We start from the raw sequence: 72,089 nt of genomic DNA, 5'->3' as shown, positions 1-72,089 counted from the left end.
CACCCGTACGGCCGTGAAGTTGGAAGGCAGAAAAGGCTGGGTGCATCTGTCTCATGTCAAGAAATTTCACGGACTAAGAACTAAAACGTTTATTGACACTTCTACAGACACTTCCGAGTCCAAACATTGCCCTATTATCAAGGACTGTCCCGCTATTGATTTTGACTCAAAGCCCTCCCTGTTAGAGAAAACTCCGCAGCAGGAGTATAAACAGAAGCTTCGGTCTAGTAAAATAAGTCAGCCAGTTTAATTGTCTAAGTCCCCCGCGGGTGAAACGGTTAGACAGGTTTCTGACATGTATGAGATAGACCCCCATAGTGAGAGAGTTAGTCAAAACTCCATCAGATGTATTGTTATTTTATGTTTTCTTCTATTTTTGAGTTTGATGGTTACCTGCACCAGTTATGCATTGCATTTATGTTTTTCAATTTCTCATGTAAATAAGTTTTCTAATGCTACAGTAGAGCACACGTTTAGTGATCTGCCTCCTCACGAGCTATCCTATCGTCTTGCTATGCGCAATAACACATTTATCCGTATGTTACACTATTCACACCAGACCAGCAATGCCACTAATTGTTGGGTGTGTGGTCGACTTCCCCCTTTCCAGACACCGAAGGGAGTTCTGCCACTGTTTCCTTATCCGTTTTCACATAATGGTTCATGTGGAGCCTGGTCCATGTTAACGTCATCTTCAAATGATATGTCCCTTCTGAATAGTACATGTTTTCCAGACAAGCAAGGTCTTCCCCACAGAACAGGGTTAGATCTAGAGAATGAAGTTTATAATTTGGGTAATTATTCTTCGAATTTCATGGTCTTGAATGTTCAGTCTGATCCTACTCCAGACTTACCTGCTATTTCAGTACTACCAGTCAAAGGCGAATTATGTGTCCAAAAGAATGGTTCCGTACATGTAGGACATAGTGATTGTACTACTATTGTCAAGTATAGTGACAGTGGGAAATCTATTTTCAAAGCTTCACGTCATTCTTATTTTGTTTGTGGTCAGACCGCATATGTTCGTCTGCCCCTCGATTGGGAGGGAACATGTTACATTGCCTTCCTACTGCCACCAGTTTTCCTAGCCCCATCCGATTATCACAGAAACACACATCTAGTACACATTAGACATAGAAGGGAGATTGAGTCCCCAATTGTCGATCAAACTGAAACTACTCTAGAACAGTATACAGATTTCAATAAAGGTTTCTTCTTCTTTATAGGACCTATCCAGAATAGTAAGTTAATCCGTAGATTGACCAGAACCCTTGAAGCAGTAGTGAATGAGACTGCCTCTGCCCTAGGTAACTTAACGGAAGAGCAATCTGCTATGAGATTTGTCGTGCTCCAAAATCGTCTCGTTCTTGACGTCATACTGGCCGATAGAGGAGGAGCATGTAGAGTCATCGGATCTAGTTGCTGCATTTTCATTCCTAATAACGCGCCGTCTGTTTATTCAGCTATAACCAGACTTCATAAAATTGCCCATCAGTTACACCAGAATCCAGGCACCTGGACATGGTCCGGTTGGTTTTGGAGTATAATTTCTGCCTGGGGATGGAAAGTATTGTCCTTTCTAGGTATTGCAGTAGCGATCATATTCAGTTGCTGCCTCTGTATACAATGTGGCCCTGCGATTTGCGGCATTTGTGCTACCTCTTGTATTCCTAGTCCCAAGTCCCGTCCTAAATCCCGTTCCAAGAAAATTCGAGATGAGCAAATGATACTGTATGAAATGATAGATGGTATCATGAATATTGATGTTTCCTGATGGAAACGTAGTGACAAGGAGGGAATGTGGAAAAGTAAATTTTGCCATGTTCTGTGTCCCTACGTGTTCCCCATCCTATGCTGTATGTGCATGATTAATATGCATATGTATTCCCTTATGATCGATTAAAGACGCAATTACAGTTGTGTCCATCTCTAGTATGCCAGTTTCCAGTTCTCGTGAAAGCTAAGAGTATTAGGCCTATGTAAAGCTATGTTGCCACGTTTCACAGTGTGCACGTTATTTCATTGTAAAGTCCCCGTTTCCAGGCCTCAAAAGGGCCCGGACACCAGATTCAGCTCCTGTCTCCTGAACCCTCGCTGAGGAGCGATACAGCCCCCACCTGTATCCCTGACCCTTCACTTACTTCCTGCCTCACAGTGCCCGGCTCGGCCTGGCTCTGCCTGCCAGTCTGCCAAGAGTATGTTATGATTCTAGTTATCAGTCCAGCTCTCCTTCTCTGCATTCCTAAGCTACTGAATCGCATCAATAGTTTCCGTCATGGTCTAGCCTTTACGTCTCCATGTAAGAGAAATACTGTATTAATGGTCGTTTAATATTCCTCAACACGCACTACATGTAGAATAATGCATGCATCAGTCTTAGAGTCTGTTAGCCTTTACCCTGATAACTTTTGGATTCTATCAACATGTTCTCTAAACATCAGATACTAGATAGTGTTTAGGTACATGTCGCTCTGACTCTCCAGACTTCAGTCTCTTCTTCTAGCGCAGAAGTCATAGCCCCCAGCTTCTCCCTAGTAACACGTCATTGTCAGTTTGCGCGCACCACTAGGTTAGAGGTCCCGGCTCCTTAGGTAGCCCCCTCCATGTTTCCGCCCCATTTATGACATATTCTGTTACGTTTACATCACATGTCTATGTACACGCCTCTTGTTACGCCCACTTTATGCCTTATCTTTCGCGACTGCTACAAACCCCGCCCACTGCTACGCCTACTGTATGAACTCTAATGCAATTGTTTTAGTATATATATGTTGTGCACTGTTATTAAAGTTAGCGCGCTCATCCCAGATCCTGCTGCCGGGCCCTGCCATCCTATTCCCGTGCAGGTTGTCCTGTTCCTGTCCTTTATCCTGTATTAAAACCTGCAAACTCCAGCTACCTCGAATCTTGACTCTTATTTATTGAGCTATCTGTTATTGTATGTCTAGTCAAAAATAGAGGTATTATTTATTTATTTACCACAACACGATGGGTGATCTTTATCACAATGGGATGTTTCTGCAACTAAGGGATTTGGATTATGTCGGTAACCAAACTCTGCTCTTCCTTTTCAGATATCACAGACTCCAAGGGGTGATCAAACAACACTACCCTACATACCCGGCAGAATCCCCGCAATTGCAAGAGCTTCAACTGATCATAAACTCCTCTAGTAATAAGCGACTAATATCGCGACTATACACCACAATCCAAGAGGAAATAGCTGACACGACACACAAGGCATGGACAAGGTGGAATGAGGCGCTCGACACTCCGCTTACGGAGGAGGAGTGAAGAGTAACTTGTTCTCTCACGGAAATGTTAACGCCTAACGGTAATTTAAGAATATTACATTACAAATATCTGCACCAAACTTACTACACGCCGGCTAGGTTCCACAAATATGGTCTTCGTCCAGATGCGAGATGTAAGCGCTGTGGAATTGACACTGCAGACTTTTTGCATCTTGCATGGAACTGTTTGCTAATACAGGAATATTGGGAAAAAGTTACACAAATACTGAGTGACATGGTAGGAGTGTTGATACTTTGCTCAAGCCGCACATGTATTCTGGGGCTATTATACAATGTTCGGGCTTCAAAACGCAAGTTTTGTATGATTGCCTTGCTTCTAGCTAAGCGTAGTGTCTCACTATGCTGGGATAGTCATAAAGCACCTACAACTCGCCAATGGCTTCGTGACATGGCCTACTGTCATGTCATGACACGTTCACCACTTACGAAGAGGAACTACTGGCAGGATCACGTCCATGAGACTACTGGACCTATCTGGTTGAATATTTACGCAATAACCCACTGGATTAACGATGCATTGCACTTCTTTCTTTTTACTGTTTTTATCTGATTATTTGTAATGGGTAGTATCTTGTCTGTACTATGAATACACAGATTTAGTGATACTGAATGCAGTATGCGGTAGCATGATGGTCTGTATGTTTGTTTATTTCGGACATGTTATGTCTTGGAAAATGCCAATAAAAAGAATTAAAAAAAATAAAATAATTGGTGTCATTCCGTTCAGCAGTTCTGGCTGTAGCTTTTAATGTATCAGCTCGTTCAACAGTTTCTACTCTTTCCACTACGTGGTTGATGGTCTTTTCTGAGTAACCTCTCTGGGCAAACCTGATCTTCATGGTTTGAAGTTCTTCTTTAAATGCCACCTCCGAGCTACAATTTCTTTTAGCTCTTAGGAGATCTCCATATGGTATACTGTGTACCAGGATCTTGGGGTGACAACTATTTACATGTAATAGACTGTTTCCCGCAGTAGCTTTACGAAACAGACTACTATCCAGTTTGCTGTTATTCACTGTAACCTCCACATCTAGAAATTCTATTGTTTTTTCTTGTAAGATTATGGTACTTGTAAATGTTAGGTTGCACTGATTTGCATTAGGGTGTCAACAAACAGTATATATCTGGTCCAGAGGACCACATGTCAGTTAAAGGCTATGATGTTACTAGCCACCTGCTCCTCCCACCAGCCGAGGTACAACCCCGCGTAACTGGGGGCTAAGCAGGTTCCCATCACGGTCCCCTGGGCCTGACAATAGATCACGTGGTCAAACAAGAAATAATTATTTGACAGGCATGTGTACATCTTGGTCAATCCACTGCTGATGATGTCACATATTACATCATTCATGACATGGTCAGTGACATCACTGATGACAGCTCAAATGACATCACTGATGACATCACTGATTACATCATCCAGTGAATGTGGTTTGGTTTGTTATTTATATAATTGTTATATATATAGGAATCTGCATTGAAGACTGAGTGGATGTAGAAGTGTCAGGATGGAGGATTTACTACTACTGTGATTGACCGTGTAAGTGAGTAATTTGAAGTGTATATATGGGATAGTGATTTAACTGTGTGTTTGTTTCACTCTGTGTCTTGTTGTGTAAACTACTGCATAAGTTGGTTACTAGGTATGTGAAACTCTATATTAGTTTTTAATTAGTTAAGAGAGTATTTGTATGAGAGAGTGAATGTGTGTGTAGTTGGATGGAAGGTGTGTAACTGTCTAAAGATGTATAAATAGTTGATTAAGTACATATATGAGTTTAAGACTGTGTGTGAAAACAGTTGTTTTGGGTGAGTGAATCTCTTTATGGGTATGTTGATGAGTAAATATATTTCTCAATGATATATTTCCAACAAAGTAGAAATATAAAAGGCAATGTTTGTGACAGTTGTTGTATATAAATAAGTATACATAAGACTCAGTGATTGTATGAGTGACTGTATCGAAAACTGTATACTTGTAATAGTGATTTTATAACACACTAAGTATGAGTTATTATCTATATGAATAAACTAGCAGCACGTCCGGACGTTGTCCGGGGATGAAATCGAATGTCTGCAATGCTTTCAATTTGCAAGGCAATTTATTTTTAAAACTTACTCTGAATCGCCCCATCACCGGGCTCAGGCCCCGCGTTTTTTTTAAAACTTACTCTGAATCGCCCGATCACCGGGCTCAGGCCCCGCGTTTTTTAAAAAACGTTCTCAGAATCGCGCCATCACCCAGCTCAGGCCCCGCGTTTTTATAAAAACGTTCTCTGAATCGCCCCATCACCCGGCTCAGGCCCCGTGTTTTTTAAAAAAGGTACTCTGAATCGCCCCATCACCCGGCTCATGCCCCGCGACTCAGACTCGCCTCATCACCCGGCCCAGCCCCCGCAGAAGAATGCGTCCACTGTGAAGCCGTGTCCTTAATGCAATATGGGAACGTTTGTGTCCGCTGCAGACGCAAAAGTGTTTGTGCGCTCCACCTGACGCTCCGCTCCAGCCGACGGCAATTAGATGCCCCACATCACGTCACCATGCAACGCCCACAACAATGGTAAATGCAACGCCCACTTGTATTGGGACGACGCCTACTCGACATTGGGACGGCTCGGCTCCATCCGACGGAAATTACACGCCCCACATCGCGTCAACGGCTAACGCCCACAACAATGGTAAATGCAACGCCCCCTCGTAGTCCCAGCAGACCGCACCCATCGCTCTATGCACATGCCATGCACACGCCCAAATGGTGAATGGAACTCCCCCTCGTTTCAGGACGGCAGTCCCAGCATGCCGCACCCATCGCTCAATGCACACGCCCCTGGCTTTCCAGCAGAACGCCCACGCCCACAACGGACTACTTTTCCCCCTTACGTTCTTTCTTTGGCCCACTGTTGCAGTAAATGCCACCCCCCTGTCACTTAGCGTGAGGACACGCCGAGATGGCGTAACCATGCGCTTTATTAAAAAGAAAAAAAAATGTATATGGTGGCCAGCTGTATAGCCTATGTCAATCTGCTGCAACTGTCCTTTTCAATGCTGTATTGGGTGTTGTGATTGGTGCAGCGCAATACACGGAGAAGCAAGCGGCGTGACAGACCCTATCACAGGTCCCGCACCTTACAATCTATGTTGTGATGACTACTTGTATGGACGCCATATACCGTTAAGTTCACTTGTATCTCAAAGAATTGTTGGCGCCACTGACTTTTCCCGCCCTCGGGGGTAAGGATAACCCTTCGGTTTCCCTTAAAATACTACTGTTTGTTTCATATGGAGGAACGCGCTTGGATTCCTTTCAAATAAAACTGCACAGATCGAAGCCCTGACGAAATTCCCACGGCACGAAAGGGAATGAAATGCGTTGGCTGTGCCTTTGTATCTTAAAAGAAAGAAAAAAAAGAATTTAATAAAGAAGGAACAGAAGACTCACAAACTTTATGAACTTTTTTCGCTATGTACACCAATGAGTGCACCTCTCAAATTCTTGTATATTCTGTGGTTCCTGAGATTACCTGCCTCAAAGGTTTGGGCTCTCTCTTTATTATATTAGTATAGATAAAGTGGTGTTTGTATAAGGTTGTAGCTTAGTAAATGTAAGTATAATCAATTGTTTGCATAAGTTGGTAGGATGACTGCATAAGTGAATAGGGTGTGTGCTGGTGTGTAATGTCGATGTAGGTGTATAAGTATATTTAATAGTGTTCTATTGATCTTTGTTAGCATGTATAAGTGAATCTATAGGCTAGGGGTTTAGATGTGTGTGTAGATCTAGGAATCACTGAGTGGGTCTTTGGAAAGTTGTATTGTTGTGTCAATGGATTCAAATATGGTACTCTGTATTTTACAGTGAGTGATGAAAGGTTATACTAGTGTATGATGAGGTGTATCTGATTGTCACGTGCATGATGTCATCAGTGATGTCATTTGAGATGTCATCAGTGATGTCACTAACCATGTCATGAATGATGTAATATGTGACCTCATCAGCAGTGGATTGCGGGCGCGCGAGTTATACTTAGTACAACTAACTATAACGGAGGAATTTCAATGGTTTTGTACATGTGAAATGTCCAGCTAACTATAACATCCCTGAAGCCTATGTTTTTTTCAGTGAATTTCTAAGGTTTTTAAATGATAATTCCTACCTATAACCTGCCTGAAACCTATAGTTTTTTCAGTGAATTTCTAAGGTTTTTAAATGATAATTCCTAACTATAACCTAACTGAAACCTATGTTTTTTTCAGTGAATTTCAAAGGTTATTTAAATGCTAATTTCTAACTACAATATCCCTATAACCTATAGTGTTTGTAAAGTAAAATTTAAAAACACTTGTATACTTTTTATAGTAAGAACAAACTTAACATTAGTGTTTTATAACTTATAATTATACCTCCTGGTTTTATGGTATTTATTTATTTGACATTTCCACCTGTATTTATCCATATATTTTTTTAAATAATTGTATGTGTATTTACCCATTTATATTTCGGGTTTTGTAAAAAAAATGAATCTGAGATTAGTATATTTCCACATTTATTTTACTGATAAATATGCACTCATAGCCGAAAGACTGACTGTTTTCACTCATGTAAACACTCTTAGATGATAAACTATACACAACCTTCATATTAAAATATGCAAGTTTTCTTATACGAGGATATATATTGCTCTTTAAGGCTCTTTACTAAAAGTCTTTTATTGTTTTTAACCTTTTACTTTTAGAACAACAGACCTATTGGCCTACTACTCATCATTGACAGCATTTACAAACGCTCAAAAAATAACCCAATTTCCATATTTATCCACACTTTAAAATAAATACAGAGAGGAAAATAAATACTTTTCTGTCTGTATTTATCTGTAAAAATCAGTAAAAACATAAATCAAGGAGCCCTACTCATAATATAAGAATATTTTCAACTTAATTAGCAGTAATTAACATATAAGTGTGGTAAAAGTATGACGCAGCACCTATAATACCTGACTTCAAGAACAGCGTTCACAGTTCGATTCCAAAGTCCATCAGCATCTTAGCCCACCACTATCTCACTGTAGGTAACACCTTGCTTAATCTTGACAACGCCCCAAGCGCCAGCACACCTTTCCGGGGGTAGTTTTACGCTTTACAAATGCTGGCATTTTTTTAATTAAAAAGCATAGTGATAACAAATAATAATACGTTTATTTTTCTTCTACTATTTTTTTATATCTTCTATTTGGATGTTTTTAATCATGAGATTGCAAAGGACACAGTTTACAGGGTAACACTTTTTAAACTCTCCAACGTATGTAGATAATAAGGACCTTATATTTGTTACTATGGAAATCGAAACCTTTACAGCTTCACAGTTTGTAACTTTTCCCAACACGTGCACAAGTAAAACAGTTAAAACGTGAGCACGTGTAAACTGTAAAACGTGACAACTTCATAGGCGGAGGAAAATCTTCCTTCCATAGACTACTAAACAACCAAAAACTATATAAACCACACCTATTGTGCAATTAGTTTTGTTTTCGCAAGTTATTTCTGTGTGGCCAATCTGTGATGCAGGTTCCCTTTTCTAGCACCGGATTCTTGTTTTGCATCAACAAACATATTCCGGAGTTGTAAGTTGTTTCATTATGGCATAGTAGATAGTTATAATTTGTGGCTATTTGTCAATATTTAAACATTTATATCTAGAAAAAAGTGTTATTGCATGTTTTTCAATTTTTCTCTGAAACATCAGCAGCTTGTTTTCAGAAACAGATAGATTATAACAACATTGCTCCTTTTGTGGCTTCTTTCAGCTTATATATTGTGATTTTCTATATTATAAGATTGACACTGTACTTCGCTTCAGAGGTGTTGGTGACCCGTCGGCGCAAACCCTAAACATTTACAATCAACTTCACCACCTTCCAGTTGTTAGTGTGTTTTCCCCTAGGGATTATATACTGTTAATATGTATATTATAATATTAACAGTTATGCTAATCTCAGTGGAGTTCATGACCCGTCGTCACAAAGAGTAAAGATATATAAGCAACGTCACCAGCTTCTGGTTTTTAGTCTGTTCCCACCTTTTCATCATATACTGTGAATATATATATTATAATTTTCACAGTCATGATCTCAGAGGAGTTTATGACACGTCCCCACGAAGATCAAACTTTTTGACCTCACGGAGAAAAGAAGCTCAGAAAATAATTACCGCTCGAAAGTATTTAGTTATGGATGTTCTGTTAAATAGATAACTTTATTTTCCTTTTCTTTTTACTGTAACAATGGTATCAATCATTATATTGTAATAGATTGTCCTATTGTTACAGAAGAGGAATAGGAGATTTGTGGGCGCCATCTGTAATACAGTTTAGGAAACATTAGAACGTACTTGATCAGATATTTTTTTCAGGGAGCATATTTTACGAAATTGCAGAATAAAAAATATAGCTTTCATACATACTTTGTTACTTTAAATATTTGATAAACCCTACATTTCTGAATGTTATTTTCTAATTTCTATTCTTCTCATTTGCGGTTCCTATTCACCTTCTACCTAAAGAATATATAGGACCAGTTCTGTATATTATAATAGTACCATCCGATATATTCTTAAATTAGTATGTGATTTGTTAGCGGAACAGTGTGCGACCTCTAAGCACTACGACAGAACGTTCCTGAATTCTATAGAATACAAATTTGAAAAATAATAATGCATACATTACTATGTAATATGAAGTCACTTGTATTTAACTGTTTTTTACTTGTTCTCCTGACCTCAGATAATGTAGTGTTTGTTGTAGCACTTCTATTCTACTTAATCTAAAAGTAACTGATGCCCTCTTATATTATCAAGAACACTTTTACAAACTATAGTAGAAAAAAGGAGGGTATGGCCACGCTTAACTGATATTTAATGAAATAGCATTTTCAATTGTCACCCCTTTCATATATACAGCGTCACTTTCTGAAGAAAGTTTAATTTGTATTTGCTAAATAAAATCTGTTTCAAACCAAGACTGACATTTTTTCTGCACAACCACACCTCCCCATCTGAAAAGTAAACACCACATTATAAGTAAATAGTGCTCCTGGGAAGTATCCCACCCGCAAACTTGATAAAACAAACACCGCAAGACACTGTCATTTTTCCGCCGTGATTTTTACACCGGCGGCAATTATATAAATGGCCCTTAAATCATATTAAAAAAGAATTATACCTTCCTAATCCCTATCCACCACCTTGTGACCACTGTACAGAGTTAATAGTATTCCTCCCCTCCCCTCTACTACTTTCTTTTCCCGTACTTCTTTGGAAGTGCGTCACAAAATCACTGACAACAGTGAACTGTTCCCATCCAATAAGGAGCAAACTTGTGCTCGAAACACTTTAGCCAATAAAATGGCCATGTTGTTCCGCAGAGGAGGAAGGACTGACTGCCAAAACCTTTACTTTTAATGCTTCATAGCCAATGAACATTAAGCTTCGTAATGTCCCGCTTGGAACACGTTACCCAATGAAATGTCCCTAATACTCCGCGAAGAAGGAAGAAATCGCTGACAACACTTCTACTTTCAACAGATTACAGCCAATCAACATTAAGCTTGGGAAAGTCCTCCTTGGAGCATGTCAGCAAATCAGATGTCCCTCCTATCCGCAGAGCGGAAGTGAATGGCTGGTAACAATTCTAATTTCAATAATTCGCAACCAACCAACATAAAGCTCAGGAAAGTCCTCCTTACAACATGTAAGCCAATTAGATGTCCTTGCTGCTCTCTGGAGCAGAAGTGAATTGCAGAAAACACTTCTACTTTCAATAGTTCGCACCCAATGAACATTAAGCTTGTTGTTGGAACACCTTAGCCAACTAAACGTTAAATTTGTTCCACGCACACATACTGAACACGCCGTCCTACATATTAATACATTTCCTGTAACAATGTGACTCTATCCGTAACAAAAGTGAACACTGCCTAATAAATAAACATTATTCCACATTATATTAAAGAAAAGCTGCAATAAGCTGCATTGTTGTTTTCCCGATATAATTTGCACAGCCTACTGCACCCCCTCCCAACATGAGTGATGCCCCGGGACTGTGGGGGCCCCAGCGAACCCCGGCTATTATTTTTATTATATTTTCCACTGACTTCTTCTACGAATAACGGTTCCTATGGAAAACTTTTAAAAGTCCAGCACAGTAACTGTTTCAATTAGCAACATAGTGTGGTAAACTTCTAATCTCTGTGCTCACTTAAGTGTTCCAGGAACTGTTACTATGGTAACAAGCAGTAAGCAGTTTGGGGGTAGGGTTGAAAGGTACTGGCTGTACAGAAACTGTTATATTTACCCAGGATCCTCTACATGACAGAAAGGAAAGCAAAATAAGACAGAACACTGTGTAGCAGATTTACAAGCCCCTTGAGCCACTTTCGCGTCACTTTTCCCATCTTAAAAATGATGCAACAGTAACGCAATGAAATTGTAAATCTGCCCCTATGCACATTACGAGCAAAAGAAGTACACAATTCTTTCAATTCTTTATCGATCACAATTAGACAGTATTGCTTCACGATTCACAATGCACTTCAATAAATACTTCGTGCCTATTTAAATGGGAGACGAGATTGTTGACATTACAAAACTTAGTGGCATATTTACAAAGATGGAGTTTAAATTGTCGCTGCTTTAACAGCTGCAACCTACAACAAAAACGCCAAAAATGGACTTCAAAATCCTTTGTTATCTTACCTGAATATTTTCTCAACATTGCTGTTTGCTATGCAACAGTGAGAGTCACCCCCTCAGAGCTATAAAATAAATGGTTGGAGTGGGCTCTAAGGCCCCCCTGCAAAATTACAAGTGGAAGGGCCTCAACGACCCCCCTCAAGCTCTGGGAACCACCACCCCCGGGGCTTCGTGTATTGTGGGAGGGAGGCTGCGTGGCCCTCTGCCTGGAGCCCTCGAGGGCCTTGGGGACCTCCACCCCCCAGGGCCGGGTCCTGCAGTGTCCAGGGGTGCCTACCCCCCGGGACATTTTTGTTGCTATGATAGGGCTGGAGTCTCGTGGCTCCCGCCCTTCCATAGCAAACTTGGTTTGCATTTTGAAAGACAGAGCAGTGAAATCTGTTCTCACTTTTAAAATCCAAACCAGATTGCTTTTCCACATGCAAGTTAGCATCTCCCCATGTGGAAAAGCAATGCCGGCTCCCGAAGGATGCGGGGAGCCGGCTGGGACCGTGGGGGCATTTTGGCTCCCCCCAAGGTCCCCAGCATTTTATGTAAGCCCCGGGGGATGGGATCCCCAGGGATATTAGAAATTACTGATAGGGGATTTTTTTTACGGTAAAATTAGAAGTCACGCACCCAGCGCAGCGCTCAGTGCGGCCCCCTGGTGTGCACGTGCTAAATGCACGACTCATAATCTGTAGGGTGCACGACTCCAGCACCTTTGGTGCACAACTTCTACGCGTTTGGGAGCCGGCATTACTTTTCCACATGGGGAGCTACTAACATTCAGCTCCCCATGTGAAAAAGCAATCTGATTTAGATTTTGAAAGAGATAACAGATTTCCTTGCTATGGGAGGGCGGGATGGACACCCCGGGACACTGCAGGAACCGGCCCTCCCACAATACATAAAGCCCTGGGGAGTGGTGGTCCCCAGGGCTTTGTAGACCTTGCGGCCCCCCCAACCAGGTTTTTTTTGTAGCCCAGGGGGGTGACGGGGCCCTGAAGTGCTCCAGGAGGGAGACCACGCAGTCCCCCTCCCACAATACATAAAGCCCCGTGGGGGTGGTGGTCCCCGCAGCTTTAGGGACCTTGGACCACACCATTTTTTTTGCCGCGAGGGGGGAGGGGGGTGACGATCCCCGGGGCTGGGGGGCCCATTTAAGCCCCCCATGAAAATTAATAATTTTGCCTACGGGATTTAGCCCCCCCCCCCCGGGGGCTAATTATAAAAAAAGTTCTTTTTTATTTTATTTTATTTTTTTACGCCAGAGTCCACCCACCCTATACGCACCTGCCGGGTCCTTTTTAAAAATAAAATAACATTTTGTGGGCCCTGGGAGTTCTTCTGGGACCCCCTAAGAAGGTCTAGAGGGTAAAAATATTTCTACCCTGCCCCCTTTCTACGTTTTGCACACATATTCCACTGATTTCTTCAGCCTCGCTTCTACCGAGGCACAAAATGGCTGCCAACAGTTCCTGGTTTCGAATGTTGACAAGCACTTGACAGCTAATTAGCATTCAACGCATGATCAGAAGGGTGCACTTATGATGCGCTCACGGTGCGCTCAGGGTCAGCAGATCGACCGCGCCCATAGATATATAAATGCTTTTAACAGTAATTTTCTCAGGAACTACTGAACAGATTGACACCATTTAAGCAAAAGGCACAAGTCTGAACCGAGGACTACCTCTTTGCCAAATTTGGTGTAATTGCGTTCAGCAGTTCGGGCTGTAGCTGTGGCTAAAGGTCCTATGGGAAATTGCAGGGGGAAACATGTTTTGGGACCCCCCTTTTTTCTCAGCCCCCACTTCATGAATCACCCCGAAACCTTCAGGGAAGGAGCGGACCGGAGCTGACCATAAGTTTTGAAAATTTCAGGAAGATTCGTCAACCGGCGCCAAAGTTATTCCAAATAGAATGTTGCAGATTTCCTATGGAAAATAGGTCTTAACTATAACTACCTACTGGCGACCGCCAATAGGTTATATATATATATATATTCACTGAAAAAAACATAGGTTATAGACCATATATAGTTAGGAATTAGCATTTAAAAAACCTTATTTTACTCACACAAAACCATTGAAATTCCATATATAGTTAGTTGCACTAACTATATATCGCGCACCCGCAATCCACTGCTGATCATGTCACATATTACATCATTCATGACATGGTCAGTGACATCACTGATGACATCACTGATGACATCTCAAATGACATCACTGATGACATCACTGATGACAACATCCAGTGACTGTATGTTTCTGTAAAGTTAAAATATGTCTTACAAATTGAAGAATGAGTGGATGCATAAGTGTCTGGATGAAGGATTTAGTAGGTGCGTGACTGACTGTATGAGTGAGTGATTAAATGTGTCTCACTGAATGCATGGGTTAGTGACTAAACTGTCTTAATTTGTGCATCATTATGTCTGTTGTTCTGTAAACTGCTGCATGTGTTGATCATTAGCTATACGAGAGGCTATATGTGTTATTAATTGGTTGCCCAAGTATTTCTATGGGAGATTGAGTTTGTGTGGGGGTGGCTGGAAGGTGTGTGACTCTATGCATAGATGTGTGAGCAGTTTATTCACTAGGTGTATGAGTTCAAGAGTGCATGTGGAAACAGCTACATGGGCAGTTGACTGTGTGCATGAGTGTATTGATGAGTGAATGGATATCTCAATGCTACATGTCATAGTAAGTACATATGTAAAACACAGTACATGTGAGAGTTGGCATATATAAATAACTGTGCATGAGAGCCACTGAATGAGTGAGTGGTTGTATCGATCATTGTGAACTTGTATCAGGGATTGTATAAGAGAGTAAATATGTGTTAGTATATGTTTCAATAAGTAAGGTGTGTTTAACTGTATAGTTGAAGAAATGGAGGTGAGATTGTTTCTTTGCATGACTGACTGGGTGTGTGAGTAACTCCATGGATGAGTGGCAGTGTGTGAGTGTCTGTATACACTGAGTGTATCTAAGGTTATATTAGAGTCTGAAGAGGTTTATCGTATTAGCACAAGAATGATGTCAAATGAGATGTCATCAGTGATGTCATCAGTGATGTCATTTGAGATGTCATCAGTGATGTCATCAGTGATGTCACTGACCATGTCATGAATGATGTAATATGTGACATGATCAGCAGTGGATTGCGGGTGCGCGATATATAGTTAGTGCAACTAACTATATATGGAATTTCAATGGTTTTGTGTGAGTAAAATAAGGTTTTTTAAATGCTAATTCCTAACTATATATGGTCTATAACCTATGGTTTTTTCAGTGAATTTTCAAGGTTTTGTAAATGCTAATTCCTAACTATATATGGTCTATAACCTATGGTTTTTTCAGTGAATTTCAATGGTTTTTTAATAGCAAATATCATAAGCTGTCGAATGTCAAGTACGTGGTAAGTGAAAACATTTTCGTGTTTATGCACACTGATCTGCTTTGAATGGTGCCCCCCCCCCCTCATTTCTATTAGGAGTACTCTCTCTTTGCAGATAGTGAAAGGTAGTTAACGCAGGCCTTTGCCCCCGTTGTAATCCGTCGTGCCTGCTTCTCTCTCCATTTGATTGATTGTTATCCAAGTATTTACTGTTTTAGAATTAGTTCTCTTTGGTTCATTCTCTATTTACAAACAAACACAGAGTCGCAATACTCTGTTTAGTCTTTGCAGATAACGAAAAATCGTGTAAAAAAAAAGAAAAGGAATCGAGCAAAATCAGTAGGCCACTAATGGGATCTCTTTTTGACCTCGCTAAAATAGAAACATTAGGAACAACCCCTCATGACAAATACAAAACTAGTGAGATGAACTGAACTCCACACAATGATGGCTGCAAAACAGCTCGGCTCCGCCACCCACCCCGCCCAAAATAACGATAAAGAACGGCTGCCATGATTGGTTGCGGAATGACCACGACGGAGCTACGAAATGGTGCTGCTCTCATGCTAACCCCAGCTTCAGTCTGAAACATCCAGAAACACTGTAGACTACCAATTCGATCAGTTCCGGTAGCGCCCCAATGTAACCCGGTAGAGAAGAACTAGCCCTCCCCTCTTTGACTGATGGTTCTTGTTGCCTGTCCCTTCTGTTGTCATTTAACAGAACTATTTAGCCTGCTGAAAGGGGTTGTGTTCCGACCGCTGGTTGGTGGAAACATTTTGACTATATTCTGTACCTGCGTTGTCGCGTAATGCGTCATATGACGCGCCGCGTTAGCGCATCCGGAAGTCATCCGGGGCGCGCAGCGCGTAACGTAAGCATAACAAGTCATGTGACTTGTTAATAAAACTTTTCATTGGTTCATTTTACTTTTCTTATTGTAATGATGAAAGGCTTGGTCATATGACCTAAAAATTACGCTTTTCATTACTTCCGAACATTATTTTTTCTTAAATATATGTTATAATGTTCCAGGCTAATGTACTTTCCCGGAAATTTTACAACTGTCCTGCAAGTAAAATATATTCTTTTTTCGAGAAAAAGAGCGTTTCTTCGTCCCATGACGGAGCCGTTGAGCAAAAGAGGGTCGACCTGCTGTCTTAGTCGCCGATACGCCTGAATATGAGATTCTTATCGATCACTTTATGTTGCAGGAATAGAAAACACAACAGCCCTTGACCATTTATCTTTACTGCGTTCCTTCGTATTATACCTTTTACCCTTCATGTAATTGGTCTGCTTTATTTCACTTGCCTTTTAATGATTCTAAAACAGTCACTATTATTAAAAACTTTACCAATGTATATACTACTACCATGTTTTCTTTTAAAAACCTTTATTGTGAAAATTTCATTATACAAATACGAGCCTATAACCACGTGGGCCTGCCACAGAGCAAACTGTAATCGTATATGATGAATAGACATTTACACTGTAGAGGAACGTAACGGGCGGGCCATTAGGTTGCAAGAACTAAGGTGTCTAACAGTTACGGAATCGGTGGACGTACATTTTATAATTAAAATACGACAGGGCCAGTTACAATAAAATTATCTAGATATACATTTGCGGGCAAGTACCATGGGTGACGTTAATTCGAACTTTCAACAGTACAGTAATCAATAACACATCAGAACTTAATATCAATAGGGATGTCGAAATAGTCAATCAATTCTCGTCCCCGCCCGCCATGTGCTTCAAAACTGCATACGTATCTCGTGATTTCAAGGTTCTGCAACCAGTACACAACAAGGAGTTACGAGTCCCATTTATTCCGGCGCCATTTTGGGCGAGGACGGGCAGGTCCAGGATATAGTCAAAATGTCTCTACCAACCATCGACTATGATGATGTTCATATGCTGTATTTATTAGAGTAACACTCATCTGTCCACATGAAATTAATTTGCCACAATCTAAACATGTCATTTTAATCTTTCCAAAGTTCTTCTAAATATTTGGGACCGTTTCCCTTGCCTCTGAAGCTCTCAGTGCCACTTCTTTGATGAATGTACTAGCAGGTCAGGGGTTCTCCTCCAAATCTCTCTTTTATGCAGCACTATAATTAATTGGTGCCACCTCTCCATATGACGATGCATGGTATAGTTACCACAACTATATTTTTTTTCGGTTCCTCTGGAGAGTTCATCGTGGCAGATGAAGCGTGTAACGTACCGGGCATTTACCTTTTTTTGCATGTACAGGAAAGGAAAAAAAATCGAGCGTCCGAGTTCTAAGGTGTCCCAGGGCCATTTTAGTGGACCAGGCCCAAATCCAAAGAACAGGCCGCCATTTTGAGAGTCCTCTTGCAGCCGCCTGTCGCTGTAGCATCAAGAGCAGCCGAAACTCAGCTGAATGGCAACTGAAACGGTAAAGGGGCGCCCCACTACAGCAGACGAGCCTCCACCTAGGAAGGCCCATTCACGCCGGCTCCCCCCCCCTTCGGGCACCCCACGCCGTTATTCGGAGCAGTATTGTAGGATGGCCACACCAGTGCGGCAACTTGCTAGACATCACCTCGGTGGTAACCGAATCTCAACGCCTTGTGGTGTCTTCTATTCAAAAAACATTGTTATGCTGCCTTCGACCTATTCGCCGCAAGTGCGCACACAACTCAACTGCATAGCTTGCTAGACACCACCTCGGTGCCATCCGGATCCTGGAATGTCAGCACCTTTTGGTGTCTTCTCTTCAGAAAATATTGTTGCGCTGCCTTTGGCCCCATTCGCACATCATTCCGCTACTGACGCCATCTCACAGGCTAATGGGGCGCCCCACGCCGACTTTCAGCATTGTAGAATGACCACATCAGTACAGCAACTTGCTAGACATCACCTCGGTGCCATCCGGATCTCGGCGCCCCACTGCAGATGAAGTGCCTCTCAACTATGAAACCACCACGGTGACATCCGGATCTTGGCGCGTTGTGCTGCCTTCGGCCTATTCGCACATCGGTCCGCTACTGACGCCATCTCACAGGCTAATGGGGCGACCCACGCCGAGTTTCAGCATTGTAGGATGACCACACCAGTACAGCAACTTGCTAGACATCACCTCGGTGCCATCCGAATCTTGGCATCTCAACGCCTAGTGGTATCTTCCATACAAAAAATATTGTTACGCTGCCTTTGGCCCCATTCGCACATCAGTCCGTAACTTAGACATCACCTCGGTGCCATCCGGATCTTGGCATCTCAGCGCCTTGTGGTGTCAGTCAGAAAATATTGTTGCGCTGCCTTTGGCCCCATTCGCACATCGGTCCGCTACTGACGCCATCTCACAGGCCAACGGGGCGCCCCACGCCGACTTTCAACATTGTAGGATGGCCACAGAAGTGCGACAACTTACTAGACACCACCTCGGTGCCATCCGGATCTTGGCGCGTTGTGCTGCCTTCGGCCTATTCGCACATCGGTCCGCTACTGACGCCATCTCACAGGCCAACGGGGCGCCCCACGCCGACTTTCAGCATTGTTGGATGGCCACACCAGTGCGGCAACTTACTAGACACCACCTCGGTGCCATCCGGATCTTGGCGCGTTGTGCTGCCTTCGGCCTATTCGCACATCAGTCCGCTACTGACGCAAACTCACAGGCCAACGGGGCGCCCCACGCCGACTTTCAGCATTGTAGGATGGCCACACCAGTGCTGCAACTTGCTGGACACCACCTCGGTGCCATCCGGATCTTGGCGCGTTGTATTGCCTTCGGCCTATTCGCACATCGGTCCGCTACTGACGCCGCCTCACGTACCAACGTATTTTCTCCGCATTTTATACCCTATGCCGCATAACAGGTCATGTGACTTGTTTATAAAACTTTTCATTGGTTCATTTTACTTTTGGTTTCCTAATGATGGAAGGCTTGATCATATGACCTAAAAACAACACTTTTCATTGGATGAAAACTTTTTTTTTTTCCCAAACGATGAAAGCCCCACCTTGTTTCTGGATGTTTCAGACTAAACTGGCGTCAGCATGAGAGCACCACCATCTCGTAGCTCCGTCGTGGTCATTCCGCGAGCAATCATGGCAGCCGCTCCCCACCAGAAGCCTGCAGGAGTCGGGGCCCCCAAAACTTTTGATGAATTCTCAAGGCGGAGGGGACGCTTTCGAGAATGGGGTCCAAGACCTAGCAGACAAGCGTCCGATTTCCAAGGTGTCCCAGGGCCATTTCAGTGGACCAGGCCCAAAAAGGAAAGAGCCTGCCGCCATTTTGAGAGTCCTGTGACAGCCGCCTATCGCTGCACCGCAAGAGTGGGCGCAACTCAGCTGAATTGCGGCTTTTGACACAGTGGACCAAAAACGGACGGAATGGCAACTGAAACGGTAAAGGGGCGCCCCACTACAACAGATGACACTCCACCTGGAGAGGCCCGTTCACGCCGCCTCCCCCGGGGCACCCCACGCCGTTATTTGGAGCAGCATTGTAGGATACCAAAACCAGTGCGGCAACTTACTGGACATCACCTTGGTGCCATCGTTCTGCTGCCTTTGAACTATTCGCACAACAGTTTGCTACTGATGACCCACCCCCGCGACGCCCCACGCCGTTATTTGCTGGGTGGCAACTTACTAGACATCACTTTCGTGTCATCTAGATTTCGGCGCGTTCTGCTGCCTTGGAACTATTCGCACAACAGTTTGCTACTGATGACCCACCCCCCGCGACGCCCCACGCCGGAAATCTGGACGTTGTGCTGCGTTGGGACTATTCGCACAGCCGACCGCTACTTCGTTGTTTTTCCCTAAAAATGTTTATATGTTATTACTATTTTTGTTTTCTTGTATATATTTATAAATTATTAAAGTTTTATAATCTTACTACTTTGTCGGAGTGCTATATATTTTTAATGTGACACATAATTGTAAAAACTTTGATGTACAAAGAGTCATCCCTGGAATCTTCCGCTTCACGCTCGGTCCCCTCCCCAATCACAATACAGGATGGTTTTCAGATAATAGCAACGCTTCTGCTGTGACGGATCTCATCGAGTGTGGGCCTTGATCTACTATAACTCCTTTGAAGAGGGGTGATTCTTTACAGCTGTGGCCATAAACTACATCTGCAGGGCTAGCTGATAGCCTAGGACCGGCCTGGACAATCGGACACAGAGGAAAAGGAGTGTCAGAGGGTGCGGTAGTGAATAGGGCGAAAGGGAGGTGTCGGGCGGGCACAGGGTGTGATTCTCAGGGAAGAGCAGCGCAGATGGGGGGAGGTTTATTACCCATGCATAAGACAGAGAGCGGGGGTGACCACTGCCTGGGTGAGATGCTTGCGAGGGTGGGGAGCCATGCTAAGGATCGACAGCGTGCACAGAGTGGGTCTGGTCAAGGCATCTAAAATGGCTGCCGTGCACGACAAAAGTGTGGCATTTGAAAAAAGACAAGATGGCGCAGACAATGTTTTTCAACACTTCCTGATTTCCTTCGAATCGAACGTTAACAGACGTTGGGGCATATTACCAAAGTTAAGCGATATTTATCCCTAACGATGCATTGCAAAGATTTTTTTACCGTCAGAAATTATCGCAGATAAACCTTGCTATTATCAAGGTTTATCGCAAATACGATAAAAAACGACCGCAATGCATTAATATCGCTGAAAACTCAGCGATATTCATGCATTACCGAGCTAATGCTCTTAGCCATGTTATCCACCTCCCATTGGATAACATGGCTAAGAACTGCTCAGGGCAGGTGGTAGCTTTTGGAGATATTCGCGCTTATCTCGAATATTTCCAAAAGTTGATAATAGGAGATAGCGATGTTAGCGACTGTTTCCAGTCGCTAACATCTTGGCATGCCCACTTTGCATGTCATTAGTGATAAATATCACTCACATGCAAAGTGGGGCCCAAGATGGTCGCTATCTCCTACTAGCCGTCGCTAACTGGTGTTAGCAACAGCTAGGTAATACAGATATAATTTTATCTCCGCGAAGCGGAGCGCTGTTACAGATATATATCTTGTTTTTGAACGTTAATTTTTCAAAATGCACTGAAGCACATATATTGAGACCTAGCAAAGGCACATCGGGCTACCAGTCCCTAATATTTTACCAAGTTTCGTGCAAATCCATTCAGCCGTTCGATTATTATTATTATTATTTTTTTTTGCCCCGCGGGGCCCTTTTAAAACCTCCACATCAAACCTAGGGGGTCAGCGAGGATCTACTATGCCCCCTTATGGTCATTTGCCCCTTCGCTTTGACCTCCTCTTGTCTCTCGATCCTACCGAGAGACAAGATGGCGGCCGCTACGTACTGTTTGGAATGTTTACAGACACCGGAGAGCCAATCAGCTTCGCTTCGCAAAGCTCCGTAACGCGAAAAGTACGCGAAGCGGTGCGCTGTTACAGATATATATCTTTTTTTGAACGTTAATTTCTCAAAATCCACTGAAGCACATATATTGAGACCTAGCAAAGGCACATCGGGCTACCAGTCCCTACAATTTTGCCAAGTTTCGTGCAAATCCATTCAGCCGTTCGATTATTATTTTTTTTTTTTTTTGCCCCGCGGGGCCCTTTTAAAACCTCCACATCAAACCTAGGGGGTCAGCGAGGATCTACTATTCCCCCTTATGGTCATTTGCCCCTTCGCTTTGGCCTCCTCTTGTCTCTCGATCCTACCGAGAGACAAGATGGCGGCCGCTACGGACTGTTTGGAATGTTGACAGACGCCGGAGAACCAATCAGCTTCGCTTCACAAAGCTCCGTTGCGCGAAAAGTACGCGTCCTGGAGCGCTGCCCGGTCCGCTGTTACAGATATATATCTTTTTTTAAATGTTAATTTCTCAAAATCCACTGTAGCACATATATTGAGACCTACAAAAGGCACATCGGGCTACCAGTCCCTACAATTTTGCCAAGTTTCGTGCAAATCCATTCAGCCGTTCGGGCTAAAAGTGAGGCCAACCGCCCTATGGAAAACTCAATGTTAAAAACACGTTTTGGGACCCCCCTTTTTTCTCGACCCCCCCTGGACGAACCCCCCCCCAATTTTCAGGGGCTGCTCAGAAACAAAATGTGCCATTTTCCTGAAAATTTCAGCCAATTCCGTCCACAAACGCCAAAGTTATTAGACATAGAATTTTCAAAAAACCCATAGAGAAAAAATCCTAACTATATATACCTACTGGCGACCGCCAGTAGGTAATATATTATATATATATATATATATCAAAGCTCGAAGGTGTCCACCTTTGAGTAGCACGCGAACAGCAGCTTGGTTTATGTATAGGTGAGGACGGGGATCCACTCGTAGACGCCGCTCCGTACGGGATCTGCCCGACGCGTTTCGAAGCTCCATATGCTTCTCTTCAGGGGCTTTAACGGAAGCGGTGTGCGCAACCACCGACCCACTTCCCCATTATATATATAACACACCCACCGATGGGAGGCTCAAATGAGACTGTGCATTCTGGGAAGTGTGGTCCGGGAAGCACACAATCAAGTCCTGTATGGACTCCACAAGTGGGCCCGTCCTCGATTCCAAGTACGACTGCTGCTTCACTTTAGTGACCCCCAGGGTACCGGGGTGGTGCATACTCCGCGGCTGGACGGCCGCGTATAAATCAAAGCTCGAAGGTGTCCACCTTTGAGTAGCACGCGAACAGCAGCTTGGTTTATGTATAGGTGAGGACGGGGATCCACTCGTAGACGCCGCTCCGTACGGGATCTGCCCGACACGTTTCGAAGCTCCATATGCTTCTCTTCAGGGGCTTTAACGGAAGCGGTGTGCGAAACCACCGACCCACTTCCCCATTATATATATAACACACCCACCGATGGGAGGCTCAAATGAGACTGTGCATTCTGGGAAGTGTGGTCCGGGAAGCACACAATCAAGTCCTGTATGGACTCCACAAGTGGGCCCGTCCTCGATTCCAAGTACGACTGCTGCTTCACTTTAGTGACCCCCAGGGTACCGGGGTGGTGCATACTCCGCGGCTGGATGGCCGCGTATAAATCAAAGCTCGAAGGTGTCCACCTTTGAGTAGCACGCGAACAGCAGCTTGGTTTATGTGTAGGTGAGGACGGGGATCCACTCGTAGATGCAGCTCCGTACGGGATCTGCCCGACGCGTTTCGAAGCTCCATATGCTTCTCTTCAGGGGCTTTAACGGAAGCGGTGTGCGCAACCACCGACCCACTTCCCCATTATATATATAACACACCCACCGATGGGAGGCTCAAATGAGACTGTGCATTCTGGAAAGTGTGGTCCGGGAAGCACACAATCAAGTCCTGTATGGACTCCACAAGTGGGCCCGTCCTCGATTCCAAGTACGACTGCTGCTTCACTTTAGTGACCCCCAGGGTACCGGGGTGGTGCATACTCCGCGGCTGGATGGCCGCGTATAAATCAAAGCTCGAAGGTGTCCACCTTTGAGTAGCACGCGAACAGCAGCTTGGTTTATGTATAGGTGAGGACGGGGATCCACTCGTAGACGCCGCTCCGTACGGGATCTGCCCGATGCGTTTCGAAGCTCCATATGCTTCTCTTCAGGGGCTTTAACGGAAGCGGTGTGCGCAACCACCGACCCACTTCCCCATTATATATATAACACACCCACCGATGGGAGGCTCAAATGAGACTGTGCATTCTGGGAAGTGTGGTCCGGGAAGCACACAATCAAGTCCTGTATGGACTCCACAAGTGGGCCCGTCCTCGATTCCAAGTATGACTGCTGCTTCACTTTAGTGACCCCCAGGGTACCGGGGTGGTGCATACTCCGCGGCTGGACGGCCGCGTATAAATCAAAGCTCGAAGGTGTCCACCTTTGAGTAGCACGCGAACAGCAGCTTGGTTTATGTATAGGTGAGGACGGGGATCCACTCGTAGACGCCGCTCCGTACGGGATCTGCCCGACGCGTTTTGAAGCTCCATATGCTTCTCTTCAGGGGCTTTAACGGAAGCGGTGTGCGCAACCACCGACCCACTTCCCCATTATATATATAACACACCCACCGATGGGAGGCTCAAATGAGACTGTGCATTCTGGGAAGTGTGGTCCGGGAAGCACACAATCAAGTCCTGTATGGACTCCACAAGTGGGCCCGTCCTCGATTCCAAGTACGACTGCTGCTTCACTTTAGTGACCCCCAGGGTACCGGGGTGGTGCATACTCCGCGGCTGGACGGCCGCGTATAAATCAAAGCTCGAAGGTGTCCACCTTTGAGTAGCACGCGAACAGCAGCTTGGTTTATGTATAGGTGAGGACGGGGATCCACTCGTAGACGCCGCTCCGTACGGGATCTGCCCGACGCGTTTCGAAGCTCCATATGCTTCTCTTCAGGGGCTTTAACGGAAGCGGTGTGCGCAACCACCGACCCACTTCCCCATTATATATATAACACACCCACCGATGGGAGGCTCAAATGAGACTGTGCATTCTGGGAAGTGTGGTCCGGGAAGCACACAATCAAGTCCTGTATGGACTCCACAAGTGGGCCCGTCCTCGATTCCAAGTACGACTGCTGCTTCACTTTAGTGACCCCCAGGGTACCGGGGTGGTGCATACTCCGCGGCTGGACGGCCGCGTATAAATCAAAGCTCGAAGGTGTCCACCTTTGAGTAGCACGCGAACAGCAGCTTGGTTTATGTATAGGTGAGGACGGGGATCCACTCGTAGACGCCGCTCCGTACGGGATATGCCCGACGCGTTTCGAAGCTCCATATGCTTCTCTTCAGGGGACGGGCCCACTTGTGGAGTCCATACAGGACTTGATTGTGTGCTTCCCAGACCACACTTCCCAGAATGCACAGTCTCATTTGAGCCTCCCATCGGTGGGTGTGTTATATATAAAATGGGGAAGTGGGTCGGTGATCGCGCACACCGCTTCCGTTAAAGCCCCTGAAGAGAAGCATATGGAGCTTCGAAACGCGTCGGGCAGATCCCGTACGGAGCGGCGTCTACAAGTGGATCCCCGTCCTCACCTATACATAAACCAAGCTGCTGTTCGCGTGCTACTCAAAGGTGGACACCTTCGAGCATTGATATATATATATATATATATATATATATCAAACAACACTCCTGACCGCTTTTCGAAGCGGTAACACAGCAGGCGCAGACCTCTTCTCAATAACGTGGATTAGGCTCAGAAGTAAAACGCCATCAGACCATCAAATATACGCAGTGGAAGATTTATTGCAAAGAATGCAGAGCAAATGCTCTCCTTGACGCGTTTCGCTCCGCAGGCGGAGCTTGATCACATGACGCGCTCAAAGTAGGTGTAACAATATATAGTGAAAAAAGGGCTCTATCACCCATGAAAAAAAGGATTAAAAGCACAAAACAATCAATAGGCATAAAATCAATTCATGAATACCTAATCACTTTGTGTTAGTGTTAAATGAAACACACATACACAACCAAACAGATACAAGCATAGTGGTCAAGTCATTGGAAATGAAGACAATCATCATTTTAAATAATGCACAATTTGAAAACAAGGAAAAATTGCCAAAAAACAATCAGAGCATAGTGCTCATATGCAAAAGTTTCAAGTTAGAACACATGGACTGTAATTCATGATGGTAATTCCAAAATGAAGTAGGGTGATGTAGCAAAGTTGCCAATTTATAACATCGAGAATCAAATTTATCAACATGACTTGATGTTGTACTAAGTGCAGTAATGCTCAAATCAATATTATGTATTTCAATCTCCATACCATTTATTCAAAATTATCACCAGGTCACCCAGTAACCCAACCATAATGTTTTAAACAAATGCATTTACTTGTAATCAGTGTACCTGAACAAACATGAAACATTATCTCAGTATGCCAACTAAAACAAAAAGTGCCCGTGTGGATTGGGTGAAAAAAACTATTATAAACAATGTGTAATAATAAATGGTTACAGCTGAAGCACATAATGAGAAAATCATCCTAATTCATTTAGTATGAGACTAAAGCCGAAAGCGTCTAATTTAGGGTGTACTTGATTAGACTGGCTTTAAAAACTCATACCAGATAACCTCAACAATCAGTTCGTAATTTCAATTATAAAAAGTTATGGAGTTCATCAATTGTATTTAAACCATTTGGTGCCTTAGAATCCAACAATAGAATAAAGTAAGTCTCTCTTTGTCTAAGGAGTTTCTCTCCGTCACCCCCCCGTCCGGGGTTGGGAACTGACCCCAAAAGAGTATAATGCAGATCTGTCAATTTATTGCCGTGGACAGCTTTAAAGTGGCGAGCCACCGGGTAATTACTGTCCGAATTTACAATTGCACGTATATGCTGTAAGATACGTTGATTGGCTGGTAGTTTAGTGCTGCCAATGTAGGACAGATTGCATGTACACGTGAGTTGGTAAATTACAAAGTCACTACGGCATGTCAAATATTCTGTAATGGCAATTGGTTTATCATTAAATGCAGACCTGTAATGCGTGCCATTCAAGGCGAATGTACACGCATGTGCACTTAAAGAAACCTGCACTTAAAGACGTGCACTTAAAGAAACCTGTTTTGGACAACCAGGTTCGTTTAGATGTTAGCTCAGTTTGGGGTTTACCCAAAGCATCTTTCATGGAGGGAGCCCTCCTGAAAGTGATAGCCGGTGTTTTAGGTAAGATGGGACCTAAAATGACATCCGTCAAAATAATTGGCCATTCTGAGTTGATAATGCGTCTCAATTTGCGTTCTTGTGAGCAATAAGAAGTAATGAGACGCACTGAACTGATGCCACTGTCCTCAGAAATGGTCAAAGTTTTGGGAGCCAGTAATTCGTCCCTCGAAAGTAGAGACACTTTCGAGAGAGTGCGTTGTAATAGTTCAGATTTAGAAATCTCTTAGTTGATTCACCTAGGCATTGATCCACTGCAATTGGATCACTACATATCCTTTTGATACGGACAAATCCCCCGAAAGGAATGCTGTTAATTGTGTGGGATGGATGGGCACTCCGGGCATGCAGGATAGCATTGCCTGCCGTTGTTTTTCTATGTATCCTGGTGTAGAGCCTACCCTGCTCAACATAAATCTGAACATCAAGAAACTCAGCCGAGCTTGATGAAATGGTGGCAGTAAATTTCAGGTTACGAGTATTGATGTTAATGTCGTTTACAAAATTTTGAGCCTGAGCTTGCGAACCATTCCATATGATACAGATATCATCAATGAAACACCAGTAATGGGCTAGATGTGGAAGCCACAGGCTGTGGTTTTTGCCTAGCTCGTGTTCCTCCCACCAGCCAACATGTAAACATGAGTAGCTGGGGGAGAAGCACGAGCCCATGGCAACACCACGTTCCTGATGGTAGAAATCATTTTCAAACTGGAAATAATTGTTAGTTAAACAGATGTTAATCATTTCTAACAGCATGTTGTTATGATTTCGCAGGATAGCATTGCGTGTGTCCAAATAATATTTGGCCGCCTCCAAACCTTGGGCATGATTAATGCTGGTATAAAGTGACTCAATATCCATCACCAAAAAACAAAAATCAGAACACCAATTAACATGTTTGATCTTAACCAAAATTTCCGTAGTGTCTTTGAGGTAGGATGGAAGTGAAATCATGTGGGGTTGAAGAAAGTAACCAATGTACTTAGATAAGTTCTCATTCATACTACCCCGTGCCGAAATAATAGGACGACCTGGAACAGGAGTGATTCGTTTGTGCACTTTGGGAAGAAGATAAAAAACAGGAGTGATTGGATGTGTGACGCTCAAAAATTTGGCCTCTTCCTTGGTAATGAGGCCAGTTCTTTGCCATTGATGGATCTAACACAAGGGATCTCCCAATTTTCTTTTTGCTTCAAGGAGATAATCCACTTTAGCCCATAATACCGTGTTACCACCCTTATCGGCGTTCTTAACAATCGCAGATTGATCACTTTGAATCTTCTTCATTAGTAACCAATATTGTTCATTGTTGTAGTCATGTTGTTTTTTCTTGCCCAAGGTAATCCTGTTCAGTTTCAATTCTGCTATAACTCGGTCGCTAAAAACATCAACTGCGTCTTTCGGCATGAGAGGTAGAAAAGTCGATTTACTTCTGAAAGGACTGGAAGCTGGTTTGTTAACTGAGACAACTTGACTGACAGTAGGTGTTTCTTCCTCGTTATCTTCATGGGCTAAAGAGAAGAGTGTTTGAAGGCCTTCAAGATTTCTCACTTGCAAGGGAGCTGGTGTTAGATCTGTTTGTACACTACCACTTGCTTTATTAACAGGTATGGGATGCAGTTGGAAATATTTCATCAATTTGATCTTTCTGATGAATTTAAAAACGTCTATGCGTGCCTGAGTGTAAGAAAAATTAGTCATTGGACAGAATGAAAGGCCTAACGACAATAGTTGCTCCTCAGCCTTAGATAAAACAAGGTCTGTCAAATTGATCACAGTGTTCTGTTGACTCATTGTGGTTTGTTCCAGTTCCTGCGAGTTGCCCCTTGCTGTGCCTCGCTTTGGAATTGCCTATATATATATATATATATATATATATATATATATATATATATATATATATATATAAAACCGCTCCAACATGCAACTTTACCCCGGCACTCCCAGGCGGGTGCCCGAACGCGGTGGTGCTTGCAGCGAAATAGATCCACGCTACCAATTCTGTCAGTTCAGAACAGAAATTCGGGCACACAGGAAGCATCCATCGATGTTGTTTTATTCAGCAGATGGTATGAAAAACAGACGCGTTTCGGATATACTCCTTCGTCAGTGTTACACCAGATGACAATAAAACACCATTTTTAAACATTCCCGCGTCACTGAGATAACGACAGCGATGACGGGTTAGCCCAGCAGGATGGTTTGCAAAACGTCCGCCATCTTAACACAGTCAATGTTAAAATACATACATATATGCGTATATTGAATCCAAGGAAGGGTGTAATAAAAAAAACACAATTTCACTTTTTGAACCCACCCATATTGGTAAACATAAACGGACATTGTAAAAATCTCGTCGTGGATCGGCACAGGTCCACATATTGTCGGAGCCGGGTGTAAATAAAGTTACTTTAAAGATATGAGAGAGAAATCTCCACTCGGATATTATCCAAATGCCCCGTAAGTGGACAATAAAATATAGCCGTGTATCGGCATAACCAGATGACCGTAAGTATACCTATGTGATCGAAAATATTATTGTTCTTACTACCCAAACCCCCCCCACCAATGAACTCACAACGCAAAAAGATATAGACTCGAGAATAAAAATGGAGCATTACAGCATCATAATGATATCATTCAATGTGTCGTGACCATATACAAATTACAACACAGTTGAAATTCAGTGAAGAACGATCATGTATGGCTAACCCAGGTGAACTGTTAATTCCTCGCTACTGTTTAACCCATTAGGTGTTTTAGTTTGTAGATCTATGATATAGCGAGATTCTAATCTCCTCAGTCTCTGTAGCCTGTTTCCCCCTCTCGGGTTTATTGGAACGTGGTCAATGCCATAGTATTGGAGCAACTCTCTATTGCTTTGATGTTTCAAGGCAAAATGCCGTGCTACGGGGTAGTTCTCATCCTTATTTACTATGGCTCGTTGATGTTCCATAATTCTGACCTTTACATTGTGGACGGTACTCCCTATGTACTTGAGTCCACAGGGACATACCACAAATGGAGTGAGACAGGAGATGAATTTGCTAATCATTTTGGGTTTCCTACAACCTAGGATCGTGTAGCTCAGAGTTCTTTTGCTCGTAGCACAGGCCTTACATTTCCCACAAGGGAAAAGCCCCTCATGTCCTTAAGGGTTCCTGTTCTCAGCGCCATGGGTGGCAGATGACTCTGTACTAGGATGTCTTTCAAAGGCTTCGATTTGCGGAAAGTCATCAATTGTGATTCCGGGACATCCATACCTATTACAGGGTCAGTTTGCAGGATATGCCTGTTACGTCTGAGGATGCGTCTCACATTGTGTGCATCCTCCGAGTAGCCGGTAATCATCCAAAACTGAGCCTTATGATCCTTCTTGTTCGTATTGTCTCCTGCTACAACTTCCTGCTTGTCCTTCAAAAGATCTGCCCGTGGCTTGGCCTGTACTTTCCTGTAGGCAGATGCCATTAGCCCTTGTTCACACCCTCTGATCTTAAATCTGGTTAAACAGTCAGCTGCTGCCTTCTCAAAATCTGAATCATGAGTACAATTACATTTAAGTCGGAGAAGTTCTCCGTAAGGAATGCTTTTGATCAGATTTGGAGGGTGACTGCTCTGTGCATGCAGGGTAGAGTTCCCGGCAGTGGGCTTTCTATAAAGTTCTGTACCTAGGGCCCCCTCCCTTACGAATACTCTAAGGTCAAGGTAATTGACTGCAGTGGTGCTCATCTCATGTGTAAATTTCAGATTCAAGGTATTCCTGTTTAAATCATTAATGAACTCCTCAGCCTGACTGGAAGAGCCCTTCCAAATCAGGAAGAGGTCATCGATATATGGACGCCACACAACCACATTTTCAGACCACCTGGCATGTGTTCCGGCAAGGGCCACCCGCTCCTCCCACCAGCCTGCGAACAAGTTCGCATAGCTGGGGGCGAAGCAGGTGCCCATCGCCGTCCCTGAGATCTGTCTAAACAAGTCTCCCTGAAACAGGAAAATATTGTTATGCAGACAGAAATTGATCAACTCCAGTAACATGATGTTGTGTTCTGCAAATTTAAGTGATCTCTTTTTCAGGAAATAGCTTATAGCTTGGATGCCCTGTGAGTAATCTATGCAAGTATATAAACTTGTGATGTCAAGAGTAATTAATATAAATGCAGGATCCCAGTCAATACTGTTTATTTGGACAATAAAATCCTTAGTGTCTTTGACGAAAGAGTCAAGTTCGATGAGGAATGAATCTATGTATCTGGAGAGATTTTCAGTCAATCCTCCTTTCTATGAAACAATGGGCCTTCCAGGCGGGTCAACTAAACTTTTTTGCACTTAGGGAAGTTGGTAGAAGGTCGGAATCATAGGTTCACAGTTATTCAAAAACAGGAATTCATCTGTTTCGAGCATGGAATGGGTTCTCCATTTATTGATCAAATCATGATAAGAAGAAATACTTTCAAGATATTGTTCTTTCATAGTCCTCTCGTAATATCTACCATCATTAAGTTGTCGCAAAGATTCGTGGCAATATTGTTCTCTTGTTAGGAGGACGATGTTACCCTCTTTATCTGAGGGTTTACAGATGATATTCTCATCCTTGCTGATGGCGCTCAGGATATTCTTCTGTTCCTTTGTTAGGTTCTGATGTTGAGGCAACCTAGCATTCCTGCTGTGTCTTACTTTGCTAAGATCTTTCAGGACTGCATCTGAGAAAGTATCGATAGCATTGTAGGGTAAGCGAGGGTTGCACTGGGAAGGGGGCTTGAAAGAAGTCACAGGTGCCTCCTGATCAATGCCGATTTTTCTTGATCTCACAGCTACATCCCCTTGTGATTGCCCTACACATTGATTTTCTGTGCGTAAGTCCTCCAGCAGTTCCACCATACTCAAATCATTGATGGCAAGAATGTCAGTGTCCTTCACTGAAGATTTAGATTTCAATCTCCTAACTTCTGCAATTGATGGTTTCATTTTGTAGAATTTGTGCAATTTCATCTTACGAGTGAACTTAAACAAGTCAATTCTGGTCTGAGTGAATTCGAATTTGTCATCAGGGCAGAACGTCAGTCCTAATTGCAATGTTTTTTCTTGTGCGGGTGAAAGCTCGTTGGGGGTCAGATTGATGATGGTAAGATTGTCTTCTGACTCTGCCACCTGTTGCCCCTGTTGCTGTGAGTCACTCGCTGCACCGCTTTTCCTCTGCCTTTTCCCCTTCCTTGTTCGCCTTCGTTTTCTGGGGGTTTGCTTTTGCCACCACGGAGCCATGTTCGTCTGATCAGATTGATTAAATATTTAAACATTACTCGCTAACACATGCATTCAGTATGATACACTTAATAAGTCAGTTATACAATCAATTTTACAAAAAAAACATCCATTTAGACACTTATTTAACAGTTTATTCTTCCATCGCCGTTTAGGTATACATATATAAAAAATATTTATTTTTCAGACAGACACACATTCACTGGATGATGTCATCAGTGATGTAATCAGTGATGTCATTTGAGATGTCATCAGTGATGTCAATAGTGATGTCACTGACCATGTCATGAGTGATGTAATATGTGACGTCATCAGCAGTGCATTGCGGTCGCGCGAGTTATAGTTAGCTGAACTAACTATAACGGGGGAATTTCAATGGTTTTGTATAGGTGAAATGTCCAGCTAACTATAACATGTATGAAGCCTATGGTTTTATCAATGAATTTCTAAGGTTTTTTAAATGCTATTTCCTAACTATAACGTGTGTGAAACCTATGGTTTTTTCAGTGAATTTCAAAGGTTTTGTAAATGATAATTATTAAATGTATGAATTATTATATTTGTTTCTTTTTATACTAATTTGTTAAATTTGTATTATACATGTTTATATTTATTTTATTTTTTAAATTATATTTCATATTCTTAATGTAAAATTATAACAAAACTAAATTGAAAAATATTTTTGATTTTTTTTTATTCCAATATATTAAAATTGCATTCTATATAATTCCTTTTTCATTGTTTTTTTTGTGTAATCGTACTGTACGCGTACGGTGATTGCACCATACTTTGCACGGCTAATCGTACTCAGCGCGTACCCGCGCATACGCTACAAACACACTTTGACGTTATGCGTCGCATCAAGACTTCCGTGTGATGTCATGTACGACATCCTGTACGCAAAAGGCGCGATAGTTTTTAATTGTTTAAAAACATATATTTATGTATTTAATGTACATACTAACAGAAGACATTAGCTAGGATAATTATGAAATTTGTTTTTTACGTTTCAATAATCGTATATTAATTTTAAAAGCAATTACACAAATCGTGGTGGAACGTCATGCATACTCGCATCGTAAGAGCACCGTAAGCACACCGTAAGCGTACGCAAAGCCATGTGACTTTAAAAGAAGAGATTTGATTGGTTCCTAACAGTTCCTATACCAACTGTTGAAAGATCCGTCCCATTGAGGAAAATTGAATTTTGCCTTGTTATATGTGCCTACGTGTTCCCCATCCTATGTTATATGTGCATGATCGATATGCATATATCCCCCTATGATCGATTTAAGACGCAATTATAGTTGTGTCCAATTCTAGTATGCCAGTATCCAGTTCTCGTGAAAGCAACGAGTATTAGGCCTATGTTGCCACGTTTTACGTTAATTCACCACATTGTCCCCGTTTCTAGGCCTCAAAAGGGGCCCGGACACCAGATTCAAGCTCCAGTCTCCTGAACCCACTCCGAGGAGCGATGCAGCCCCCACCTGCATCCCTGACCCTTCACTTACTTCCTGCCGCGCAGCGCGGTGCCCGGCCTGGCTCTGCCTGCCTGTCTGCCAAGAATATGTTATGCCTCCAGTTATCAGTTCAGCTCTCCGTCTTCACATTCCTAAGCTAACGAACCGCATAAACAGCTTCAGCTATAGTCTAGTCTTTCTGTCTCCATGTAAGAGAAATACTGTATTAATATTCATAGAATATTCCTAGCACACGCAATACATGTAGAATATATGCATGCACCAGCCTTAGTGTCAAGTAGCCTTTGCCCTGATAACTTTTAGATTCTATCAACATGTACTCCAAACACCAGATACCAGATATGCTATAGGTACATGTCGTCCTGACATCGCAGACTTTAGTCTCCTCTTCTAGTGCAGAAGTCATAGCCCCCAGTTCTCCCTGGTAACACGTCATTGCCCGTTTGCGCGCACCACTAGGTTAAAGGTCCCAGCTACTCAGGTAGCCCCCTCCATGTTTCCGCCCACTTTATGACACTTCTGTGACGTTCACATCACATGTCTACGTACACGCCCTGTACACGCCTTCTGTTTCCGCCCATGTGTTCTTATCTTACGCTTGTCACTAGTTACGCCTACTGTATGTAATGTATTTGAAATGTCTTACTATATATACACTGCACTGTTAATGAAATGGTGCAGCTGCCTTCCTTCCTATCTTATTTCAGGCTGTCCCGTTCCAGTCCCTTCCCCTTTGCCTGAATAAAGCCTGTTCAAACTCGGATACATCGGATCCTGCCTCTTATTTATTGAGCTATCTGTTATTGTTAATATATTCAAAAATAGTACCGGTAATTAATTATTTATTTACCACACCATTTTAATCATTCTACTTTGACTTTCTAAGAAGAAGCATCTCTTCTGATTATCTTGTCAAATAGAAGGAAGATCACCATAATAACAGCAATAGACTCATCTTCCAGCCATTCTTCAGAGGGAGATTTCATTCCTGAAGAACCTCTAAAGAAGAAGAAAGAAGCTCTAATTTGGAAGTTTTTTACTTTCCCTGAAGGTCAAAAAAAGGTTAATGCTCCAAAAGTAACCTGTAAAATTTGCCCAAAAACTCTTTCAAGGAGTGATCCATCGAAAAAATACTCCTTTGGCACAGCGATTATGGTGCAACACGTGAAGAACTTGCACCCCAAAAACTTTGCTCGAACTGTAACACGGAGGTTGCAGGACAACCCACCTGCTGCTGCACCAAGCACATCAACTGCTGCCCTAGCATTTTCAGCAAGCAGTCCATACCCACATATTGAACCTGATTTTGGTGAAGTTAAAATTCTATGCATTTATTGCAATTAACTTTTGTGTTACGGGGAACAGTCTATCGACTTGATAAAACGCAGGAAGCTGGAGCATTGCTGTCCTCGACGTTAGTTTTTTGTTTTTTTTATTAATTTTCCTATTGGACACTTTTTGGGTTCCAGTTCCAATTTTTTGGTTTAAAAAAAAGACTTTTTGAAAAAACACAAAAAAAATTGAAAAATAAAAACACAAAAAAACTCTTCATTTTAGAACTGCCTTCACTGGTCAAAGAAAGAACTATATTTCTATGTTAGTGTATAAAAGTTTCTCAGAATGAATGTGTAGTTCATAAATGATTGAATGAATACATTACTAGTGTATGGTGAATGTGAAAGTGCAGAACTATAAGGAAGTGCTACAGCATAAATCTATAAGCTGTTTACCTATAGTATACTGTAGTACCTCCGAAGCACTTGAATGCACATACATATGTTACAAGTCTATGCTTCATTTTGCACTGCTGGTGAAACTGCCTGGATGAATTTGTATGTGTTAGGTGTGGATTTACAACCCCCTTGTGCCTCTTTTACACAGCCGTTGCATCACTTTTGTGACGCACTGGTGATGCAAAAGATGTGCCATGGTGTGTGGTATTTACAAAGTGACGCATCCGGAAGGTGCATCACAATATAAAGCCCTACGCCAGAGGAAGGTGATGTCACAGTACACAATAACTGGCATGTCTCTGGGGATGTACCACTTATTGTACATCTGCTGATTAGTGTTTTAATGTAGTAAATTGATTCAGTTCAGTTCAAAAAGCTTTTATTCGGTTTGTATTTACACAACCATACAAGCTGAACAATAAAATCCAAGAAGAAAAATAATAAACTATTAATTGTCACACGTCCTAAATATCATCATAAACACCAAAATATTATACATCAAACACTAGACAGTATAGGGAATTAGTTCTTGAACCGACCTTCCTTTTGACTTAATACTAGAATGTAGATACGCTATTGTGCATAAATAGAAATAGAAAATAAACAATTGAAACATCGTCAATTGTAAATTAAATATAACATATGTCAATACTTCATGTTAAAATACATAGTGATCAAAACTCATGTACAGGAGTCCAGATGTGCAAAATCGCAATAATAACATAGGAACTGTGGAGCAAGGCCAAGCTAAAGCTCCTTAAAGTGACATATGCATAACAAAGTGACCTGTGCATAAATGCATATATGACCAGAGGAACAAACTTCACACGATAATTTACATCTTTACAACTCTTGTTTGTAATTCATTATATTATTTTCCCAGCTGACATTAATTCACAGTCAGTGAATAAACCTTCTTTACTAAAAGTGACGTGTGCTAAAGTGCAAATATCATACAGTAATATCGATTTCCTGGCAACTTTACTTTTCAGTATAAAATGTGCGACATAAAAGCAAATGTCTGGGCTCTCAAGAGAACATAATAATTTCATGGCATCAACTGATAAACAAATTCCATATTTTAAAAGGATAGGCTTCAAATAAAATTTCCTTAAGAATACATAAAATTTACAAAATAGCAGGAAATGCCAACAACTCTGTTTTGAAACGTTATCACAAGGACAATTTGCAGTAGTGCCTTGCCCTATGATGGGAAAGGACACAAGATGATGACCAATGCCCAGCCTCAGACGTATCAATACAAATCGATGTGAAGGTCTGGTCACATCTGACAGGTATGCCTGAAGTCCACTTTTCAGTTCCAATTGCCTATAAAATACAGATGTCTTATGGGTCCTCAGTAATGTGTTTCTTTCTTCCCTCTTATAAGACAGAAACAGATCTTTTATTTCCTTCTTAGAGAATGGTATTACATATTCAGATTCCTTGGAGATGATAAAGTTAAATAGGACGCTATACCAATGGATGATATAGCTCAACCAAGGAATACGTGAACAAAAATCTAACTTAAGGCAATCTCGGATTATGGTCTGTGTGAACTCGGTTTCCTTCTTGTGCCAAATGGAACGCCATAAAAGCAAGGGACGTAAAGCAGCCTCATCTGAAATGTAATTTAGACCAGTTTCTTGGTGAATTAGGTCGGTGGATGCTGACGCCGGGGCACACAGCATCCGCTTAAGAAAACTATTTTCGTCTATTTGGAGTTGTGCTGTGGAGGAATGACCCCATAGTCCAGCTCCATATAGGGCTGAGGAGACACACCTTGCTTTGTATATTGTTATCATATCCTTAATTCTGCGGTCCCCTATTTTAACAGCGAAACGGAAGATCCGTTAGTATTCCTAGTAATTTCATATCTAATATTTTCCTGCTCACTAGTCCATTTACCATTGCCTTCAAAGGTAATACCTAAATAACAGAAAGTTTTTACAGCTTGTATCTTTGAACCATCCAGATAAAAGGAGCTAGGTGACTTCATTTTTCTGCCGCATACCATGGTATATGTCTTTGATTTGTTCATTAAAAGTTTCCTGCCTTCAATAAAACCAATAAATCCATCAATAAGCCTTTGCAGGCCTAGAGGGGTTCGGGAAATTAAAACCGCGTCGTCGGCATATAATAATACCGACACAACAGTATTATCTATTTTTGGAGCATCTGCTGGTATATTGTTTAAAACAGTAGCTATATGGTTAATAAAAAGGGAAAATAAAAGCGGTGCAAGTACGCACCCTTGCCTAATGCCTCTTCGCACAGCAAAAAATGGAGTTCGCTCGCCAGTCGGCCCATATCGTACACTGCAGGAAAGTTTTTCGTATAACCTTGCTAAGAAGAACACAATCTCCTTTGGGGCCCCAGATTCGAGCAGCACCGTCTATAACAGAGAATGGTCCACTAAATCAAACGCACTGCTCAAATCGGCGAAGCATAAAAACAAGTTTCCCTCTTTCGCTACTGTATATTTATTAATTAATAGATCCAAATTTACACATTGTTCAATAGTCCCTAAACCCTTTCTAAAACCGTACTGAACTGGGGATAAAACGTTGAAATCTGAGGCCCATGTTTCCAATCTTTTTAAAAGCACCCTACTCATCACCTTTATGGAAGAGTCCAGTAATGATATTGGGCGGTAATTGCATGCTTCGGAACGCGAACCCTTTTTGTGTAATGGAACAATTAATGATTGCGCCCATGAAATTGGAAAGTTCCCCAAGGCGGCGGTGTTAATGATCCTTGTTAGGATTGGGGCCCATAAATCCATTACATCCTTATATAAATCAATCGGGACGCCGTCCGGTCCCGGCGCTTTACCCCCTTTGCTAATTACCAGCCCTTCCTAGACCTCTTCAACATAAATTAACAAAGGTAGTGTGGGCCACGTTAAATCATCATTTACAAAAGAAGTTAAAAGTGCCTTATCCGGATTAAAAATATTCAAAAAGTGATCAATCCATTCAGTACAAATTACATAGGATGTCAGTTCAGGAATATGTTTATCTTTTAAAAATGGACTTTTTACAGTTTCCCCAAAAAGTTTGCTGTTGTTAGTTTCAGCTGCCATATTTAATTTTTCCCAAGCCTTTGATTGCATCTCTTTTTTGTGTATCGACAGGGCTTGTTTATAATTAATTTGAAGCTCATGGACAAGAATTTGGGTACGGGGTTTTGTCCCCAGCGCCAGTTTAAGTTTGTGTAATGCCTGGGCACATTTTGAATCAAACCACCTCGTCCCATCTTGTTTCTTGCCTTTGGTATTTCTGGTTAGTACACTCTTAATTACATTATTTATCTCAGAAAAAGAGGTTTGTAATGTATCAGGGGTAACCTCCTCACTAAGGCAATAGTCAATGCATTCTCTACATTTGCTGACAACTTCCATTTGGATCTTCCGTGGGTCCACACCATCCCACTTTATTCTCATCCCGTTAGGTCTAACGGGGAGTATATCTAGAATTCTGTCAGCGTTATTAGACAATTTATTACCCTAGTCTAATAAAACTATGGAGATACTATTGTGGTCGCTAACCTCCTGTTCTAGTATCCAAAGGTCGGTATAAAAACTATTCTTCGACATTAAAATATGGTCTATGTTACTGTTCCCATTCACCCCAGTAAATGTTGGATATTTTACGTTGCCCATTTTCTTGGAACAGTCTAGCAACTCTAAGTCAAACTTTGCCATTAGTATATTAAGGGCCATTCCATATCCACAATGTGGGAAATGTAACATGTCATCATCAGTCCCAACTGCAGTAGTGTGGGCCTTCATAAATCCACAAGAATTATTTTTAATTGTAGGACAGACTCGAATATTAAAATCGCCCGCCCACAAAATAACTGCGAGTTTGCTCGAAAAATTCAGTACCTTATCTATCTCTTTTTCTAAAGGGTCTAATAGTACTCCCCTATCTTTATCAAACTTATTATTATAATGGTTAATTAAAACCATATCCTTGCCCCTTGGGAAAGATAATCGTAAAACTTGGCTATGATTACCAATGGGTGAATAAAGTATAATTCTACACCCAATCAATTTGTTGGATATAAGCATCATTAGTCCACCCTTGGCTCTGCCTGATGGGGAGGGTATGGCCTTTAAGCAGTAGGATGTGTAACCTTCCACTGCAACATGTTCTGTACTCCAGGTTTCTTGTAGGCAGATTAAGTCAATACCATAAGAAATAAAATCTTGCCAAAAGGACATAGCTAATTTTTTACCTAGACCCGCAATATTCCAGGTTGTAAGGGTATACCCCTCATGTGTCGTGGTTTCTGCTCCTAGAATATTATTACAGTCAGTAGGCATATCCACTTTCACTGTAGGCTCCACTGGTTGTGGGGCAATTAAGTTCCTATTCTCAATTTCACTATTAGTCTGACACTCCATATTGGGGGCTGTGTATAAAAATTGAGTATTACTTGTTTCATTTATTTCATTTCCACTTCTTAATGGTCTTTGATTTACCATCCACCCTGACACGCTTCTGGGGGAAGCCCTAGCTGTGGTATCATGTCAGTCATTTTCCTCTAACTGGGACAGACATTGAAATCTATTATATAATGGTATGGAAGATCTCATAGGGTATGCTGCCAATGGTGTGGGTAACCAGTTTTTATTTTGGTGATAGATATTATGGTCAGTGGCTTGGTTGTTTACCAACAAATGTCTATAGAAATATGCAAGTGATAATAAAGTCATATTAAAGTCCCAACATGAAGGAGGAGGAGCACTAAGTAAAGTTTTATGTGCCCAATTCGTGACCTAAAATTAATTATTACACAGTCCCCATCAAATGTTTTTGTAGTGGGGCCTATCCATCCCACTCTCTGTGTAAGTATAATCTGTTCCATGCCTAGTATTGGGTAACCAGAGTTTTCAGTCAGCCAGTAAAGGGTTTTATTTCTAAGGATTTTGTGTGTTTCTATTTGTCCTTCCCGCAATTTGGGGACGTTACAAAATACTGTAACATAAGGCCCGCATTCCGGTGGTAAGTTTATTACTGGTGGGGTAATGTTGCCTCTGGGGTCTCCTGAAATACAAGGGCCCTTTATCTGTTCTGTTGGTTGGTCCCCTCGTTTCCCATTTCCTACTGGTAAAATAGCAGCATCAACCTTTAATGATTTTTCTTGTTGCTCCTGTCTTTCTCCTGCAATACGGCTATTAATGGTATTATCTGCTTTAGATCGGTTATTTGGGGCTATTCGATCTGCCTGGGTGTTTACATTAGTTCCCCCTGACTTGTCCTTAGCTCTCATAGTTGCATGTTGCACAGGATTGTGCACGGCCCCTTTTGAAGTAGATGCAGGTGGACGCGCGAGTGTTATGGCATGTGGAGTCTTGTTTACATGGGGAGTGTTTGTTATATATTGTTCAATAAGACCTAGCCTAGTTTCAATGCTGTTAATTTTTACACTAAATGGCCCTAAAAGTGTTGATAGTAAGGTCTCCATTCTCCCCCAAAAACCTTCATCTCCAACCTCAAACCTTCCCACTTTGGGCTGGGCATCTACAGCACTTGACTGACCCTCACACTTTTCCCCCTTACGGCCTGACGGATTGGAAGCTATTTTGCAGTGTATACGTCTGCCCTTTCCCCTATGTTTGTGTACAGGTTGTTCTTTGGTAATGTGTTTTTGTTTACTCTTTGCTTTTTGCCATCTGGTCCTTGCAGGTGGACTTTCAGTGGTTGCCCTATCAGAATATGCACGATCAGTGGTTAGCTGTACATCAATGTCATAATCGTCAGGCTCTATAGAGTCATTAATTAAAAGTGGAGCTTCTACATTTGTATCCGGTGCCAGCAAAGTAGGTGTTAATGAAAGTCTGCTTACCATGGGTGAAAGTTCGATAGGTAGATCTTCGTTGATGGGAAACATCTCATGGTTAGCATCAGCCCCTGGTAGCCCGGCATACGATGCCATTAACATAGAGTTGAAAGAATTAGCCAGAACTGGAGATGTATTTGCAGACTGTAAGGGTGGGGCCATGCCCACGGGGAGCGAGAAACGTCTCTCTGTATTCACAATTGCTGTAGCAATTACCCCTATGGTCTTTTGCAGCATTTTGTCTATAGCAGTCAGACTTGGTAAGGGAGTAGTTGTAGATTTTTTCTGCCGGGTGTTAGGGCGGGATTGTTCAGGGATATTTTTGCCCATCTTTATAAAGGTCTCTACGATAGTTAGAATTAAAAATAATTGCAACAGTGGTTGGTATTTAGTAAGGAACCAGTAATAACATGACAAACACAATCCAAGGAACGAAAGTGCAGATATCCACTAATCAGAGCCAAACTAATTACCATGGAGTCTGAACTCCGCGCTGATCTAATCTAGGGGGGACATCCGCCCAGGGGGGGTGGCACAGACGGTCCCGCCCTAGTCCCGGGCTTCTCCCGGGCGCGTTCCGCGCCGCGGATCCTGTGTGCGGTTATATAGGGAGTGCTAGTGGGAGGGTGGGCAGGCCTCGAGCACAGGTGTGACTGCACGGACTCCTGGGAGTAGGAGTCCCGTGCTCGCGTGCTCCTTCAGTCACCACAACCAGCTTCATCCCAGGTCATCTCCCCAGTGCTTGCTCCCGGTATCAAAAGCCCCTCAGCAGCTTCCAGGGCACTCTGGTGGTTTGGACAGCGATGCGGGATCCTCCACCAGTCACTGGTAGTGCTCTCTGGTGGCCACCAGTCTCTGCTGCTGGAGCCGGGCCGCGATCCCCTGCTGGATCGATGGTGGTGGTGGACTAGCAGAAGTAGGTCGTTCGTTTTTATCTCTTAAATTGCATCTTGCCAACAGGTTTTGAAATGAGCAGACAGCAGAACTAAGCCAAATGCGTTTCAGGACGTGACTCCCTTCTTCAGTGGCTGGAGTTCTTTTAGAACAGTGTATAGATAAGCACATAGTGCTGTATGGTCACTACAATACTGGAACAGAAGTGTGATAGTGTTTACTGGAAGTGTAAAAATACAGATTGGGGAATTGAAGGTATAAAAGACAAGTTTGCCGGTGCGTAGAACACTGCATGCATAGTCTATAGGTGTTTGAAGCAGTCCAGGCCCTAATTTATTTATTTAGATTTATAGAGCGCCTTATCACCCCGAGGTCTCTAAGCGCTTATCCAGAACCACATACCAGCTGGATCACGGGGCATAAAGTTATTAGAACGGGCCCCAGTCCTCCCGGAAGAGCATCTTCCTGAAGGGCAGGAGGTTCGGTTCCTTACGCAGATGCATAGGCAATTTATTCCAGGCCACTGGGATTGCATTAGAGAAAGAATGCCCTCCTGTAGCAGATAGTCTAAAACGGGGGCAAACCAGGAAGGTGGCATCTGTCAATCAGAGTGTCCTACTGGGGGCATACGGAACTAGGCGCTCCTTGATGTATCTGGGCACTCGTCCGTATAAAGCTTTGTGAGTAATGCAGAGGCCTTTGAACATTACTTTCTGCCTGTTTGGCAGTCAGTGGAGCTCGCGTAGCAGAGGTGTAGCATGCGCCCGTCTAGGTTTTTTAAAAATTAGTCTGGATGCATCATTCATCACAGTTTGTAGTCTGGTCAATAGATGTTGGGGGAGGCCTGCATACAATGAATTGCCATAGTCTAGGCACGACAGGATCATAGCTGATACCGCGCGTCTGAGGGTGGACGATGTCAAGAGACGGCCTATTCTCGGCAATTGTCTCAGCAGGCCTACACAAGTACCAACAACCGATGAAACTTGCATTATCATGGACAGCTTGTCATCTAAATAGATACCCAAACTTTTTACAGCCACTGCTGATTCTGGAAAAGGTCCAAAATCCTTAGGCCAGAATAGATAATTCCAGGGACTGGATGTTGTGGCAATCGGCAACAACTCTGTTTTGCCGGATTTATCTTTAATGAATTTACGGACATCCAATTTACCGTAAATTTCAAGATATTTTGCAGCCTAACATGTGCCGAGGATGAATGATCAATTTGAATGATGATTTGTGTATCATCGGCATAGTTATAGATCTGGCATTCCATCTGGTTTAATGCCGAGATCAGGGGTTGCAAATAGACGTTAAAAAGGAGAGGTGAGAGTGCCGAGCCTTTGGGAACTCCACATGTAATACCAGCAGGCGACGAAACCAGGTCTGCCAATTGGACTCTCTGAGAGCGATTTCGAAGAAATGAAGTAAGCCAGGCATGCGCAATTCCCTGTATGCAGCAGTCCCTCAACCGCAACAATAACTGGTCATGATTTACCGTATCAAATGCCGCGGTGAGGTCTAGCAGCACCAGGGCGCATGGGATCTTGTTATCTGCTCTGCGTCTCAGATCATCGAGTACGGAAAGCATGACCAATTCCGTGCTATGATGGGCCCTAAAGCCAGCCTGATTCTGTTCTAACAGCTGATTATTTTCAAGATGGCCAGACAGGTGTGTAAGAACATGTCGTTCAAGTATTTTAGCTAAGAAAGGTAGCTGTGAAATGGGCCTGAAATTTTTCAGGATCTTGACATCTGCCCCGGCTTCTTCAGGAGCGGGATCAGACGGGCCTCCTTGAAACTAGTGGGAACCAGTCCTGTATCCAGGGAGCTGTTGAGAAGGGAGAGAACATTGTCCTCTATTCCTGGAAGTGCTAGCTTATATATCTTCGGGGGACACGGGTCCGCTGGGGACCCTGACTTTACTCGCCCCATCAGGCCTGCCAGCATCTCCTTAGTAATTGGGGGCAGCGTGCTAAGAGGGTGGGTGATCAAAGGCACTATCAGAGGCGGTTGAACAGAGTAGGCAAGTCTCAGGATGTGATGTATTTCTGACAAAAGGTCAGATATTTTATTGGAGAAGAACGCCTGAAATTTATGGCAGTCATCCTGTGTAAAGGACGGATTCTGCTCCTTATTTTTTCTCAGCTCTGCCAGGACCTTAAAAATTTCTTTCTGGGGATCTCTAGCCGACACAATTCTATCCTCATAGAATTTCGCTTTCCTAGAGATAATTGCCTCTTTGTAAGTAACGAATTCCTATACATACGTGACCCGTGCACTGGGTTCATACTCTTTGCGCCATGCTCGCTCGCTTTTGCGCAGGGCTCGCTTCCTTAGCCTAAGGGTATCCTTAAACCAAGGAGACCCTGTGCCCTTATTCGCAATTCTCGCCCTATGAGCAGGTGCAGTAGCTTCAATGGCCCTTACCAGTGTCACAACAGAGAAAGGTTCACTAACCTTACAAACACCGGATACAGCAGAAGCGAGGATGATGCTAGCTTCTCCCTTCCACCCCTCACGGTACCACCTGAGAGCAGATAACCACGCACTCAACAGAGGGAACCCTAACAGGGGAAGGGAAAAAAGGGAGAAATAAACCAAAACACTGTGGCAGCCAGAAATCATCTACTGCTAGGGTGGTAAGATCGATACACTTCCTTCTATGATTGGTATCGGGAACTGTAAAAAGGGAAACACAAGAAACAAAAGGTGAGTTCTTATCCCCTCCCCCTTTATCTCTATTAATACCTATAAACCTATATTCAATGAGTGTACTCACTATATGTACTGCCACTTTTATCCAAGAATGAAAAGATGCAAAAAGAGAAGAAAAAAAATAAAGAAAAGAAAAGAAAGCAAGTCCTTCCTTATTCCGTGATGCCTGAAACAGTTCTGGGACAGCAAAGTCACCAATATTGAAAGGTAACAAAACCTTTACTTATCTGACCACGATTTCTTGGTTTTCCACTGTATGTCTTTGTAACTTCAAGGTGTTCGTATCCAAGGCTACAGGGAAACGCAATCCGAGCCTCCCTTCAACTCCTCACAAGAAAGGAAAAATCCAAAGCCCCAGTCACAATTGCCGACAATGTTGGGGCCCCAACAGGCACAGGAAGCCAAAAGAATGTTCCGTTAAGAAACCATATCCATAAAATAACGGTCTGCGTTACCCGCACTGCATAAACTAGTCGCGGTACACGGACTCCAGCAACTCGGATCCCCGGCTGCCGGACTAAAGACCAAAAGGTCATGAGCGCGCTGAAGTGCGGTTTCCTTCCGTAAAAAGATTTCTTCGTGCCTCCAAACACCAAACACGATTCTCAAAAGTTCCAGGCAAACAACAGAAGTCGTAGCGGTTTCCACCATTGAATCAGGTGACAAGCACCGGTTAGGAGCAGAGGAGGAGATTATGAAGAAAAACAGCGATGGGTTAGAGGTAGGAAAGAGATAACAGACTACAACTAAGTGTTCTGGGAGATGTAGTGCCTCACCCAACCCGTCTGCCTAACCCTTTTAAGCAATGAAATCGTGACAGAACCCCCTCACTAAGGCCGACGCCTCGGCGGACCACCAGGCTTAGAAGGGTAGGAACGGTGAAAACGCCGCAAGAGCCCAGGACAATGCAAATTACACTTCGTCTCCCACGAACGATCTTCAGGGCCATACCCCTTCCAATCAATCAAATAGTACACACGACCCCTCACACATTTGGAATCAAGCACAGCCCCGACTTCATATTCATCCTCCTCATCCACCAATATTGCCCTGGGAGGCTCAAACACCCTGGTTCCATGAAGATACGGTTTCAACAAAGAAACATGGAACACTGGGTGTATGCGCCAAGCATTTGGGAGTTCCAATTTCATGGCCACCGGGTTAACCACCCCAAGGATGGAATAGGGACCCACAAATTTCGGTTGCACTCTAGTGTTGCCCTTAAACTTCAGGTGTTTGGTGCTTAACCACACCTTATCCCCAATATTGTATATCGGCTCAGGAGTTCTCTTCCTGTCCGCATACAATTTGTCTCTCTTTCTGGCTGCCTCCAAATGTTCTTTGGCCTCCATAAGTACCGCTCTAAGATGTACATGATGTTCCTGAATAGTGGGATGGTTGGATAAACCAGGTTGTTCAAAAGGAAGCATATTGGGATTGTACCCTAATTGGCAATAAAAAGGAGAGCATCCCAATGATGAATGGGTTGCGCTGTTGTAGGCGAACTCAGCCGTCCACAACAACGTCCTCCATTCCTTATCCTGCTCCAAAGTAAAACACCGCAAGTATTGTTCCAGTGTTTGATTGAGCCTTTCCGTTTTACCGTCAGTCTGCGGATGGTAACTCGTTGACAGACGGGCATCAATCCTCATTATATCACATAAAGCCTTCCAGAATTTGGAGGTGAATTGGGATCCCCTATCTGTAATGAGCACAGATGGAATTCCATGCAACCTTACGATATGTTGTAAGAAGATGGTAGCCAATTCACCAGATGTAGGCAGCTTAGTAAGGGCTATAAAATGACCCATTTTGGTCAAGTGGTCAACAACCACAAGAATAGTGTTGTTACCGAAACTGAGAGGCATTTCAACAATGAAGTCCATAGACACTGTGTGCCACGGTGACGGAGGTGTTAATATGGGCCGCAATAAACCACTGCTTCTTTGATGTTGCGTTTTAGCCCGTGAGCAGATAGGACATTTTGAAACGTAGTCTTCTGTGTCTTTACGTATGGATTCCCACCAAAAATAACGGGATATCGCCTGCATTGTTTTGGCTTTACCCATATGACCACTCAGGGCTGAATCATGGGTCCATTGCAACGCTTGCCTTTGAAGGGCAACATCGGGTAAATACAGCTGATTATTCTGAAACAGCATATGGTCCTTCATTGTTCGTAACACAGGATCCTGTGCAATCCAGGACATGCTGTCTACGGCCTTTATTCTTTCTTTCACCTGTTCCAAAAAGTCTGCTGAACCTGTTATAGCCATGATGTTCGACGGAAAAGACGTTTCCGGAAGAATATTAGGTGGTTCGTCCATCATAGGGGGGTTTGGCACAGGCAAGGGCATTGGCCTAGATAGAGCATCTGCTTTACCGTTTTGAGGCCCAGGACGATACTTGATGACAAAATCAAAGTCCGAAAAGAACAAAGACCACCTTAGCTGTCTAGGTGTTAGAGCTTTTGCACTCTTCAAGAACAGTAAATTACGATGGTCCGTGAAAATCTCCACTGTATGTCTGGCCCCCATCAATTGATGTCTCCACTCCTCACACGCCCTCTTAATCGCCAACAGTTCCTTGTCTGTAATGCTGTAGTTGGTCTCACAGGCTGTAAGTTTCCAAGAAAAGAAAGCAACAGGATGCAACTGTCCAGTGTCTGGATGTCTCTGTGACAGAATGCCACCAACAGCGTAGTACGAGGCGTCTGTTTCCATTACAAAAGGCTGCTTTGCATCAGGATGTCTCAAAATAGGCGCAGTAGTGAAACAGTTCTTCAATGTATGGAATGCTTGTTCAGCGGAATCAGACCACTTGAATACAGCTCCTTTCTTCAATAAATATGTCAATGGTTTTATAATCCGAGAAAAGTCCCGGATATACCGTCTATAGAAATTCGCAAAGCCCAGGAAACTTTGCAATGCCTTTACTGAAGATGGTGACTTCCACTGGATGATTGCCTGTATTTTCTTTTCATCCATACACAATCCTTTCGGCCCTATGACATAGCCTAAGAATTCCACTTCTGTCACATAAAAGAAACATTTTTCTAGTTTAGCATACAAAGCATGCTTCTGCAATCGTTCCAATACCTCTTTTACATGTTGGACGTGTTCTTTCGATGTGGCCGAATATATTAAAATATCGTCGATGTATACGATACATGTAACGTCCAGCAGCCCACGTAATACCTCATCCATAAAAAACTGGAATGCGGCGGGGGCGTTACACAGACCGAATGGCATTACTTGGTATTTGTAGAGGCCAAATTTCGTGCGGAAAGCAGTCTTCCATTCATCGCCCCGCCGGACTCTCACCAAATGATAGGCTCCGCGAAGATCGAGTTTGGTATATATCTGTGCATGTTTCAACTGATCCAGCAGCACTGGGATGAGAGGTAGGGGGTACCGATTCTTCTTTGTAACCTTATTGATGGCTCTATAATCGATACACACCCTCAAACCTCCTTCTCGTTTCGGGATAAAGAAGAGGGGCGAAGAGGCGGGGGATGTAGATAGACGAATAAACCCTGTCTCCAATAGTTTCTCCAGATACTGATGCAAATAGGTGGTTTCAGCCTCCGTAAGGGCGAATATCCGGCTACACGGGATGCTGGCCCCAGGTTCCAACTCTATGACACAATCATAATCCCTATGGGGTGGTAGCTTGTTGGCTTCTTGTCGCTAAACACCTCATTGTATTGTGAATAAGCCTCTGGTAAGGTGGTTAGCAGACAGACCTTCAACTCTTCACCTCCACTAGCCAACAGGGCTGCAGGTTTTTCATTCACAGCAGGCACTTGTACAGCCTCCCATGTACAATGTTCTGCACAGTAACCAGATCCAACCGTTACAGTGCGCGCAGCCCACTGGACAACAGGGTCATGTTGTGTTAGCCAGGGCATACCCAGGATTAATTTGAATTGTGGAGCGTCTATTAGATCAAACTGAATATGCTCATAATGATCTCGTCCAACTTGCATCATAAGAACCCCAGTATGAAAACGCACCGGGCCAGACGTTAACTCGGAACCATCAACAGCCTTCACCGGCTCCGGGTTATCTTTACGTATGCATGGCACTCTAAATCCCTGTGCATACCTTAGATCAATAAAGTTCCCTGTAGCACCGGAGTCCAATAATGCATGCACCATCACAGATTACACTCCAGGCCACTCAAGCATGACACACACGTTCATATGAGGTACGGAACGTTGCATAGTTTTTGCAATAGCATGTAAGACCTCTTCATCTCCTGTACTCAAACAAGGGGTCTCTATCTTGTCTGAGCCATGTCGTTTCCCGACTCACTAGAAGGGTATTCCACCGCAGGTATTGTTTTAACACTCCTATCTTCCTTGTAGAATGTCTTTGTTTTGGACTTGCAATCCTTATTAAAGTGTCCTGCCTTTCCACAGTACATACACAATTTCTGATTGCGTCGTCTAGTCCTCTCTTCAGTACTCAAAGGTCCCCTCACACCTCCTATCTGCATAGGTTCGACAGTGTCATTGGCAGAGGCTCCATCTCCTTGCCCCTTTGGTCTAGGAAAGGAATACCGTGCTTCATACTTCTGTTTATCACCCTTACGCTCCAACAACCTGTGGTCCAATTGCACAGTCAAATCGATTAACTCCTCGCAGGTAGTAGGCATATGTACTACCTGAGCCAGGACATCTTTTAGCTCTCCTCTTAATCCTTGATAATATAAAGAGCATCTTTTTCCTGCCGGCCAATCAGTTTCGATAACAAGACAGTTGAAGTTAGTAATATAGGTCAGGAGATCTTGTGACCCTTGCTTAAGTGTAATAAGCTCTTTGTCTAAAGACAACATATGCGCCTTGCGATCGAATAGCTTACGCATTTCATCGCAAAAGTCCACAAAATTGTTTAACACTGGATCGTTTCTTTCAATTAAGGACCAGCTCACCGCATTCCCCCCTAAATAAGACATCATAAAAGCTGTCTTAGCTTGATCGTCATGAAAAACAGTGGGTTTACACATAAAACGTAATTTACACTGTCCCAAAAACGTACTAAATTTCCTAGGATCCCCTAGGAATCTCTCTGGTGGGGCTAACGGTAACTGAACTGGCTGAATGACCTGAATAGTAGAGGGACCTGTCCCTGCCGCTTGAGTGTGTGAACCCTGCTGCACAGGTGGGGGCAAAGTATAAACTCTAATGTAACTAGCCCCTCTGGAACTGGTAGGAACCGACCGTACAACCCCGGCTACTACCACACGTAATGTTCCCATCTCATCTCTCATTTGTTGGTTATCTCCCCGCTGCTCCTGGGAATTTCCCGCTGCTCCTGGGAATTTCCCGCTGCCCGCTGCTTCTTGGAATTTCCCGCCGCTGCCTCCCTGCGGCCCCGCCCCCCTGTGATTCCATTCGCCGCCCCGCTCCCGCCACCCAGCTGCTCCTCCCTCCCGGCTCCTTACTTAAGGGGACCGTAGGGGACCACAGAGTGTGACCGCTCAGCCCTCCACAGGGCTTGGTCGCCCCACTCACTGCTGCCGCTTCTGCCTGCCTTTGCCGCCTCCTGCCTGCAGATTCCTTCGCTCGCTGCCCGCTGCTCCTGGGAATTTCCCGCTGCTCCTGGGAATTTCCCGCTGCCCGCTGCTTCTTGGAATTTCCCGCCGCTGCCTCCCTGCGCCCCCGCCCCCCTGGGATTCCATTCGCCGCCCCGCTCCCGCCACCCAGCTGCTCCTCCCTCCCGGCTCCTTACTTATGACGCCCCCAGTGCGACCGAGCAGCGGACGCGCGCAGCGGGAGCGCCGATTGAGCGCCGAAGGTGCGCCAAAGGTAAGCCCGTCTGTGCTTGTCCGCGCCTGGCCCGCGCCCAGCGCCAGGACCCCTGGCCCTCCCCGCCGAGGCAAGACGACCCGACTGACCTACTATGCCGCCACTCTCAACGCATTCAATGCCGGCCGGACCCACGCCTGCTGCCGAGCCACCCCGAGACGCACCCACGGACCCTTCACCTGCTGCACCTGCAAGTTCACCTGCCTCCGAACCTGCCCCGCACCCGCCAAGACAAACACCAGCAGCAACCACCTCAAGTGCATCCTGATCAACACCCGCTCCATCCACAGACACGCCGTGAAACTCTGAAACCTCCTCGACGCTACATCACCGGACGTCGCCTTCCTCACGGAAACCTGGATGAACGCCTCCTGTGCACCCGACATCGCCATCGCCATCCCGGACGGGTACAAGATCATCAGGAGGGACCGCATCAACCAGACCGGAGGTGGCATCGCCATCGTCCACAGGAACACCATCCGCATCACGACCGACGCCAACGACTCCTTCGCCGCAGCCGAACATCTCCACTTCCAGATCCACACCAACCCTAAGACGACCCTCAGAGGCACCCTCGTCTACAGACCCCCGGGACCACGCACACAATTCAGCGAAGACATCACAGACTTCATCAGCCCGCACGCCCTCCCCTCCACCGACTACATCCTCCTCGGGGACCTCAACTTCCACCTGGAGAACAACAAGGACCGCAACACCACCGCCCTGCTGGAAAATCTCACCAACCTCGGACTCAAGCAACTGGTCAACACCCACACCCACTACGCCGGCCACACGCTTGATCCCGTCTTCTCTTCCAGCAAGTACATCACCTTCAGCCACGCCACCGGACTCCACTGGACCGAACACAGCTGCGTCCACTTCAGCTTCAAAAGATCCACGACTCACCACCACCCGCAACAGGTACCTCACAGGAATTGGAGCAAGATCACCGCAGACCAGCTCACCACCTCCCTCAGCCAGAGCCCACCCGCCAACACAACGGACCCCAACGAAGCAGCCCGCAACTTCACACAGTGGCTGACCGCCTGCGCCGACGACCACCCTCCCAGCAGACCCAGAAGGAAGAAGGCATCCTGGTTCACCGACGACCTCAAGGACTCCAAGAAGACCTGCCGCACCCTCGAGAAAGCCTGGCTCCTCGACCGGACAACCGACAACATGACCACCCTCAAACACGCTACCCGCAAGCACCACCAGCTCATCCGCACCACCAAGAAGAAATCCCTGAAGGAACGACTGGACAACAACGCCCACGACAGCAAAGAGCTCTTCACTATCGTCAAGGAGTTCTCCAACCCCAGCACCGGCACCAACGACATCACTCCATCACAAGACCTCTGCGACTCCCTCGCCTCGTTCTTCCACCACAAGATCGCCGACATCCACAACAGCTTCGGCGCCCCACCCACGCACCCAACCGTCGAACCAACACCCCCCACCGCCACCCTTCGCACCTGGACCACGGTGACCACCGAAGACACAGCCCGCACGATGAACACCATCCACTCCGGATCACCGACCGACCCCTGCCCACACCACGTCTTCAACAAGGCCGACTCCACCATCGCACCCCAACTCCGAAACATCATCAACGCCTCCTTCAACACCGCCACCTTCCCGGAGAGCTGGAAGCACGCCAAGATCAGCGCCCTCCTGAAGAAACCTACAGCGGACCCCACCGATCTCAAAAACTTCCGCCCCATCTCGCTCCTCCCTTTTCCTGCTAAAGTCATCGAGAAGATCGTCAACAGACAGCTGACCGCCTTCCTCGAGACGAACGGATCCCTCGACCCCTCGCACTCCAGCTTCAGAGCCAACCACAGCACCGAGACCGCCCTCATCGCAGCCACCGACGACATCCGGACCCTGCTCGACAAGGGGGAAACAGTGGCCCTCATCCTCCTGGACCTCTCCGCTGCGTTCGACACGGTCTGCCACCGCACCCTAGTCCAGCGCCTCAGCAACATCGGTATCCAAGAGAAGGCACTGGAGTGGATCATCTCGTTCCTCGCCGGAAGAACACAAAGAGTCCGCCTCCCCCCGTTTTGCTCCGAGGCCACCGAAGTCAATTGCGGCGTCCCGCAAGGATCTTCACTCAGCCCCACTCTCTTCAACATCTACATGAAACCTCTCGCAGCCATCGCACGCCAGCACAACTTCAACATCATCTCTTACGCCGACGACACCCAGCTGATCCTTTCCCTCACCAGAGACCCCGACACCACCAGAACCTGCCTACACGAAGGGATGAAAGACGTCGCCGAGTGGATGAAGGACATCCGCCTGAAACTGAACTCGGACAAGACGGAAGTCCTCATCCTGGGATCTTCGCCCTCCGCCTGGGACGACTCCTGGTGGCCCCCAGCCCTGGGCACCGCACCCAAGCCAACTGACCACGCACGCAACCTGGGCTTCATCCTGGACCCCTCCCTCTCGATGACCAGACAAGTCAACGCCGTCTCCTCATCGTGCTTCAACACCCTGCGTATGCTTCGCAAGATCTTCCGCTGGATCCCGACCGAGACCAGGAAGACTGTCACCCAGGCACTCGTCACCAGCCGACTGGACTACGGAAACGCCCTCTACGCCGGAACCACAGCCAAGCTACAGAAAAGACTCCAGCGCATCCAGAACGCCTCTGCCCGACTCATCCTGGATGTCCTCCGACGCAGCCACATCTCCAGCCACCTGAGGAACCTGCACTGGCTCCCCGTCGACAAGAGGATCACGTTCCGGCTCCTCACCCACGCACACAAGTCTCTCCACGACCTGGGCCCCAAGTACCTCAACGACCGCCTGACCTTCTACACGCCCACCCGCCAGCTACGGTCCACCAGCCTCGCCCTCGCAGCCGTACCACGCATCCGAAGAGCCACCGCCGGAGGAAGATCCTTCTCTTACCTGGCTGCCAAGACTTGGAACTCCCTCCCCATCCACCTTCGGCTGACCCAGGACCATCTCGCCTTCAGGAAACAACTCAAGACCTGGCTGTTCGAGCAGTAGCATACCCCTCCCCCCAAGCGCCTTGAGACCCTACCGGGTGAGTAGTGCGCTATACAAATGGCATGATTGATTAAAGGCTTCAACTACCATTTGTAAAGCCATCATTGTTTCCATCACTGCAGTCAATACTGTGGTAGTATCCATCGCTCGGGCCGTATAATATCCGTGGGCTTGTCACTCTGTCACAACAGAGAAAGGTTCACTAACCTTACAAACACCGGATACAGCAGAAGCGAGGATGATGCTAGCTTCTCCCTTCCACCTGTCACGGTACCACCTGAGAGCAGATAACCACGCACTCAACAGAGGGAACCCTAACAGGGGAAGGGAAAAAAGGGAGAAATAAACCAAAACACTGTGGCAGCCAGAAATCATCTACTGCTAGGGTGGTAAGATCGATACACTTCCTTCTATGATTGGTATCGGGAACTGTAAAAAGGGAAACACAAGAAACAAAAGGTGAGTTCTTATCCCCTCCCCCTTTATCTCTATTAATACCTATAAACCTATATTTAATGTGTGTACTCACTATATGTACTGCCACTTTTATCCAAGAATGAAAAGATGCAAAAAGAGAAGAAAAAAAAGAAAGAAAAGAAAAGAAAATAAGTCCTTCCTTATTCCGTGATGCCTGAAACATTTCTGGGACAGCAAAGTCACCAATATTGAAAGGTAACAAAACCTTTACTTATCTGACCACGATTTCTTGGTTTTCCACTGTATGTCTTTGTAACTTCCAGGTGTTCGTATCCAAGGCTACAGGGAAACGCAATCCGAGCCTCCCTTCAGCTCCTCAAAAGAAAGGAAAAATCCAAAGCCTCAGTCACAATTGCCGACAATGTTGGGGCCCCAACAGGCACAGGTAGCCAAAAGATTGTTCCGTTAAGAAACCATATCCATAAAATAACGGTCCGCGTTACCTGCACTGCATAAACTAGTCGCGGTACACGGACTCCAGCAACTCGGATCCCCGGCTGCCGGACTAAAGATCAAAAGGTCATGAGCGCGCTGAAGTGCGGTTTCCTTCCGTAAAAAGATTTCTTCGTGCCTCCAAACACGATTCTCAAAAGTTCCAGGCAAACAACAGAAGTCCTAGCGGTTTCCACCATTGAATCAGGTGACAAACACCGGTTAGGAGCAGAGGAGGAGATTATGAAGAAAACCAGCGATAGGTTAGAGGTAGGAAAGAGATAACAGACTACAATTAAGTGTTCTGGGAGATGTAGTGCCTCACCCAACCCGTCTGCCTAACCCTTTTAAGCAATGAAATTGTGACAACCAGTTTTGATGTCAGATTGAGGCAGGCAGCCTCTATATCTCCCTCAGTTTGTTTAGATGTAGCAGGGGCCTTTAAGGTGGCTATCAGTTCCTCTGCCCCAATCTTATTCGAGCTTCTTATGACTTTCCATCCTGCTGGTGTCTTTCCCACTCGCCCTGGAAACGTAAGAAAGCCCTGTAATAAATGGTGATCTGACCAGGAACAGGGAGAGATGACAATTGGGCTAACCCACGGGTCAACCATCCAGATTAAATCTAGAGTGTGACCTTTCTCATGTGTTGGGCCCACCACCTGTTGAACAAGGCCTAATGAGGTCATGGCCTCATCTAGCTGTTTTGCCTGACAATCTTTGGGCGATTTTTCCCAATGAAAATTAAAGTCACCCATTACCACCAGTCCTTCGTAACGCGACCGGAAATCATGGACTAGTTCTAGGAAAGTATCAACGAAACCCGATGGTATGCGTGGGGGGCGATAAACAAGGAGTATCACCACACATTCGGTAGTAGAGTGGAACTTAACCCCTAAAACGTCTGCACCCTCAAGACTGTCTGTACAAATGATTTCCGATTTGAAGGAGCTGTTGTATAGCAAGGCAACCCCCCCCTTTCGTGGTGCCTGACCGGTTTTTGTGAATTGCCACGTAGTTCGGAGGTAGGGATGCTACCAGGTCGGGGGGGTGAGAATTCTTCAAGCCAGGTTTCGGTGAGCCTCAGAATGTCTAATCCACCTTCCTGGAGCAGCGAGAAAACTTCCAAGTTATGTTTTTGAAGGGATCGGGTGTTAAGCAATGCAAAATTATACCTCATAGGCATTGCCTTTTTTACCTTGCATTCAGGGGTAGAAAATGGAGGTTTCAGCAGCCCTTCATGCCGTAATTCCCTGGTAGTATGGCGGCTTAGCTGTGGGTCGCCCCAATTTCGTGATATGAGCTCTAGCCTGGAATACGGAATATTAGGTCCAGGGGTTATGGCCCCTGGTCCGGCTGGGCGCGGACGGGCGCAGACGAAATGGCAAGTCCTCGCCTAAGATGGCTGTGAAGTCAGGGGGAAAGCTAAATGACCCCGCTCAAACAGCAGGGGAGTGTTGTATTGTTTTAGGTGCAAGTAAGAGATATTTTTCCATAAAATGAAGACAGGATCCCAAACGCGATAAAATATTTTTTTTAAAAGCACAATTCTCGACAGTAATGTTAACGCGATTCCCAGCGCCTTGCAATCAAGCCCCAGTCAGTAATACCTGAGTTCTAGTTGCCGCGCACTTTGCAATGCCGGCTTAAATAGTCAGCAAGAGTAACCGACCTCACTACTAGCGCGCTCACAAAATGGCGCCCGAAAATGGCAAGTCCTTGCCTAAGATGGCTGTGAAGTCAGGGGGAAAGCTGAATGATCCCGCTCAAACAGCAGGTGAGTGTTGTATTGTTTTAGGTGCAAGTAAGAGATATTTTCCCATAAAATGAAGACAGGATCCCAAACGCGATAAAATATTTTTTTAAAAAGCACAATTCTCAACAGTAATGTTAACGCGATTCCCAGCGCCTTACAATCAAGCCCCAGTCAGTAATACCTGAGTTCTAGTTCTAGTCTAAGGCACACTTTCCACCATGAGTACTTGGGTACTGGCTGAATGATTACAATCCTGCAAGGAGAGTGTATGGCTGAATGTATAGCAGCTGTACTTTTACAACAGTGTATAGATAAGCATATACTGCTGTATGGTTCACTACAATACTGAAACCGTAGTGTAAGAGTGTTTGGTGAAAGTGTCACGATACACACTGGGTAATTGAAGATATAAAATGCAAGTTTGCTGGTGTATAGAACAGTGAATGCATAGTCTATAATGATTTGAAGCATTCCATGCCCTAAGGCCTACTTTGGTGCATAACTACTTGGAAAGCGACTGAATGCTTACACTTCTACAAAGAGATTGTCTAGCTGAATATATATTACCTTCAGTTTTAGAACAATGTATACATAAGAACATACTGATGTATAACTCACTACAATACTAAAATAGCACCTTTATTCAGCGCTTCTATGACACTATTACTAATTTCGAAACAGTCTTCCAAATTGTTTTGTTGATTTTACATACTGAATTTTTTATGTTGTAAGTCCTTGTGCAAAAACATAAACACTTCATTTTTTCATCTTTTCTAATACTGAACGCAAAACTAGCTTTATCAACTATTTTGCCCTTTTAAAAATATTATACAAATACCATTCTCAACTACTTTATAAGATTATATAAATATAATATAGCCTTATAGACCGCCGTAGAAGGCTATACCGGCTATTAAAGGCTCTCTCCAGCATTAAAGACCCAAGCCGAAGGCTTTGAGCCGAGCCCACGCTCTGTGCATGCGTTGCGTCTGCGTGTTTCGGTGGATGTTGTGTGCGTAGGCGCCATATCTGCCCCTCCGTCTGGGTGTGTACTCCAACAGTTCGCACTCACTGTGCGCATACGTGTATTTTTTAGAAAAGGCACTGTGCGCCGTCCATCAATCTGACTTCCTGTTTGACCAATCACAGCTCTGAATCCCTCGTACATATTGGTTAACCAATGACTGTCATCCTAAGTTATAAGGAACCTCCCATTCTTGTACAAGTAAACTTTTAAGTAACCTTGCATCCTTCAAGACAAGGTTGTCAGATTGCGCTATTTCCCGCACAATTGGGTGACTTTTTTTCCCAGTTGTGCGAGAAAAAGCCATACTTAGCAGTGGGCTAGTTTTTGGGCTACATTGTAGTGTTTGTGCGCAATTTCCTAGCCTGGGCGAATGCCCACAAGAGGATACCGTGGCGTGATGCCATCACACCCTCTCAGTGTCAAACCAGATCACAACGCGCGCTACGAGAGTGGTTACAAGTGATCACTCATTAGAGGTCTGATTCTGGGCCTGCCTCTGCGCACATGATAACCCCGCCCCTATCTCTCTCTGTTGTTAATTGTTAGTGCACACACTTCCACTTCCACATGCAAGCTGCACGGCCGCCCACACTCCCCAGATGTCACCACCTAGCTTTCTTGCTATTACTAAGCCTGGAAGTCAATAAATTAGCCAAAGGGAAGTCCCCCAGGGCCGTAATTCTTGTAGCGCGCAAAAATGCTACCAATGACGACCATGGGCATTGTTTGGTCAGCCCCCGCGGTTCCCATATAATGCAGGGACTGACGTGATCACACTCTCTTTTGCCTGCCTGTTCTGTGGTGACAGACTGACTCTCGTCATTGTCGTCTGTTTGCTGGAGCAGAGGAGAACTCGTGACACTCGACGTGGTGTCACTATTGCTACCGCCCAGCCACGCCACCATAGGCGGGGTGGCGGTGGCGCCCGCGCCCAGCCCAGCCCCAGGCCCAGCCAAACCACCAGCCTTTGAAGACAAGACAACAGACGACAGAAGCAAAGGTAGGAGAAGCCGTCACACCATCAGCCTCCGCTCCAGGCCCAGTCCACGCCAGACCCAACGGCCCAGTCCCTACCCTCAGGCAGTCCCATCCTCAACCCAGGCCCAGCAGCCACACATCTTTTATGTCTGCATGAACTTCTATGTTGTACTTCTGTGGTACACCACATGCTTTGGCCTTTATTCTTATAAATTGTAAGGGCGTGATGGTATTAGTTTCTGCATCACGTGGCCCTCCCAGCCTTCAATGGTTTTAAATTGTGTGTACATAATTGAAATTTTTCTTTCTGCATCACGGGGTCCTCAGGTCTCTTTTTTTTTAATAAATTGTGCATGCATGAATTTCTGTGTCGTATTTCTGTAGTACGCCACGTGCTTAGCCCTCTATTCTTATTAATTCTGCGTGCATGATAGTATTTTTTTCTGCGTCACGAGCCCTCCTAGGCCTCTATTCTTATTGATCTTTTGTTCATGATCGTAATATTTCCTTCTGTGTTACGGAGCCCTCCCAGGGCTCATTACTTAAAAATTGTGTGTCCATGAATTTCTGTGTCGTCTATGTATGGTACACCACGTGCTATGGCCTTTATTCTGATAAATTGTAAGTGCATGATGGTAATATTTTCTGCATCACTTGGCCCTCCTAGCCCTCATTGGTTTTAATTTGTGTGTACATAATGAAAAATGTTCTTTCTGCGTCACGGGGTCCTCCAGGCCTCTTTTTTTTAAATAAATTGTGCATGCATGAATTTCTGTTTCGTATTTCTGTAGCACGCCATGTGCTTAGCCCTCTTTTCTTATTAATTCTGCGTGCATGATAATATTATTTTCTGCGTCACAAGCCCTCCCAGGCCTCTATTCTTATTGATCTTGCGTTCCTGATCGTAAAATTTCCTTCTGTTTACGGGGCCCTCCCAGGCCTCATTTCTAATAAATTGTGTGTCCATGAATTTCTGTGTCGTGATTCTATGGTACGCCACGTGCTATGGCCTTTATTCTTATAAATTGTAAGTGCATGATGGTATTATTTTCTGCATCACGTGGCCCTCCCAGCCCTCAATGGTTTTAAATTGTGCGTACATAATGAAATTTTTTTTTCTGCGTCACGGGGTCCTCCAGGCCTCTTTTTTTATAAAAATTGTGCATGCATGAATTTCTGTGTCGTATTTCTGTAGTACGCCACGTGCTTAGCCCTCTATTCTTATTCCTTCTGCATGCATGATAATATTTTTTTTTTACGTCACAAGCCCTCCTAGGCCTCTATTCTTATTGATCTTTTGTTCATGATCGTAATATTTCTTTCTGTGTTACGGGCGCCCTCCCAGGCCTCATTTCTTATAAATTGTGTGTCCATGAATTTCTGTGTCTTATTTCTATGGTACACCACGTGCTTTGCCCTTTATTCTTATAAATTGTAAGTGCATGATGGTATTATTTTCTGCATCACGTGGCCCTCCCAGCCCTCAATGGTTTTAAATTGTGCGTACATAATAGACATTTTTCTTTCTGCGTCACGGGGTCCTCCAGGCCTTTTTTTTGTAATAAATTGTGCATGCATGAATTTCTGTGTAGTATTTCTGTAGTACGCCACATGCTTAGCCCTCTATTCCTATTAATTCTGCATGCATGATAGTATTTTTTTCTGCGTCACGAGCCCTTCTAGGCCTCTATTCTTATTGATCTTTTGTTCATGATCGTAATATTTCTTTCTGTGTTACGGAGCCCTCCCAGGCCTCATTTCTTATAAATTGTATGTCCATGAATTTCTGTGTCTTATTTCTATGGTACACCATGTGCTTTGGCCTTTATTCCTATAAATTGTAAGTGCAGGATGGATTTAGGCCCAGAAACTGGTCCTTGGATGCTTGATTCCGGTCCGGAAAAGACATGGTTTGGCAGTTCGGGTCAAGGCTGATTTGCATATGGCCCTGTCTGACCTGGGGTGGTGTGGAGTGCAAAAAAAACGATGGATTTAGGCCCAGATCTCTGAACTGGGTTGAATGTATGACAATGTTCTGCATTCTGTCCATCACCTGTTGTTTTTGCCGGTATTATTTTCTGCATCACGTGGCCCTCCTAGCCCACAATGGTTATAATTTGTGTGTACATAATGGAAATGTTTCTTTCTGCATCACAGGGTCGTGGTTAGCCCTTTTTTATGTAATGGCACACAATTTGGATGTCTAGAGTAATGATGTTCTGTTGGCTGTTGCAATTCTCTCCTATATAGGTGAGAAGTTAGTAAGTTTAAGAAGAGTACGTGATATGTCTTTCTGCACACAACATATTTTGCAAATTACTTTAATGTAAGAAAGGTATTTCTGATTAGCTTTTTTTGTTTGAGAAAAGTTTGTGGTAGATTGTTCAAGTAATTTCTTCTTTAAGAAATGTTACTTTTTCAAAATTAATTTGCAGGAAGCATAACGAGTGATAATTCTCCTGCACCTGTACCATCTTCAGTACCTCTTCCATCTTTATCACCTGTTCCATCTTCATCACCTGAACCATCTTCAGCACCTCTACCAGCTACAGCACGCTATTCATCTCCAGCATCTAGTCAATATATATCCCTAAAAAACAGTTTTGGATGTGTAGAAGAAACCAGCAAAAGAACGTTTGGAAGCAATAGTGTCGAGCTTTAAAATATACGACAGTTCTTTTTGGTCACTTTCAACGGACCAATGGATAGTTGATAAGGTTAGTTTCTGCTACATGTAAATTGTGTATACTATGGCTAATGGCGTATGATATACATGTTGGTTCCTCTTTAGTAGATAATATGCTTTCATATATGTTTATATAATAGTTTTTCATGATTGCCATTTTTAACTGTTCAGATACCTTTTGACAAAATAAACACTGTTCTTTACCCGACAAATACTGACTGTCACTGGAAACTTTTGGTAAGTGCAACTTTTTTTTTACATTTATCAATCTATTTTCAAAGTTCTTGTTTGGAAAATGACTGGTTGCAATAGTCTAAATTGCCAAAGAAATATTTTTCAAATATTTTAAATGCTAATTTTTCTAAATGATTTTGTAATGTATCTAGAGCACTGAAACCTATGATTGCTTTTCAACCTCAAACCTTTTGTGATTAATTGTTTTTATGTACATTAACATTCAGATCTAACATGGGCTTTGATTGGAATTCCATTGAGCATATTATCAAGCCCATTATCGACGCTTTATCGGCAGTTTTCTGCCGATAAAGCGGCGATAATTTTATCGCCCAGGCTTGATAATATGCCCCTATGTTTTCAGTTTGAAGAATGCTACCTAACTCAGCAGCCAGTTGCCAAGATTTTTACTAATGTAATATTTCTGGGGAATTATCTACTGAAAATTGCCATGGACCTAATGGAGTCATCAGGTTTGACTTTAACATTTCAATGATAAATAAGGTGTCACACTCTAGTGTTGTCCTGAACATTGGATTATTCTGTATTTTGGTTTTTTCATAGAAGGTCTTTTATAGATAACGGCATATAATTAATTTTTAACATAGTGTAGTAAGATACTATCACTATGGTTGTGAATGTTCAATGATGTTCATAATATAACCATTTGAATATGTTTGCAACAGTTGTGACTGTCTCTATTCCTGGATCTGAAAACACCTAGAATCATGCATGATATATTCCAAAATAAGTTTTGAATTGTTAGCATTGCTGTTATGATGTGATAATGTACATCTTTTTTTACATTTAGAGTCTGTTGAAAAGTATTGTGGTGTCTGCAACTAAGATACTTCATCAATTTATATGCTAAACTTAATGGTAAGTACCCTCAATGATTCTAGACGCTGAAGAACAAAATTAAGTGATATAAGTCCTTGGGCTGTTTTGGTGGCATTAAGTCTCCAGTTCACATTCGTCTGATGCAGGGTGTATGTTAGTATGACTCAGATAACTGAGGCATTTGCAAGGATCTTTTCAGAGTTGCACCCGCCATGTTGGATAGCTTGCTATCCACCCTTCCTAGTTATGTACTCATTATCACTTTCCCACTGAGTGTTGACAGGTCACTATGTTTACTCAGTAAATACATATAAAGTTTTCATTTAAAAAAGTTATAGACCTTTAAACAATGCAATCTTAATAACAAGTTACTTTTCACTATCTTCCCAACAGGCCCAATGTTTCGAATGCCGCAGATGGGTCCACCTTGAATGTATCAAAAACGAATGTAACATCCTGGTTACCTTTTACTGCTTACAAATGTACAAAATGTATGTCTTAAGAAAGTAAAGATGTATGTTTTAAAGAAAACATGTGATCACATGCAAAATGCCTAATTAGATGTTTTGCATACTCCTGCCATGTAGTGTTGTGTCCGGATTATCATAAGAAGTAATGTTGAGACACACTTCTTTCAGCTGTCACAACTTGCACAATCCTTTTAGAATTGGGCCAGACTTCCTCTAATATTCCTACTTAATTTTCTTTTTGAAATCGAGCAACTATTATCCTAAAGTGTTGATATATCAATTTAAATCTTCTTCCTCTTGAAGATGAACAAGCAATACCGCTTATCCACATGTTATTGTTCAATGACAGTCTAACAAGTAGTGGTAAATCCACTATCACTAAGGTACACATCTGACAGTAGAATCTATAATATAGTTACACCACTTTCCCTGAAGGGGAAAAAAAGTCAAATGATCCATTAGTAACCTGCAAAATTTGCCAAACAACTCTTTCAAAGGGTGATCCATCCCAAAAATACTCTTTTGGCACAGCGAATATGGTGCAACACGTCAGAAACTTGCACCCCAACAACTTTGGTCGAGCTGCAACACGGACATTGCAGGACAACCCACCTGTTGCTGCACCAAGCACATCAACTGCCACAGCAGCATCTTTGGCAAGCAATCCATACCCACATATTGATCCTTTTTTTGGTGAAGTTAAAATTCTATGCATTTATTGCAATGAACTTTTGTGTTATGGGGAACAGTCTATCGTCCTGATGAAACGCAGGATGCAGGAGCATCGCTGTCCTCGACATTAGTCATTAGACATTTATCGAGCCTTTTTGTTGTAACAACTACTCCAGTCGAAAGCAGTAAGAAATTTGCACACTTGCTACCTTTCTTGGCGGGGTTATCAATTATTCTTGCATTTCATATTCTAATTCAAAGTCAAGGCCTTTTATCGAGCCTTATTTATCTTCCACTTAATCAACACATCTTTCACATGTACACACACCTACTTGCTGCCTTTCTTGGCTGTGGTTATCAACTATTCTTCTATTTCATATGCCTATTCAAAGTGCAGGCCCTTTATCGAGCCTTTTTGTTGTAACAACTACCCCAGCCAAAGGCAGTGGGAAATTTACACACTTGCTGCCTTTCTTGGCTTGGGTTATCAATTATTCTTCAATTTCATATTCTGATTCAAAGTCAAGTAACCTTTATCGATTCTTTTTGTTGTAGCTTCTACCCCAGCCGAAGGCAGTAGGAAATTTCCGCACTTGCTGCCTTTCTTGGCTGGGGTTATCAATTATTGTTCAATTTCATATTCTGATTCAAAGTCAAGGCCCTTCATTGAGCCTTTTTTGTTGTAGCCACTACCCCGGCCTAAGGCAGTAGAAAATATGCCTTCGATCTCCACTGCGGACAGCAGGGTTCACAACTTAAATTCATCTTTGGATCTAAATTTGTCTTCAATATCTGCGCTGAGAACTGCCTTCATTCTATTCTGCGGTCAGTAGAGTTGACAACTAGATACCAGAAGCACCAGCACTACAGAAAACATTGAATTCACTCTTGATTTATTTAAAACCGAGACAATTGCACTATGTCCTTAGATTTTCTTAAAGTTTGAACAGTAGGAAATTCAGCCGTCATTTATTTAATGCAGAGACAAATCTACTATATGTCTTCACATTTTGTTTAAATAAGTGACAAAAAGCATTTGTCTATGTCTGTGTCAACAACTGCCTTCAATCTACACTGTGGACAGCAGGGTTCACAACTTGAATTCAACTTTCCATCTACACTACGGACAGCCTTATAGTTAGCCTTGATTTATGTAAGGCAGAGACAATTTTGGTAATGGATGCTACAAAAAGCGTTCCTCAATGTCTGTACTAAGTACTGCCTTCAAATGTACACGGCGATCAACAGAGTTTACCACTTGGTACCAGTGGCGCTTTAGCACTAAAGACAACATTGAATTCAGTCTCGATTTATTTAAGGTAGAGACAATTGTACTATGTCCTCAGATTCTGTTAACTGTGTCAAAATAGTATTCATCGATATTTGTTTCGAGTAGTGCCTTCGATCTCCACTGCAGACAGCAGGGTTCACTACTTGAATTCAGCTTTGGATCTAAATTTCTCTTCAGTATCTGTGCTGAGAACTGCCTTCAATCTATTTTCCGGTCACTAGAGTTGACAACTAGATACCAGGAGTGCCAGCACTACAGAAAACATTGAATTCACTCTTGATTTATTTAAAACAAAGACAATTGCACTATGTCCTCAGATTTTCTTAAAGTTTGAACAGTAGGAAATTCAGCCTTCATTTATTTAATGCAGAGACAATTCTACTATATGTCTTCACATTTTGTTTAACCCCTTCAGCGCTGATGACAAAGCCAGCTCGTCATGGGCGTTACCTGCGCTACGCGGATGACGAGCTGGCTTTGTCACGTTACGCGCGATTTTCACATTTCAGCGCACAGATGTAAAACCCGCTAGCGCGGTAGAGGTTAAATAAGTGACAAAAAGCATTCGTCCATATCTGTGTTGACAACTGCCTTCAATCTACACTGCAGACAGTAGGGTTCACAACTTGAATTCAGATTTCAATATACACTACGGACACCATTCAAGTTAGCCTTGATTCATGTAAGGCAGAGACAATTTTGTTAATAGATGCCACAAAAAGCGTTCCTCAATGTCTGTACTAAGTACTGCCTTCAAATGTACACTGCGACAAACAAAGTTTACAACTTGGTACCAGAGCCGAATTAGCACTAAAGACAACATTAAATTCAGTCTCGATTTATTTAAGGCACAAACAATCTGTGTCCTCAGATTCTGTTAACTGTGACAAAAAAAGCATTTATCGATGTTTGTGTCGAATAGTCCCTATGATCTGTACTGCAGACAGCAGGGTTCCCAACTTGATACCAGAAACTGAAATGCACTACAAACAACATTAAATTCATTCTCAATTTATTTAAGGCAGACAATTGTACTATGTCCTCACATTTTGTTAACTGTGACAAAAAAGCATTCGCCAATATCTGTGCTGACAACGGCCTTCGATCTACATTGTGAGGGCTCACGATACAGATGGAATGGCGATTGCACATGATGCCTTCCAATAGCTAAGAGACATTGTACTAGTGCGACCCGCGCAAACGATGAATCATTGCAGGATGAGCACACACTGAGTTCTTCAGGTACCACTAACTCATTGTACCACAAGTCATCTCCACATGGCCTTGTTAAAGCAGAATTCACTAGTCAAAAAACATTGCTCCCAGTGCGATCTGACCAGACTACGCATCATCGCAGGTTACGTACGTACTCAGTCCCAAAGATACTACTAACTCAGTGCACCATAATTCATTGCCACATGGCCATATGCAAGCAGAATCCAATAGAGAAAAGACATTGGTCACCACTAATTATCGCAGGATACGTACAATCTCAGCGCCAAAAATACTACTAACTCAGTGCACCATAAATCATCGCAAAGAAGAGTGAACATTTTTATATCACAGTGAGACATACTGTCACTTTTAAATGAAATTCATGCAGAACTCAATTAAAAAAAGACATGACTTCAATTACTGTGCCTCCCTCCCGACCACGCATCATCACAGGGTACGTACAAGCTCAGCGCCAAAGGTATTACTAACTCAGTCAACCAGAAATTATCCCCACATGACCGTATTGAATGAGATGACTTATTTAGAAGAAAATATATCATAGTTTTTGGAGATATACTTCAACTTACTTCTGTGAATAGACAACCAATATTTATTAGAAAACTTGATTTTAAAGACATTGCTTCAAGTGCGTCCTGCTTGAACCACGCATCTTCGCAGACTCCACAGAACTTTGTTGCTTCAGGTGCCACTAACTCTGTGCACCACTTGTCATCGCTGAATGCACACACACTAAATTACCAATACTGTACAGCTCTACTCAATGCCACGTGGCCGTGGGACCTTGCTGACCGCTGCCTCCTGCCTACACTGCAGTCATCAGAGCTCACAATTAATTACACTGTTGAATTATTATTTGCAGACTACAATACCAAACTAAGTATAACATTTATCAATCCCTATACAATATCCCTTTAGTATGCTTCATTCAAGAACTTGTTTTATTTCATTTATACATTTAGTTGAATAATAAAATTCAGGCTGCAAGTGGTTCAATGTGGTTGCCAATTCTTATTCTAATTACAGGCCCTCGATAGAGTCCAGTATTCTTATTTTTGCTAACTACGTCCTGACACTTGCTGCCTTCCTTAGATGTGGTAGCCATTTCTCAGGCTCCCACTGTGGACTTCGACTCACACTCTGTGTAATGGACTTGAAAACCAAACATCCAAAAGGCCTTATTTGGATATGGTTACCAATTCTTATTTTGATTCTAATTACAGGCCCTCAATAGATTCCAGTATTGTTGTTCTTGGTAACTACTTCCTCAACAAGGCAGTACACAATTTGCGCATCTCCTGCCTTCGTTCAATGTGTTTTAGAATTCTTATTCTTACTTTAATTGCTCAAATCTTCTTTCATATTTCACCATGGTAGGCACAGAAAGTAGCATCAAAAGTTGATAGTGAAGACATCTGAATGTATCGTCGTCTTCATAAGGACGTGCAATCATGCCCCAGTTTGCAGATTCTTACATAACTCAACATCCAGAACCAGATATTTTAATAAGTTCTACATTTTTGGAGGATTTTACAGTCAAAATTGAAGACCTTTATTCACATTGATTTACACCTTCTTCACCTTAATAGATCTTGTTCACAAATAGAGAAATATTCACTTTCTGTTTCGCATTGTTTTGCTACGCCACGTAGCCAGTGCTTTCTCGCATTTAATCGTACTGTAAAGTGTAATCCTAGCTCTGTGTTGGGCCAATCCATTAATCCTCCCGTGACTTTCATATTTATTCCTGGGCCACATGTCCATTCTGGTCTGTTTTCTCAAAAATCATGCATGTCCAACGCTGAACTTAATATAATGTGCTCCGTCTTATTCATGGTGTGACAGCAGGAAGTGTGAGGAAGATGGGAGGAAGGCAAGAAGTTGATGGGGTGGTAACAATTACGCTGAGGTACATTAAAGGATGATTACAAAGTCTATAACGAAACCCCATTGAGAACAAGTGGGATGGGTAAGATGCTGTTTGTATGGCATTCAGTCAGACAGCTGCCTGACAATAGAGTCGATTCCCAGACACAATATAATCAAAAGGAGGAGACAACCTTACCACATAACTAAATAGACTTCTTCAAAGAAAAACAACTTGCAAACATCCTAACACAACACGATATGGCAGGACTATGGAAACCATGTGAATCTACAGCACTACATACCAAGAACAAATACTTACTGTGTAAGTGACATTATCCATCCATAAGATGTAAGATCTGTCAGTAATAAAGAAACATGTTCTCAGTAAACTGAAATGAGTTATTCTGATACATTCAAACTATTTTCACAATTTTTTTACTGTTCTATCAGTGTTTGTGGTCCTCACTTTAATATTTTGAGCTACACTGCAACTATTTTTACAAGTTCTTTAATGTAATATCAGTGTTTGAGGTGCTCACATAACTTTTTTGTGATACATTGAAACTATTTTAATAACTTCTTTCCTGTAATATCATTGTTTGAGATACTCACATAAAATATTTTGTATTATATATATATAATAATACATTTATTCTTGTAACATCTTTTAATTTAATAGTGCTTCTAAAATAATTTCATCACGTATTTCATTTTCCTGGTTATCAATTTCAATAGTCATATGATCATACTCAATGTCATCTAATGCTTCCACAAAATCAGCATCTAAGGTTTCGTTTAGGAAATCACAGCTGATATCTGCAGCATTCACTTCTTCCTCTTCATTCTTGCTACTTGTAAAAAGTATGTTCAGCTCTTCTATGACACTGTTACTAATTTCAAAACCGTCTTCCAAATTGTTTTGTTGATTTTCCATACAGAATTTCTTATGTAAATGTAAATGTAAATGTAGGTGTACTTATATAGCGCAAACCTGTCACCCAAAGGGCATCCTGGCGCTTGCTTAGGGAACCCGTCCTGGTATTCCCCTGTGAGAAACCCCAGCAGGGTGTCCACAAGGTGAAAGCCAGGCATCCCGCCGCGAGGGGCCGTAGTGGAGATTAAGCAAGCTATTGCCCAGAGTTGCAGAGTGTGACCCCGTGATTCGAGTAGGCACCGGAGTGAGAATTGTTGAGTCCGTGGAATTTTTGAGCCCGAGACCCGCCGAGGCGGGGAATCGAACCCTGGTCCACGGTCGATCTCAGCTTCCGGGTCTGCCGCCTCTAACCACTGAGCCACGCTTCTCCAGTTGTAGGTCCTTGTACAAAAACATAAACAGTTCATGTTATTGTTACTGTAATATCAGCATATGTAGTAATTCATATGAAATATATTAAATATTTATCTTGGAAATGAAGCAACAATATTATGTACTTGAGTGTATAATATTTTGAAAACATTCGAAAAATAAATACAATAAATACAGTGTCACTATGCATTGTGTCAAGTGCTTTATTTAGGATATACAGGAATATGTTACCCTTGATTGTAATGACATACAAACCAAGACAAGATAGAACACTGCAACTCAAGTACATTACATAATGGTACAAAGCATGTCATTGGAATGTTAGGTATTAGGATAACATACCCTACTCACATATAAAATGATTTCAGAAACTTGTTACTTTTTCGATGATAAGGATTAGTAATGTCTTTCCAAGAAGATTTGAATATTTAAAACGGTAAAGTAAGAAGTAAAGAACAGAGGTAAGAGGTTACATCTCAGGATGCAAGAATGAATGTATGACGGTACAACGCGTACCGTCACAACGCATCCCTTTACCACGCATCCCTTACAACGCAAGTCGTTACCACGACTTGCATTGGGGGGGCGCGGATTTCGAATAGTATAATTGACTATTCTAACACCAGTCCCCGTGGACCCTAGGGAAGGTGTTTGGATAGTAAATTTACTATTTTTTTTTTTATTTTTTTTTTTTTAAAACCTTTATTGTGCACAAAAAAGGAACAAATACGGGCCTACAACCAGCAGGCCGGCCACGAAACGTCAAGCACAGGTGCAAGCAACGCGGCTTAACAGCGACATCAGGCAAGATAGCAGCAATTAGTAATAGTTACACTAAATGGAGTCATGTCGCCTCAGGAGAGGGAGTATTGAAGGTTAAATTTTAAAAGTTTTGAAGAAATATAAATCAGTGAAGAATAAAATCAAGAAGAACTGAGTCCGGACAGTAGTTTTACATCATGAGCAGGCAGCATCAGTTAGAACAACATTAGTAAGAACACCCCGTAAATATGGCAGCACCATACAAAACAATAAGAGCTGCAGTCCACAGTTACGTACTACCCCCAGCGCCACCCACCCCATACTACCCCAATGCAGACCCAGAACAGAAACCAGAACAAGAAAGCGCAGAAATTAGAAAAATAAGGCCCATAGAAACTAAAAAGAAAATTAAATCTACCCCCCCACCCTACAACAATCCGGAGGCTACGGCCTACCCCCCCCCGGCAAAGTGCCTGTCGCCCAATAAAGAAACCCGAAATACAGAGGAAGAAAAGTAAAGAAGAAGAAAAGATAAGAAAGGAAAGTCGTCACACTTGAAGCATCGAGAGGAAGAAAAGAACAAGCTAATCTACCACTCCCGAAAAAGAAGGAAAGGAAAGGAAACGGGGGAGGAGCCCTAACACTAACAAAACTCCCGGTCCCCCAGCCATGTACAGCCCCCTGTACCGATTGAAGTAATAATATCGAAAAGTACACCACCAAATGAAGAATTGAATCAGATGCACCCGGAACCCCGAGCCAGTACTGGAATGATCACCCAGTACATATGGGCAATAGCAGGATACACCCAGTTCTACCCCACGCGTGAAATCACCAGGATGAGCAACAATAGCAGAACAGATATGGGGAGCTACGACCACTACAGTAGTCAGAGAGGCGGCACAGTACGAAACATAGCAGCTATTCCAACAAGAGTGAAGCCCCGGAAACCCCCAGCTCTAATCAGGTCGCGAGCGACCACCATACCATGACGCCCAGCCAAAGCCCTCCCCAGTCAGGACAAAGGGACAAGATGGCCGCCGTAATGAGAATGCAGACAACGGAGAGCAAGATGGACGCTACTCTAAACAAATAACCCCCTTGCCATACTAAGCTTCCAGGACCAGCAAACAGGAACCAGAAGGAACATGGCGGAGTCGATAGCCAGCAATTAAGCAGGGTAGCCAGTGTATGATGCCGACTGTGCCATTGACAAAGGTCGCAACACCCGAAGGATGCCTTGATTGGAAAGCAAAACAACCACTAACTATAATAGAGACAGAAGGGGGAAAACAATCTACATCGTGAATATGAGCCACGCAACCAGTATGTACCACATTCTAACCCCAATCCCCACCCGGCAGACAGTGACACAACCAGGAACCCGCCCAACCCTGTTCCGATCTCAGGAGCCCTCCCCGATTCCAGCCCTCAATGTAGCCGATTTCCCGGACTCCCAGCCATCTGTAACCCTATCGCCTGCGGGATAAACAATCAGCGACATGCAGGAGAGGAGGAGCAAATCTGAGGAAACAGGCAAGGGAAGCCCGAACAGTCCCAACCCAATCTTCGCCCGCCCCTGCACCTATCACATTGAGTAAAGCCTAGCCCTGGCCCGATTTGGGACGTCCCCCTGCGCCCGCCCACCCCGAGAAGCCTGATCCAGCAAGAAGAAGAAGGGGAGAGCCCTCGCCCATAAGAACAAAGGGACAAAATGGCCACTCTCGGCAATGGAAAAAAGTCTGAGGACTAAATAAAGTACGCCAGTCCCAAACCAATTCAGTACTGAAATCGAGCAGCCCGATGAAACCCACAATACCACACATAGCGGCAAACAATGAGGTCCCCACAAAAGAAACACAGTCAGGCAGGATAGTCAAACGTAGCGGCAGCAGCCCCTGGAACTCCGTGTGAGGGGTCGCACTCCGGGCTGGGGAGGGAGACATCGTAGCAATATACAAACGGGAACATTGTAGCTCAGTCTCATGAACACCAGGAACACCACGAAGCTGTCGAGGAAGTCCACTCGCTTCCGGCAACAATGTTGCACCGACCGGGATCAGGGGAGGTCGTTCCACGGAGCAGGGGGAGAGGATGGGCAGGAGGTATTCCGATCCAGCCAAGCAGCCTTCGACCCTCTTCCTCAACTGCAGCAAGCTCGCATGCCATTCACACCGGAGTTCAGATAAAGCCAG

The sequence above is a fragment of the Lissotriton helveticus genome, chromosome 11, assembly GCF_964261635.1.
Source record: "Lissotriton helveticus chromosome 11, aLisHel1.1, whole genome shotgun sequence".
Lineage (NCBI taxonomy): Eukaryota > Metazoa > Chordata > Amphibia > Caudata > Salamandridae > Lissotriton > Lissotriton helveticus.
This window is presented reverse-complemented; position numbering follows the sequence as displayed.